The following is a 72,089-nucleotide window of genomic DNA, read 5'->3' as shown; positions in this document are numbered from 1 at the left end:
AATGTAATGTGGTGTGATGTGATGTGGTGTGATGTGATGTGGTATAATGTGATGTGGTGTAATGTGGTGTAATGTAATGTGGTGTAATGTAATGTGGTGTGATGTGATGTGGTGTGATGTGATGTGATGTGGTGCAATGTGATGTGGTGTAATGTGGTGTAATGTGATTGGTGTAATGTAATGTAATGTGATATGGTGTGATGTGATGTGGTGTAATGTGATGTGATGTGATGTGGTGTGATGTGATGTGGTGTCATGTGATGTGATGTGGTGCGTTGTGATGTGGTGTAATTTGATGTAATGTAATGGCGTGTCATGTGATGTGATGTGGTGTGATGTGACATGATGTGAAGTGGTGTAATGTGATGTGATGTGATGTAATGTGATATGGTGTGATATGATCTGATGTGATGTGGTGTAATGTGGTGTAATGTGATGTGATGTGATGTGATGTAATGTGATATGATGTGATGTGATGTGATGTGATGTGGTGTAATGTTGTGTGATGTGACGTGATGTGATGTGGTGTAATGTGATGTAGTGTAATGTGATGTGGTGTAATGTGATGTGGTGTGATGTGATGTGATGTGATGTGATGTGATGTGATGTGGTGTAATGTGATGTGTAATGTGGTGTAATGTGATGTGGTGTAATGTAATGTGGTGTAATGTAATGTGGTGTGATGTGATGTGGTGTAATGTGATGTGGTGTAATGTGGTGTGATGTGACGTGATGTGATGTGGTGTAATGTGATGTGGTGTAATGTGATGTGGTGTAATGTGATGTGATGTGATGTGATGTGATGTGATGTGGTGTAATGTGGTGTAATGTGATGTGGTGTAATGTAATGTGGTGTAATGTAATGTGGTGTGATATGATGTGGTGTAATGTGATGTGGTGTAATGTAATGTGGTGTAATGTAATGTGATGTGATGTGATGTGGTGTGATGTGATGTGATGTGGTGCAATGTGATGTGGTGTAATGTGGTGTAATGTGATTGGTGTAATGTAATGTGATGTGATGTGGTGTGATGTGATGTGGTGTAATGTGATGTGATGTGATGTGGTGTAATGTGATGTGATGTGATGTGATGTGGTGTGATGTGATGTGGTGTCATGTGATGTGATGTGGTGCGATGTGATGTGGTGTAATGTGATGTGGTGTAATGTGATGTGGTGTAAGGTGATGTGGTGTAAGGTGATGTGGTGTGATGTGATGTGATGTGATGTGATGTGATGTGATGTGATGTGATGTGATGTGATGTGATGTGGTGTAATGTGATGTGGTGTAATGTGATGTGGTGTAATGTAATGTGGTGTAATGTAATGTGGTGTGATGTGATGTGGTGTAATGTGATGTGGTGTAATGTAATGTGGTGTAATGTAATGTGGTGTGATGTGATGTGGTGTGATGTGATGTGGTATAATGTGATGTGGTGTAATGTGGTGTAATGTAATGTGGTGTAATGTAATGTGGTGTGATGTGATGTGGTGTGATGTGATGTGATGTGGTGCAATGTGATGTGGTGTAATGTGGTGTAATGTGATTGGTGTAATGTAATGTGATGTGATATGGTGTGATGTGATGTGGTGTAATGTGATGTGATGTGATGTGGTGTGATGTGATGTGGTGTCATGTGATGTGATGTGGTGCGTTGTGATGTGGTGTAATTTGATGTAATGTAATGGCGTGTCATGTGATGTGATGTGGTGTGATGTGACATGATGTGAAGTGGTGTAATGTGATGTGATGTGATGTAATGTGATATGGTGTGATATGATCTGATGTGATGTGGTGTAATGTGGTGTAATGTGATGTGATGTGATGTGATGTAATGTGATATGATGTGATGTGATGTGATGTGATGTGGTGTAATGTTGTGTGATGTGACGTGATGTGATGTGGTGTAATGTGATGTGGTGTAATGTGATGTGGTGTAATGTGATGTGGTGTGATGTGATGTGATGTGATGTGATGTGATGTGATGTGATGTGATGTGATGTGATGTGATGTAATGTGATGTGTAATGTGGTGTAATGTGATGTGGTGTAATGTAATGTTGTGTAATGTAATGTGGTGTGATGTGATGTGGTGTAATGTGATGTGGTGTAATGTAATGTGGTGTAATGTAATGTGGTGTGATGTGATGTGGTGTGATGTGATGTGGTGTAATGTGATGTGGTGTAATGTGATGTGGTGTGCTGTGATGTGATGTGGTCTCATGTGATGTGGTGTAATGTGGTGTAATGTAATGTGGTGTAATGTAATGTGGTGTGATGTGATGTGGTGTGATGTGATGTGATGTGGTGCAATGTGATGTGGTGTAATGTGGTGTAATGTGATTGGTGTAATGTAATGTGATGTGATATGGTGTGATGTGATGTGGTGTAATGTGATGTGATGTGATGTGGTGTGATGTGATGTGGTGTCATGTGATGTGATGTGGTGCGTTGTGATGTGGTGTAATTTGATGTAATGTAATGGCGTGTCATGTGATGTGATGTGGTGTGATGTGACATGATGTGAAGTGGTGTAATGTGATGTGATGTGATGTAATGTGATATGGTGTGATATGATCTGATGTGATGTGGTGTAATGTGGTGTAATGTGATGTGATGTGATGTGATGTAATGTGATATGATGTGATGTGATGTGATGTGATGTGGTGTAATGTTGTGTGATGTGACGTGATGTGATGTGGTGTAATGTGATGTAGTGTAATGTGATGTGGTGTAATGTGATGTGGTGTGATGTGATGTGATGTGATGTGATGTGATGTGATGTGGTGTAATGTGATGTGTAATGTGGTGTAATGTGATGTGGTGTAATGTAATGTGGTGTAATGTAATGTGGTGTGATGTGATGTGGTGTAATGTGATGTGGTGTAATGTGGTGTGATGTGACGTGATGTGATGTGGTGTAATGTGATGTGGTGTAATGTGATGTGGTGTAATGTGATGTGATGTGATGTGATGTGATGTGATGTGGTGTAATGTGGTGTAATGTGATGTGGTGTAATGTAATGTGGTGTAATGTAATGTGGTGTGATATGATGTGGTGTAATGTGATGTGGTGTAATGTAATGTGGTGTAATGTAATGTGATGTGATGTGATGTGGTGTGATGTGATGTGATGTGGTGCAATGTGATGTGGTGTAATGTGGTGTAATGTGATTGGTGTAATGTAATGTGATGTGATGTGGTGTGATGTGATGTGGTGTAATGTGATGTGATGTGATGTGGTGTAATGTGATGTGATGTGATGTGATGTGGTGTGATGTGATGTGGTGTCATGTGATGTGATGTGGTGCGATGTGATGTGGTGTAATGTGATGTGGTGTAATGTGATGTGGTGTAAGGTGATGTGGTGTAAGGTGATGTGGTGTGATGTGATGTGATGTGATGTGATGTGATGTGATGTGATGTGATGTGATGTGATGTGATGTGGTGTAATGTGATGTGGTGTAATGTGGTGTAATGTGATGTGGTGTAATGTAATGTGGTGTAATGTAATGTGGTGTGATGTGATGTGGTGTAATGTGATGTGGTGTAATGTAATGTGGTGTAATGTAATGTGGTGTGATGTGATGTGGTGTGATGTGATGTGGTATAATGTGATGTGGTGTAATGTGGTGTAATGTAATGTGGTGTAATGTAATGTGGTGTGATGTGATGTGGTGTGATGTGATGTGATGTGGTGCAATGTGATGTGGTGTAATGTGGTGTAATGTGATTGGTGTAATGTAATGTGATGTGATATGGTGTGATGTGATGTGGTGTAATGTGATGTGATGTGATGTGGTGTGATGTGATGTGGTGTCATGTGATGTGATGTGGTGCGTTGTGATGTGGTGTAATTTGATGTAATGTAATGGCGTGTCATGTGATGTGATGTGGTGTGATGTGACATGATGTGAAGTGGTGTAATGTGATGTGATGTGATGTAATGTGATATGGTGTGATATGATCTGATGTGATGTGGTGTAATGTGGTGTAATGTGATGTGATGTGATGTGATGTAATGTGATATGATGTGATGTGATGTGATGTGATGTGGTGTAATGTTGTGTGATGTGACGTGATGTGATGTGGTGTAATGTGATGTGGTGTAATGTGATGTGGTGTAATGTGATGTGGTGTGATGTGATGTGATGTGATGTGATGTGATGTGATGTGATGTGATGTGATGTGATGTAATGTGATGTGTAATGTGGTGTAATGTGATGTGGTGTAATGTAATGTTGTGTAATGTAATGTGGTGTGATGTGATGTGGTGTAATGTGATGTGGTGTAATGTAATGTGGTGTAATGTAATGTGGTGTGATGTGATGTGGTGTGATGTGATGTGGTGTAATGTGATGTGGTGTAATGTGATGTGGTGTAATGTGATGTGATGTGATGTGATGTGGTGTAATGTGATGTGGTGTAATGTGATGTGATGTGATGTGATGTGGTGTAATGTGATGTGGTGTAATGTGGTGTAATGTGATGTGGTGTAATGTAATGTGGTGTAATGTAATGTGGTGTGATATGATGTGGTGTAATGTGATGTGGTGTAATGTAATGTGGTGTAATGTAATGTGATGTGATGTGATGTGGTGTGATGTGATGTGGTGTAATGTGATGTGGTGTAATGTGATGTGGTGTAATGTGATGTGATGTGATGTGATGTGATGTGGTGTAATGTGATGTGGTGTAATGTGGTGCAATGTGATGTGGTGTAATGTAATGTGGTGTAATGTAATGTGGTGTGATATGATGTGGTGTAATGTGATGTGGTGTAATGTAATGTGGTGTAATGTAATGTGATGTGATGTGATGTGGTGCAATGTGATGTGATGTGATGTGGTGCAATGTGATGTGGTGTAATGTGGTGTAATGTGATTGGTGTAATGTGATGTGATGTGATGTGGTGTAATGTGATGTGATGTGATGTGATGTGGTGTGATGTGATGTGGTGTCATGTGATGTGATGTGGTGCGATGTGATGTGGTGTAATTTGATGTAATGTAATGGCGTGTCATGTGATGTGATGTGGTGTGATGTGACATGATGTGAAGTGGTGTAATGTGGTGTGATGTGACGTGATGTGATGTGGTGTAATGTGATGTGGTGTAATGTGATGTGGTGTAATGTGATGTGGTGTGATGTGATGTGATGTAATGTGATGTGATGTGATGTGATGTGATGTGGTGTAATGTGATGTGGTGTAATGTGGTGTAATGTGATGTGGTGTAATGTAATGTGGTGTAATGTAATGTGGTGTGATGTGATGTGGTGTGATGTGATGTGGTGCAATGTGATGTGGTGTAATGTGGTGTAATGTGATGTGGTGTGATGTGGTGTGATGTGGTGTGATGTGATGTGATGTGGTGTAATGTGATGTGGTGTAATGTGATGTGGTGTGATGTGATGTGATGTGGTGTAATGTGGTGTAATGTGATGTGGTGTAATGTGATGTGGTGTGATGTGATGTGGTGTGATGTGATGTGGCGTAATGTGATGTGCTGTAATGTGATGTGGTGTGATGTGATGTGATGTGATGTGATGTGGTGTGATGTGATGTGATGTGGTGTAATGTGATGTGGTGTAATGTGATGTGGTGTGATGTGATGTGATGTGGTGTAATGTGGTGTAATGTGATGTGGTGTAATGTGATGTGGTGTAATGTGATGTGGTGTGATGTGATGTGGTGTAATGTGATGTGGTGTGATGTGATGTGGTGTGATGTGATGTGGTGTCATGTGGTGTAATGTGATGTGGTGTATTATGATGTGGTGTGATGTGATGTGATGTGATGTGGTGTGATGTGATGAAATGTGATGTGATGTGGTGTGATGTGATGTGAAGTGATGTGGTGTAATGTGATGTGATGTGATGTGGTGTAATGTGGTGTAATGTGATGTGATGTAATGTGATGTGGTGTGATGTGATGTGATGTGATGCGGTGTGATGTGATGAAATGTGATGTGATGTAATGTGGTGTGATGTGGTGTGATGTGATGTGATGAAATGTGATGTGATGTGGTGTGATGTGATGTGAAGTGATGTGGTGTAATGTGATGTGATGTGATGTGGTGTAATGTGGTGTAATGTGATGTGATGTGATGTGGTGTGATGTGATGTGATGTAATGTGATGTAATGTGATGTGATGTGATGTGGTGTGATATGACGTGATGTGATGTGGTGTAATGTGATGTGGTGTGATATGACGTGATGTGACGTGATGTGATGTGATGTGATGTGATGTGATGTGATGTGACGTGATGTGATGTGATGTGGTGTGATGTGACGTGATGTAATGTGATGTGACGTGATGTAATGTGATGTGATGTGATGTGGTGTGATATGACGTGATGTGATGTGGTGTAATGTGATGTGGTGTGATATGACGTGATGTGACGTGATGTGATGTGATGTGATGTGATGTGATGTGATGTGATGTGATGTGATGTGATGTGACGTGATGTGATGTGATGTGGTGTAATGTGGTGTGATGTGACGTGATGTGATGTGGTGTAATGTGGTGTGATGTGGTGTAATATGATGTGGTGTGATGTGACGGGATGTGATGTGGTGTAATGTGATGTGGTGTAATGTGGTGTGATGTGACGGGATGTGATGTGGTGTAATGTGATGTGGTGTAATGTGATGTGGTGTGATGTGGTGTGATGTGACGTGATGTGGTGTAATGTGGTGTGATGTGATGTGGTGTGATGTGATGTGATGTAATGTGATGTGATGTGATGTGGTGTGATGTGGTGTGGTGTGATGTGATGTGGTTTAATGTGATGTGGTGTGATGTGATGTGGTGTGATGTGATGTGGTGTGATGTGATGTGATGTGATGTGATGTGGTGTAATGTGATGTGGTGTGATGTGATGTGGTTTAATGTGATGTGGTGTGATGTGATGTGGTGTGATGTGATGTGGTGTGATGTGATGTGATGTGATGTGATGTGGTGTGACGTGATGTGGTGTAATGTGATGTGGTGGGATGTGATGTGGTGTAATGTGATGTGGTGTGATGTGATGTGGTGTAATGTGATGTGGTGTGATGTGATGTGGTGTGATGTGATGTGGTGTAATGTGATGTGGTGTGATGTGACGTGATGTGATGTGGTGTAATGTGGTGTAATGTGATGTGGTGTAATGTAATGTGGTGTGATGTGATGTGGTGTAATGTGATGTGGTGTAATGTGATGTGATGTGATGAGATGTGATGTGATGTGATGTGATGTGGTGTAATGTGATGTGATGTGGTGTAATGTGCTGTGATGTAATGTGATGTGATGTGATGTGATGTGATGTGGTGCAATGTGATGTGGTGTAATGTGGTGTAATGTGATGTGGTGTAATGTAATGTGGTGTGATGTGATGTGGTGTAATGTGATGTGGTGTAATGTGATGTGATGTGATGAGATGTGATGTGATGTGATGTGGTGCAATGTGATGTGATGTGATGTGATGTGGTGTAATGTGCTGTGATGTGATGTGATGTGATGTGATGTGATGTGGTGCAATGTGATGTGGTGTAATGTGGTGTAATGTGATGTGGTGTAATGTAATGTGGTGTGATGTGATGTGGTGTAATGTGATGTGGTGTAATGTGATGTGATGTGATGAGATGTGATGTGATGTGATGTGGTGTAATGTGATGTGATGTGATGTGATGTGGTGTGGTGTAATGTGATGTGATGTGTTGTGATTTGATGTGATGTGGTGTAATGTGATGTGGTGTAATGTGGTGTAATGTGATTGGTGTAATGTAATGTGATGTGATATGGTGTGATGTGATGTGGTGTAATGTGATGTGATGTGATGTGGTGTGATGTAATGTGGTGTAATGTAATATGGTGTGATGTGATGTGGTGTGATGTGATGTGGTGTAATGTGATGTGGTGTAATGTAATGTGGTGTGATGTGATGTGGTGTGATGTGATGTGGTGTAATGTGATGTGGTGTAATGTAATGTGGTGTGATGTGATGTGGTGTGATGTGATGTGGTGTAATGTGATGTGGTGTAATGTGGTGTAATGTGATGTGGTGTAATGTAATGTGGTGTGATGTGATGTGGTGCAATGTGATGTGGTGTAATGTGGTGTAATGTGATGTGGTGTAATGTAATGTGGTGTGATGTGGTGTGATGTGGTGTGATGTGATGTGGTGCAATGTGATGTGGTGTAATGTGGTGTGATGTGATGTGATGTAATGTGGTGTGATGTGGTGTGAAGTGATGTGATGTAATGTGATATGATGTGGTGTGATATGACGTTATGTGATGTGATGTGGTGTCATGTGATGTGATGTGGTGCGATGTGATGTGATGTGATGTGATGTGGTGTGGTGTGATATGACGTTATGTGAAGTGGTGTAATGTGATGTGATGTGATGTAATGTGATATGATGTGATGTGATGTGATGTGATGTGATGTGGTGTAATGTGGTGTGATGTGACGTGATGTGATGTGGTGTAATGTGATGTGGTGTAATGTGATGTGGTGTAATGTGATGTGGTGTGATGTGATGTGATGTGATGTGATGTGATGTGATGTGATGTGATGTGATGTGGTGTAATGTGATGTGGTGTAATGTGGTGTAATGTGATGTGGTGTAATGTAATGTGGTGTAATGTAATGTGGTGTGATGTGATGTGGTGTAATGTGATGTGGTGTAATGTAATATGGTGTAATGTAATGTGGTGGGATGTGATGTGGTGTAATGTGATGTGGTGTAATGTGGTGTGATGTGACGTGATGTGATGTGGTGTAATGTGATGTGGTGTAATGTGATGTGGTGTAAGGTGATGTGGTGTAAGGTGATGTGGTGTGATGTGATGTGATGTGATGTGATGTGATGTGATGTGGTGTAATGTGATGTGGTGTAATGTGGTGTAATGTGATGTGGTGTAATGTGATGTGGTGTAATGTGATGTGGTGTAATGTGGTGTAATGTGATGTGGTGTAATGTAATGTGGTGTAATGTAATGTGGTGTGATGTGATGTGGTGTAATGTGAAGTGGTGTAATGTAATGTGGTGTAATGTAATGTGGTGTGCTGTGATGTGATGTGGTCTCATGTGATGTGGTGTAATGTGGTGTAATGTAATGTGGTGTAATGTAATGTGGTGTGATGTGATGTGGTGTGATGTGATGTGATGTGGTGCAATGTGATGTGGTGTAATGTGGTGTAATGTGATTGGTGTAATGTAATGTGATGTGATATGGTGTGATGTGATGTGGTGTAATGTGATGTGATGTGATGTGGTGTGATGTGATGTGGTGTCATGTGATGTGATGTGGTGCGTTGTGATGTGGTGTAATTTGATGTAATGTAATGGCGTGTCATGTGATGTGATGTGGTGTGATGTGACATGATGTGAAGTGGTGTAATGTGATGTGATGTGATGTAATGTGATATGGTGTGATATGATCTGATGTGATGTGGTGTAATGTGGTGTAATGTGATGTGATGTGATGTGATGTAATGTGATATGATGTGATGTGATGTGATGTGATGTGGTGTAATGTTGTGTGATGTGACGTGATGTGATGTGGTGTAATGTGATGTAGTGTAATGTGATGTGGTGTGATGTGGTGTGATGTGATGTGATGTGATGTGATGTGATGTGATGTGATGTGATGTGATGTGATGTGATGTGATGTGGTGTAATGTGATGTGTAATGTGGTGTAATGTGATGTGGTGTAATGTAATGTGGTGTAATGTGATGTGGTGTGATGTGGTGTGATGTGATGTGATGTGATGTGGTGTAATGTGATGTGGTGTGATGTGATGTGGTGTAATGTGATGTGGTGTAATGTGATGTGGTGTGATGTGGTGTGATGTGATGTGATGTGATGTGATGTGATGTGATGTGATGTGATGTGATGTGATGTGATGTGATGTGATGTGGTATAATGTGATGTGTAATGTGGTGTAATGTGATGTGGTGTAATGTAATGTGGTGTAATGTAATGTGGTGTGATGTGATGTGGTGTAATGTGATGTGGTGTAATGTAATGTGGTGTAATGTAATGTGATGTGATGTGATGTGATGTGATGTGATGTAATGTGATGTGGTGTAATGTGGTGTGATGTGACGTGATGTGATGTGGTGTAATGTGATGTGGTGTAATGTGATGTGGTGTAATGTGATGTGATGTGATGTGATGTGATGTGATGTGGTGTAATGTGATGTGGTGTAATGTGGTGTAATGTGATGTGGTGTAATGTAATGTGGTGTAATGTAATGTGGTGTGATATGATGTGGTGTAATGTGATGTGGTGTAATGTAATGTGGTGTAATGTAATGTGATGTGATGTGATGTGGTGTGATGTGATGTGATGTGGTGCAATGTGATGTGGTGTAATGTGGTGTAATGTGATTGGTGTAATGTAATGTGATGTGATGTGGTGTGATGTGATGTGGTGTAATGTGATGTGATGTGATGTGGTGTAATGTGATGTGATGTGATGTGATGTGGTGTGATGTGATGTGGTGTCATGTGATGTGATGTGGTGCGATGTGATGTGGTGTAATTTGATGTAATGTAATGGCGTGTCATGTGATGTGATGTGGTGTGATGTGACATGATGTGAAGTGGTGTAATGTGGTGTGATGTGACGTGATGTGATGTGGTGTAATGTGATGTGGTGTAATGTGATGTGGTGTAATGTGATGTGATGTAATGTGATGTGATGTGATGTGATGTGGTGTAATGTGATGTGGTGTAATGTGGTGTAATGTGATGTGGTGTAATGTAATGTGGTGTAATGTAATGTGGTGTGATGTGATGTGGTGTGATGTGATGTGGTGTAATGTGATGTGGTGTAATGTAATGTGGTGTAATGTAATGTGGTGTGACGTGATGTGATGTGGTGTAATGTGATGTGATGTAATGTGGTGTAATGTGATGTGGTGTAATGTAATGTGGTGTAATGTAATGTGGTGTGATGTAATGTGATGTGATGTGGTGCAATGTGATGTGGTGTGATGTGATGTCGTGTAATGTGGTGTGATGTGATGTGGTGTAATGTGGCGTGATGTGATGTGATGTGGTGTAATGTGATGTGATGTGGTGTAATGTGATGTGATGTGATGTGGTGTAATGTGATGTGATGTGATGTGGTGTAATGTGATGTGATGTGGTGTAATGTGGTGTAATGTGATGTGATGTGGTGTGATGTGATGTGATGTGATGTGATGTGGTGTGATGTGATGTGATGTGGTGTAATGTGGTGTGATGTGGTGTGATGTGGTGTGATGTGGTGTGATGTGGTGTGATGTGATGTGATGTGGTGTAATGTGATGTGGTGTAATGTGATGTGGTGTGATGTGGTGTGATGTGGTGTAATGTGATGTGATGTGGTGTAATGTGGTGTGATGTGGTGTGATGTGGTGTGATGTGGTGTGATGTGGTGTGATGTGGTGTGATGTAATGTGATGTGATGTGATGTGGTGTGATGTGGTGTGATGTGGTGTGATGTGATGTGATGTGGTGTGATGTGGTGTGATGTGGTGTGATGTAATGTGATGTGATGTGATGTGGTGTAATGTGATGTGATGTGGTGTAATGTGGTGTGATGTGGTGTGATGTGGTGTGATGTGGGGTGATGTAATGTGATGTGGTGTAATGTGGTGTGATGTGGTGTGATGTGGTGTGATGTGGTGTGATGTGATGTGGTGTGATGTGATGTGATGTGGTGTAATGTGATGTGGTGTAATGTGATGTGGTGTGATGTGGTGTGATGTGGTGTAATGTGGTGTAATGTGATGTGGTGTAATGTGATGTGGTGTGATGTGATGTGATGTGATGTGATGTGATGTGGTGTGATGTGATGTAATGTGATGTAATGTGATGTGATGTGATGTGACGTGATGTGATGTGATGTGGTGTAATGGGTGTGATGTGACGTGATGTGATGTGATGTGGTGTAATGGGTGTGATGTGACATGATGTGATGTGGTGTGATGTGATGTGATGTAATGTGATGTGATGTGATGTGATGTGATGTGATGTGATGTGGTGTGATATGACGTGATGTGATGTGATGTGGTGTGATGTGATGTGGTGTGATGTGATGTGATGTGGTGTGATGTGATGTGATGTGATGTGATATGATGTAATGTGATGTGACGTGATGTGATGTGATGTGGTGTAATGGGTGTGATGTGACGTGATGTGATGTGATGTGGTGTAATGGGTGTGATGTGACGTGATGTGATGTGGTGTGATGTGATGTGATGTAATGTGATGTGATGTGATGTGATGTGATGTGGTGTGATATGACGTGATGTGATGTGGTGTAATGTGATATGATGTGGTGTGATATGACGTTATGTGATGTGATGTGGTGTCATGTGATGTGATGTGGTGTAATGTGATGTGGTATAATTTGATGTAATGTAATGGCGTGTCATGTGATGTGATGTGGTGTGATGTGACATGATGTGAAGTGGTGTAATGTGATGTGATGTGATGTGATGTGATGTGGTGTGATATGACGTGATGTGATGTGGTGTGATGTGATGTGGTGTGATATGATGTAATGTGATGTGACGTGATGTGATGTGATGTGATGTGGTGTAATGTGATGTGGTGTGATGTGACGTGATGTGATGTGGTGCAATGTGATGTGGTGTAATGTGGTGTAATGTGATTGGTGTAATGTAATGTGATGTGATGTGGTGTGATGTGATGTGGTGTAATGTGATGTGATGTGATGTGGTGTAATGTGATGTGATGTGATGTGATGTGGTGTGATGTGATGTGGTGTCATGTGATGTGATGTGGTGCGATGTGATGTGGTGTAATTTGATGTAATGTAATGGCGTGTCATGTGATGTGATGTGGTGTGATGTGACATGATGTGAAGTGGTGTAATGTGGTGTGATGTGACGTGATGTGATGTGGTGTAATGTGATGTGGTGTAATGTGATGTGGTGTAATGTGATGTGATGTAATGTGATGTGATGTGATGTGATGTGGTGTAATGTGATGTGGTGTAATGTGGTGTAATGTGATGTGGTGTAATGTAATGTGGTGTAATGTAATGTGGTGTGATGTGATGTGGTGTGATGTGATGTGGTGTAATGTGATGTGGTGTAATGTAATGTGGTGTAATGTAATGTGGTGTGACGTGATGTGATGTGGTGTAATGTGATGTGATGTGATGTAATGTGATGTGATGTAATGTGGTGTAATGTGATGTGGTGTAATGTAATGTGGTGTAATGTAATGTGGTGTAATGTAATGTGGTGTGATGTGATGTGATGTGATGTGGTGCAATGTGATGTGGTGTGATGTGATGTGATGTAATGTGGCGTGATGTGATGTGATGTGGTGTAATGTGATGTGATGTGGTGTAAGGTGATGTGATGTGATGTGGTGTAATGTGATGTGATGTGATGTGGTGTAATGTGATGTGATGTGGTGTAATGTGGTGTAATGTGATGTGATGTGGTGTGATGTGATGTGATGTGATGTGGTGTAATGTGATGTGATGTGATGTGGTGTAATGTGATGTGATGTGGTGTAATGTGGTGTGATGTGATGTGATGTGGTGTGATGTGATGTGATGTGGTGTAATGTGATGTGGTGTGATGTGGTGTGATGTGATGTGATGTGGTGTGATGTGATGTGATGTGGTGTAATGTGATGTGGTGTAATGTGATGTGGTGTGATGTGGTGTGATGTGGTGTAATGTGGTGTAATGTGATGTGGTGTAATGTGATGTGGTGTGATGTGATGTGATGTGATGTGATGTGATGTGGTGTGATGTGATGTAATGTGATGTAATGTGATGTGATGTGATGTAATGTGGTGTGATGTGATGTGATGTGATGTGATATGATGTAATGTGATGTGACGTGATGTGATGTGATGTGGTGTAATGGGTGTGATGTGACGTGATGTGATGTGATGTGGTGTAATGTGTGTGATGTGACGTGATGTGATGTGATGTGATGTAATGTGATGTGTAATGTGGTGTAATGTGATGTGGTGTAATGTAATGTGGTGTAATGTAATGTGGTGTGATGTGATGTGGTGTAATGTGATGTGGTGTAATGTAATGTGGTGTAATGTAATGTGGTGTGATGTGATGTGGTGTGATGTGATGTGGTGTAATGTGATGTGGTGTAATGTGATGTGGTGTAATGTGATGTGATGTGATGTGATGTGGTGTAATGTGATGTGGTGTAATGTGATGTGGTGTAATGTGATGTGGTGTAATGTGATGTGGTGTAATGTGATGTGGTGTAATGTGATGTGATGTAATGTGATGTGATGTGATGTGATGTGGTGTAATGTGATGTGGTGTAATGTGGTGTAATGTGATGTGGTGTAATGTAATGTGGTGTAATGTAATGTGGTGTGATGTGATGTGGTGTGATGTGATGTGGTGTAATGTGATGTGGTGTAATGTAATGTGGTGTAATGTAATGTGGTGTGACGTGATGTGATGTGGTGTAATGTGATGTGATGTAATGTGGTGTAATGTGATGTGGTGTAATGTAATGTGGTGTAATGTAATGTGGTGTGATGTAATGTGATGTGATGTGGTGCAATGTGATGTGGTGTGATGTGATGTCGTGTAATGTGGTGTGATGTGATGTGGTGTAATGTGGCGTGATGTGATGTGATGTGGTGTAATGTGATGTGATGTGGTGTAATGTGATGTGATGTGATGTGGTGTAATGTGATGTGATGTGATGTGGTGTAATGTGATGTGATGTGGTGTAATGTGGTGTAATGTGATGTGATGTGGTGTGATGTGATGTGATGTGATGTGATGTGGTGTGATGTGATGTGATGTGGTGTAATGTGGTGTGATGTGGTGTGATGTGGTGTGATGTGGTGTGATGTGGTGTGATGTGATGTGATGTGGTGTAATGTGATGTGGTGTAATGTGATGTGGTGTGATGTGGTGTGATGTGGTGTAATGTGATGTGATGTGGTGTAATGTGGTGTGATGTGGTGTGATGTGGTGTGATGTGGTGTGATGTGATGTGATGTGGTGTGATGTGGTGTGATGTGGTGTGATGTAATGTGATGTGATGTGATGTGGTGTAATGTGATGTGATGTGGTGTAATGTGGTGTGATGTGGTGTGATGTGGTGTGATGTGGGGTGATGTAATGTGATGTGGTGTAATGTGGTGTGATGTGGTGTGATGTGGTGTGATGTGGTGTGATGTGATGTGGTGTGATGTGATGTGATGTGGTGTAATGTGATGTGGTGTAATGTGATGTGGTGTGATGTGGTGTGATGTGGTGTAATGTGGTGTAATGTGATGTGGTGTAATGTGATGTGGTGTGATGTGATGTGATGTGATGTGATGTGATGTGGTGTGATGTGATGTAATGTGATGTAATGTGATGTGATGTGATGTGACGTGATGTGATGTGATGTGGTGTAATGGGTGTGATGTGACGTGATGTGATGTGATGTGGTGTAATGGGTGTGATGTGACATGATGTGATGTGGTGTGATGTGATGTGATGTAATGTGATGTGATGTGATGTGATGTGATGTGATGTGATGTGATGTGGTGTGATATGACGTGATGTGATGTGATGTGGTGTGATGTGATGTGGTGTGATGTGATGTGATGTGGTGTGATGTGATGTGATGTGATGTGATATGATGTAATGTGATGTGACGTGATGTGATGTGATGTGGTGTAATGGGTGTGATGTGACGTGATGTGATGTGATGTGGTGTAATGGGTGTGATGTGACGTGATGTGATGTGGTGTGATGTGATGTGATGTAATGTGATGTGATGTGATGTGATGTGATGTGGTGTGATATGACGTGATGTGATGTGGTGTAATGTGATATGATGTGGTGTGATATGACGTTATGTGATGTGATGTGGTGTCATGTGATGTGATGTGGTGTAATGTGATGTGGTATAATTTGATGTAATGTAATGGCGTGTCATGTGATGTGATGTGGTGTGATGTGACATGATGTGAAGTGGTGTAATGTGATGTGATGTGATGTGATGTGATGTGGTGTGATATGACGTGATGTGATGTGGTGTGATGTGATGTGGTGTGATATGATGTAATGTGATGTGACGTGATGTGATGTGATGTGATGTGGTGTAATGTGATGTGGTGTGATGTGACGTGATGTGATGTGGTGCAATGTGATGTGGTGTAATGTGGTGTAATGTGATTGGTGTAATGTAATGTGATGTGATGTGGTGTGATGTGATGTGGTGTAATGTGATGTGATGTGATGTGGTGTAATGTGATGTGATGTGATGTGATGTGGTGTGATGTGATGTGGTGTCATGTGATGTGATGTGGTGCGATGTGATGTGGTGTAATTTCATGTAATGTAATGGCGTGTCATGTGATGTGATGTGGTGTGATGTGACATGATGTGAAGTGGTGTAATGTGGTGTGATGTGACGTGATGTGATGTGGTGTAATGTGATGTGGTGTAATGTGATGTGGTGTAATGTGATGTGATGTAATGTGATGTGATGTGATGTGATGTGGTGTAATGTGATGTGGTGTAATGTGGTGTAATGTGATGTGGTGTAATGTAATGTGGTGTAATGTAATGTGGTGTGATGTGATGTGGTGTGATGTGATGTGGTGTAATGTGATGTGGTGTAATGTAATGTGGTGTAATGTAATGTGGTGTGACGTGATGTGATGTGGTGTAATGTGATGTGATGTGATGTAATGTGATGTGATGTAATGTGGTGTAATGTGATGTGGTGTAATGTAATGTGGTGTAATGTAATGTGGTGTAATGTAATGTGGTGTGATGTGATGTGATGTGATGTGGTGCAATGTGATGTGGTGTGATGTGATGTGATGTAATGTGGCGTGATGTGATGTGATGTGGTGTAATGTGATGTGATGTGGTGTAATGTGATGTGATGTGATGTGGTGTAATGTGATGTGATGTGATGTGGTGTAATGTGATGTGATGTGGTGTAATGTGGTGTAATGTGATGTGATGTGGTGTGATGTGATGTGATGTGATGTGGTGTAATGTGATGTGATGTGATGTGGTGTAATGTGATGTGATGTGGTGTAATGTGGTGTGATGTGATGTGATGTGGTGTGATGTGATGTGATGTGGTGTAATGTGATGTGGTGTGATGTGGTGTGATGTGATGTGATGTGGTGTGATGTGATGTGATGTGGTGTAATGTGATGTGGTGTAATGTGATGTGGTGTGATGTGGTGTGATGTGGTGTAATGTGGTGTAATGTGATGTGGTGTAATGTGATGTGGTGTGATGTGATGTGATGTGATGTGATGTGGTGTGATGTGATGTAATGTGATGTAATGTGATGTGATGTGATGTAATGTGGTGTGATGTGATGTGATGTGATGTGATATGATGTAATGTGATGTGACGTGATGTGATGTGATGTGGTGTAATGGGTGTGATGTGACGTGATGTGATGTGATGTGGTGTAATGTGTGTGATGTGACGTGATGTGATGTGGTGTGATGTGATGTGATGTAATGTGATGTGATGTGATGTGATGTGATGTGGTGTGATATGACGTGATGTGATGTGGTGTAATGTGATATGATGTGGTGTGATATGACGTTATGTGATGTGATGTGGTGGCATGTGATGTGATGTGGTGTAATGTGATGTGGTATAATTTGATGTAATGTAATGGCGTGTCATGTGATGTGATGTGGTGTGATGTGACATGATGTGAAGTGGTGTAATGTGATGTGATGTGATGTGATGTGATGTGGTGTGATATGACGTGATGTGATGTGGTGTGATGTGATGTGGTGTGATATGATGTAATGTGATGTGACGTGATGTGATGTGATGTGATGTGGTGTAATCTGATGTGGTGTGATGTGACGTGATGTGATGTGGTGTAATGTGATGTGGTGTAATGTGATGTGGTGTGATGTGATGTGGTGTGATGTGATGTGGTGTAATGTGATGTGGTGTGATCTGATGTGGTGTAATGTGATGTGGTGTGATGTGATGTGGTGTAATGTGATGTGGTGTGATGTGACGTGATGTGATGTGGTGTGATGTGATGTGGTGTGATGTGACGTGATGTGATGTGGTGTAATGTGATGTGATGTGATGTGATGTAATGTGATGTGGTGTGATGTGGTGTAATGTGATGTGGTGTGATGTGACGGGATGTGATGTGGTGTAATGTGATGTGGTGTAATGTGATGTGGTTGATGTGACGGGATGTGATGTGGTGTAATGTGATGTGGTGTAATGTGATGTGGTGTGATGTGGTGTGATGTGACGTGATGTGGTGTAATGTGGTGTGATGTGACGTGATGTGATGTGGTGTAATGTGATGTGGAGTAATGTGATGTGGTGTGATGTGATGTGGTGTGATGTGATGTGGTGTAATGTGATGTGGTGTGATCTGATGTGGTGTAATGTGATGTGGTGTGATGTGATGTGGTGTAATGTGATGTGGTGTGATGTGACGTGATGTGATGTGGTGTAATGTGATGTGGTGTAATGTGATGTGGTGTGATGTGATGTGATGTGGTGTAATGTGATGTGGTGTGATGTGATGTGATGTGGTGTGATGTGATGTGGTGTGATGTGGTGTGATGTGATGTGATGTAATGTGATGTGATGTGATGTGACGTGATGTGATGTGGTGTAATGTGGTGTGGTGTGATGTGATGTGGTGTGGTGTGATGTGATGTGGTGTGATGTGGTGTGATGTGATGTGATGTAATGTGATGTGATGTGATGTGACGTGATGTGATGTGGTGTAATGTGGTGTGATGTGGTGTAATGTGATGTGGTGTGATGTGACGGGATGTGATGTGGTGTAATGTGATGTGGTGTAATGTGATATGGTTGATGTGACGGGATGTGATGTGGTGTAATGTGATGTGGTGTAATGTGATGTGGTGTGATGTGGTGTGATGTGACGTGATGTGGTGTAATGTGGTGTGATGTGACGTGATGTGATGTGGTGTCATGTGATGTGGTGTAATGTGATGTGGTGTGATCTGATATGGTGTAATGTGATGTGGTGTGATTTGATGTGGTGTAATGTGATGTGGTGTGATGTGACGTGATGTGATGTGGTGTAATGTGATGTGGTGTAATGTGATGTGGTGTGATGTGATGTGGTGTGATGTGATGTGGTGTAATGTGATGTGGTGTGATCTGATGTGGTGTAATGTGATGTGGTGTGATGTGATGTGGTGTAATGTGATGTGGTCTGATGTGACGTGATGTGATGTGGTGTGATGTGATGTGGTGTGATGTGACGTGATGTGATGTGGTGTAATGTGATGTGATGTGATGTGATGTAATGTGATGTGGTGTGATGTGGTGTAATGTGATGTGGTGTGATGTGACGGGATGTGATGTGGTGTAATGTGATGTGGTGTAATGTGATGTGGTTGATGTGACGGGATGTGATGTGGTGTAATGTGATGTGGTGTAATGTGATGTGGTGTGATGTGGTGTGATGTGACGTGATGTGGTGTAATGTGGTGTGATGTGACGTGATGTGATGTGGTGTAATGTGATGTGGTGTAATGTAATGTGATGTAATGTAATGTGGTGTGACGTGATGTGATGTGGTGTAATGTGATGTGATGTGATGTAATGTGATGTGATGTAATGTGGTGTAATGTGATGTGGTGTAATGTAATGTGGTGTAATGTAATGTGGTGTAATGTAATGTGGTGTGATGTGATGTGATGTGATGTGGTGCAATGTGATGTGGTGTGATGTGATGTGATGTAATGTGGCGTGATGTGATGTGATGTGGTGTAATGTGATGTGATGTGGTGTAATGTGATGTGATGTGATGTGGTGTAATGTGATGTGATGTGATGTGGTGTAATGTGATGTGATGTGGTGTAATGTGGTGTAATGTGATGTGATGTGGTGTGATGTGATGTGATGTGATGTGGTGTAATGTGATGTGATGTGATGTGGTGTAATGTGATGTGATGTGGTGTAATGTGGTGTGATGTGATGTGATGTGGTGTGATGTGATGTGATGTGGTGTAATGTGATGTGGTGTGATGTGGTGTGATGTGATGTGATGTGGTGTAATGTGTGTGATGTGACGTGATGTGATGTGGTGTGATGTGATGTGATGTAATGTGATGTGATGTGATGTGATGTGATGTGGTGTGATATGACGTGATGTGATGTGGTGTAATGTGATATGATGTGGTGTGATATGACGTTATGTGATGTGATGTGGTGTCATGTAATGTGATGTGGTGTAATGTGATGTGGTGTGATGTGGTGTGATGTGGTGTAATGTGGTGTAATGTGATGTGGTGTAATGTGATGTGGTGTGATGTGATGTGATGTGATGTGATGTGATGTGGTGTGATGTGATGTAATGTGATGTAATGTGATGTGATGTGATGTAATGTGGTGTGATGTGATGTGATGTGATGTGATATGATGTAATGTGATGTGACGTGATGTGATGTGATGTGGTGTAATGGGTGTGATGTGACGTGATGTGATGTGATGTGGTGTAATGTGTGTGATGTGACGTGATGTGATGTGGTGTGATGTGATGTGATGTAATGTGATGTGATGTGATGTGATGTGATGTGGTGTGATATGACGTGATGTGATGTGGTGTAATGTGATATGATGTGGTGTGATATGACGTTATGTGATGTGATGTGGTGTCATGTGATGTGATGTGGTGTAATGTGATGTGGTATAATTTGATGTAATGTAATGGCGTGTCATGTGATGTGATGTGGTGTGATGTGACATGATGTGAAGTGGTGTAATGTGATGTGATGTGATGTGATGTGATGTGGTGTGATATGACGTGATGTGATGTGGTGTGATGTGATGTGGTGTGATATGATGTAATGTGATGTGACGTGATGTGATGTGATGTGATGTGGTGTAATGTGATGTGGTGTGATGTGACGTGATGTGATGTGGTGTAATGTGATGTGGTGTAATGTGATGTGGTGTGATGTGATGTGGTGTGATGTGATGTGGTGTAATGTGATGTGGTGTGATCTGATGTGGTGTAATGTGATGTGGTGTGATGTGATGTGGTGTAATGTGATGTGGTGTGATGTGACGTGATGTGATGTGGTGTGATGTGATGTGGTGTGATGTGACGTGATGTGATGTGGTGTAATGTGATGTGATGTGATGTGATGTAATGTGATGTGGTGTGATGTGGTGTAATGTGATGTGGTGTGATGTGACGGGATGTGATGTGGTGTAATGTGATGTGGTGTAATGTGATGTGGTTGATGTGACGGGATGTGATGTGGTGTAATGTGATGTGGTGTAATGTGATGTGGTGTGATGTGGTGTGATGTGACGTGATGTGGTGTAATGTGGTGTGATGTGACGTGATGTGATGTGGTGTAATGTGATGTGGTGTAATGTGATGTGGTGTGATGTGATGTGGTGTGATGTGATGTGGTGTAATGTGATGTGGTGTGATCTGATGTGGTGTAATGTGATGTGGTGTGATGTGATGTGGTGTAATGTGATGTGGTGTGATGTGACGTGATGTGATGTGGTGTAATGTGATGTGGTGTAATGTGATGTGGTGTGATGTGATGTGATGTGGTGTAATGTGATGTGGTGTGATGTGATGTGATGTGGTGTGATGTGATGTGGTGTGATGTGGTGTGATGTGATGTGATGTAATGTGATGTGATGTGATGTGACGTGATGTGATGTGGTGTAATGTGGTGTGGTGTGATGTGATGTGGTGTGGTGTGATGTGATGTGGTGTGATGTGGTGTGATGTGATGTGATGTAATGTGATGTGATGTGATGTGACGTGATGTGATGTGGTGTAATGTGGTGTGATGTGGTGTAATGTGATGTGGTGTGATGTGACGGGATGTGATGTGGTGTAATGTGATGTGGTGTAATGTGATGTGGTTGATGTGACGGGATGTGATGTGGTGTAATGTGATGTGTAATGTGATGTGGTGTGATGTGGTGTGATGTGGTGTGATGTGACGTGATGTGGTGTAATGTGGTGTGATGTGACGTGATGTGATGTGGTGTCATGTGATGTGGTGTAATGTGATGTGGTGTGATCTGATATGGTGTAATGTGATGTGGTGTGATTTGATGTGGTGTAATGTGATGTGGTGTGATGTGACGTGATGTGATGTGGTGTAATGTGATGTGGTGTAATGTGATGTGGTGTGATGTGATGTGGTGTGATGTGATGTGGTGTAATGTGATGTGGTGTGATCTGATGTGGTGTAATGTGATGTGGTGTGATGTGATGTGGTGTAATGTGATGTGGTGTAATGTGATGTGGTGTGATGTGATGTGGTGTGATGTGATGTGGTGTAATGTGATGTGGTGTGATCTGATATGGTGTAATGTGATGTGGTGTGATTTGATGTGGTGTAATGTGATGTGGTGTGATGTGACGTGATGTGATGTGGTGTGATGTGATGTGGTGTAATGTGATGTGGTGTAATGTGGTGTGATGTGACGGGATGTGATATGGTGTAATGTGACGTGATGTGGTGTAATGTGATGTGATGTGATGTAGTATAATGTGATGTGGTGTAATGTGATGTGATGTGGTGTGGTGCAATGTGATGTGGTGTAATGTAATGTGGTGTGATGTGATGTAATGTGGTGTGATGTAATGTAGTGTAATGTGATGTGGTGTGATGTGATGTGGTGTGATGTGATGTGACGTGAAACAGGATAAATTCCTCTTAAAGGCATTTTTCGTCATATACTGCAGCCTGTGGTGCATAGTAGTGACAGATGGAGTTTAATTTGGATAAATGCGAGGTTCTGCATTTTGGAAAATCAAATCAGAACAGGACTTATACATTTAATGTTAAATTCCTGAGGGTTGAAGCTTAACAAAGAGACATTGGAGTGTAGGTTCACAGATCCTTGAAAGTGGGATCGCAAGTAGATCTGATAGTGAAGAAGGCATTTGGTATGCTTTCCTTTATTGGTCAGAGTATTGAGTACAGGAGTTGGGAGGTAATGTTGCGGCTGTACAGGACATTGGTTAGGCCACTGTTGGAATATTGAGTGCAATTCTGGTCTCCTTCCTATTGGAAAGATGTTGTGAAACTTTAAAGGGTTCAGAAAAGATTTACAAAGATGTTGCCAGGGTTGGAGGATCTGAGCTATCGGGAGAGGCTGAACAGGCTGGGGCTGTTTTCCCTGGAGCGTCAGAGGCTGAGGGGTGACCTTATAGAGGTTTACACAATTATGAGGGGCATGGATACGATAAATAGACAAAGTCTTTTCCCTTCGCTGGGGGAGTCCAGAACTTGAGGGCATAGATTTAGGGTGAGAGGGGAAAGATATAAAAGGTGCAACATTTTCAAATAGAGAGTGGTGCGTGTATAGAATGAGTTGCCAGAGGAAGTGGTGGAGGCTGGTACAGTTAGAGCATTTCAAAGGTATCTGGACTGGTGTATGGAAAGAGGTAAAAACAATGACTGCAGATGCTGGAAACCAGATTCTGGATTAGTGGTGCTGGAAGAGCACAGCAGTTCAGGCAGCATCCAAGTAGCTTCGAAATCGACGTTTCGGGCAAAAGCCCTTCATCAGGAGGAAAGGAAAGGTTTAGAGGGGAATGGGCTAAGTGGCGGCAAATGGGACTAGCTTAGGTTAATCTATCTGGTTGGCATGGACGAGTTGGACCAAAGGGTCTGTTTCTGTGCTGTACATAAGACTCTAAGAGCTTGTCTGAAATGCCGGGACCCCAGCATTTGGAGCAACTTGGTGCAGTTTTTCTGGCGAGCCGGATTCAGCAGAATACACGATATACAAGTAAGAACAGGACAAAGTGCAACTCTAATCCAGAATGCTATTTTTTTTCAAAATGCATTATAAACAAAAGCAATTTAGCAAGTAAAGCCAAAGAAGGGAGATGTATTTCCACTTTGTGGGGAGGGTGGAATGCATTTCTACAAATTCCCTGTCGTTAATTTGTTTTATTTTTGTTTGTTAATGAAAGGCGAAAGGTAGGCATTTCCTTTCAGAGTTTCTTTAGAATCAGAGGATGGAGAGTGTAACAATGAAATGGGTGCAGAGGTGCCAATCCAACTGCTTCACATGTGGCGCCAGTGCATTTTGTTGGATTTCTAATCAGGAAGCTTTCTGCTGGGGGTTGGGGGAGGAGGAGAAGTTTAATTTCTGTTGTTGTTGTTGAAAGTAGCGCCCTGTGAGATTGGCTGCATTTTGTTTCCCAACTAATTAAGACAGCACCCCAGAATTTGTCACCATTCGGCCCTCGTAATTTGCTGCTAGCACTCCTCTTGAGAGCAGCTCAGTCAGAAGGGCCAAAGGATCCTTATATCCCAGGGTCCCAGGCTGCTGTGGTTTGTTGGACAGTGTCTGGAGACAACCAGCATCCTAGGGGAATCCAGTCAAGACTAGTACCTCTATTGCCAGAAGTATCTTCTTTTGGATGAGATTTTAAACCAAGATTGTTATTATTCTCAAAGTAAACTTTATTCTGAACATTTGTAAAAGTACTTTCATGCTTTGGTGGTTGTAAAAGATTCTGAGGAAGGATGTCTGGCTGTGGAGGGAGTGCAGTGAAGGTTTACCCCTGGGATAAAACAAAAATAGATATTGCCAGAGAAACTCAGCAAGTCTGCCAGCATTCCTGGTGAGAGAAACAGAGTTAGCGTTTCACTGATCCTTCTTTAGAACAGTCCTGGGATGGCAGGACTGACATATGAAGAGAGATTAGATTGGCTAGAGGTTTATTCACTGGACAAAAGTGAGGACTGCGGATGCTGGAGATCAGAGTCAAAGAGTGTGGTGCTGGAAAAGCACAGCAGGTCAGGCAGCAGCTGAGGAGCAGGAGACTCAAAGATTAAGGCAAAAGTCCTTCATCAGGAATCTGTTTCTGAAATCATTCCTGATGAAGGGCTTTTGCCCGAAACGTCGAGTCTGCTGCTTCTCAGATGCTGCCTGACCTGCTGTGCTTTTCCAGCGTCTCAATTATATTCACTGAGTTCAGAAGAATGGTGGTGAGGGGTATCTCATTGAAACCTATAAATTTCTAACAGTACGAGGCTTGGTAAACATAGGAAGGATGTTCCTGAAATCAACATGTCCAGAACCAGGGCGTCATAGACTAAGAGTGTGGGATGTAGGCCGTTGAGGACTGAGATAGAGAGAACTCTCTTCACCCAGAGAGTGGGGAGCCTGTGTAATTCTCCACTACAAAAACTGGTTGAGGCCAAAACATTGAATATTTTCAGGGGAAGAAGGTGCTAGAAGGTGCAATTCTGGTCTCTCTCCTATCGGAAGGATGTAGTGAAACTTGAAAGGGTTCAGAAAAGTTTTGCAAAGTTGTTGCCAGGGTTGGAGGGTTTGAGCTATAGGGAGAGGCTGAATAGGCTGGGGCTGTTTTCCCTGGAGTGTCGGAGGCTGAGGGGTGACCTTATAGAGGTTTATAAAATCATGAGGGGAATGGATAGAGTTGATAGACAAGGTTTTTTCCTGAGGTGGGGGAGTCCAGAACTAGAGGGCATAGGTTTAAGGTGAGGAGGGAAAGACATAAAAGGGACCTAAGGGGCAACTTTTTCACACAGAGGGAGGTGCGTGTATGGAATGATATGCCAGAGGAAGTGGTGGAGACTGGTACAATTACAATGTTTAAAAGTTATCTGGATGGGTATATGAACAGGGAGGGTTTGGAGGGATATGGGCCAAGTGCTGGCAAAAGGGACTAGATTAGGTTAGGACATCTGGTCGGCATGGATGAGTTGGACCGAATGGTCTGTTTCCATGTTGTACATCTCTATGACTGTGTTGTTTTTAGGGCTAAAGGAATCAAAGGGTATGGGGAGAGGCAGGAACAGGCTGTTATAGAGTCATAGTCATACAGCAGGGAAACAGACCCCTCGGTCCAACCAGTCCATACTGAACATCATCCCAAACTAAACTAGTCCCATCTGCCTGCTCCTGGCCCATATCCCTCCAAACCTTTCCTAATCATGTATCCACCACCCAAATGTCTTTTAAACATTAGAATTGTTTAGGAATCCTCAAGAAGTTCATTCCACATGCAAATCACCTTCTGTGTAAAATATTTACCTCTTATGTCTTTTCAAAGTCTCTCTCATCTCATTTAAAAATGTGCACCGTCTTGAAATTCCCTATCTTAGGGAAAAGACAACTACCATCAACCCGATCTATATCTCTCATGATTTTGTAAACCTCTACAAAGTCACCTTTCAATCTCCTATCCTCCCAGCCTATCCAGCCTTTCTTTATAACTCCAACCTTCCATACCCAGCAACATCCTGGTAAATCTCTTCAGAACCTTGTCTACCTTAATAATATCCTTACTGTAAATGGGTGACCAGAACTGGACACAGTATTCCAGAAGAGGCCTCACCAATGTCCTGCACAACCTCACAATAACGTCCCAACGCCAATACTCAAAGGACTTGAGCAATGAAGGTAAGCATGACAAATGCCTTTTTATATTGACCCTGTCTATATGTAACGCACACATCAGTGAATTATGCACCTATATCCTTAGGTCCTTCTGTTCTACAACTCTACCCAAGGCCCTATTTTAATTGTATAAGCCCTATTCTTGTTTGTTGTACCAAAATGCAATTTATCCAGATTGAACTACATCTGAGGATTGATGGGGCTAAATGGCCTGTTTCCACTCTGTAGGGAATCTAGTCTAACCTCATTACGGTATTAATCTGACACCAAAAAAATCTAAGAATGTTGAATGTTTCAATCAGGTCACCTCTCATTCTTCGGTATTCCAATGATTTCAGGCTCAGCCTCTCCTCATATGCCAGTCCTTCCATACCAGGTATCCAGCCTTCTCTGGACTGCCTTTAATCCTTAAATAAGGGCCCCAGAACCATTCACAGTTGTCCAGGTGAAGTTTGACTAATGCCTTGTATAGTTTTAGCAAAACCTTCCTACTCCATTCCCTTTGAAATAAAAGCCAAAATCACATTTGCCTTCCCTGGTACCCGCTGAACTTGGATGTTAGCTTTTTGTAATACATGGGCAAGGACTCCCGGATCCCTTTGTCCTGTAGCTTTTTGCATTTGATGCTAAACAATCATCTCTTTAGAGTCTCAGACCCTCCTCCAGTACTTCTATCACCCCATTATAAATCTTGAAAACAAAATATTTCAGCCAAGTGCAGTGTTGCCAAAGAAGAGGAGTGTCATTTAACCCATTCAGTAAGATTGGGGTTGATCTGTGATTTAACCCCTTTAGAACATAGAACATAGAACAGTACAGCACAGAATAGGCCCTTCAGCCCACGATGTTGTGCCGACCATTGATCCTCATGTAAGGTAAACCTAATGTACTAACCCTCAAATTTCTGTGACCATATGCATGTCCAGCAGCCTTTATACTTGATTCTTTCAAATGTTACCCATCCAAAATTATCCTTGAACTGTGTGGCTTGCTGATCCCATTCAGAGTCAGCCACTTGCTGTGGGGCAGGCAATGGCCTGGTGGTCTTATCACTGGCCTGGATGGATCCGAACCCAGAGAGACCCAGGTTCAAATCCCAGTAGGTGATGGAATATGAATGTAACAAAAGTAAAATCTGGAATTAAGAGTCTGAGGATGACCGTGAATCTATTATTGGAAAACCCATCTGGTTCACTAATGTCCTTTAGGGACAGAAACTGCCATCCTTACCTGGTCTGGCCTCCATGTGACTCCAGACCCACAGCAAAGTGGTTGATTTCTGGGCAATTAGAGATGGGCAATAAATGGACCAATCCCATGAATGAATCTTAAAGAAGGCTGGACCATAGAAGATTTCCTTCCCTAAAAGATGTATGTGAGACAAGCTTCCAATTTTTACTAATGAGATTCAAATGCCCAAAGCTGAGGGGATGGAATTTGGACTCACATTCCCAGAGTGGTAAATCAGGCCTCTGATTTGCTAGCACAGTGACAGTACCAATACACTACCGTCTCACTCACGTGTAGATCGCTGTCCCATGTCTGTTAACACCCTTTGGCTAATAAAAGAAAATTATTAACAAGAGCAGAAATTCCTGGAAAATCTCTGCAGGTCTGGCAGCATCTGTGGAGAGAAATCAGATTTAAATGTTTCAGGTCGAGTGACCCTTTGTTCTGAATATTTTTTTCTGAGGAAGGGTCATGGGACTCAAAATGTTAACTCAGAAAGTATTGAAATGCACTGCTCTCTCACTGACTGGAGTGTTGGTCTCGATTTTCCTTTCACTCTAGTCCCTATGAGATGGACAACATTGGCCAAGTCACATGAGTATTTCCCAAGTGTGATGGTAGTGTCCTTGTCGATGAGTTGGCATGTCTTGCAGCGGTTGTGGTCGATGTTGTCCTGAAGGCTGGGTAGTTTGACGTAATCCCCAGAAATGGAAACAGAGTCGTTAAGGAAGGGAAGGGAGGAGTCAGAGTTGGACCAGGTCACAATGTGGTTGCCTCTACATTGGGAAATGGAGCTTAGACTGGGTGACTGCTTTGCAGTACAACTACGTTCTGCCCTCAAATTTAACACTGAACTTCAAGTTGCCTGTCACTTTAACACCCCACCCTGTTCCCTGGCCAACATCCTGGTCTCAGGCTTGCTGCAGTGCTCCAGCAAAGCTCAGCGCAGGCTGGAAGAACAGCATCTCATTTTCTGCTTCTGGACTCAGTATCAAATTCAATAATTTTAGGGTCTGAGCACCTTCTCCCATGTCCTTTACCCACTCCACACAGACCAGGACTTGTCATCATGTGGACTGCTACCACAAACAACCCCACTGTCAGCCACTAATAGCCCCATTAGCAGCTGTCTATTCTCCCAGGCTGACCTTTCCCCATTCCTTGGTCTGCTCAACTGTTCTTCTGTCTCTCTGGGCTCCATCTCCATCTATCGCTTATTCCTTCGCCCTCCCCCACCCCATCTTCAGCACATCCACCAACCTTTTCTCAGTTGTCATGAGTTCTGAAGAAGGGTCACTAGACCTGAACTGTTAACTCTGCTTTCTCTCCCCAGATGCTGCCAAACCTGCTCAGTCTTCCCAGCAATTTCAGATTTTGTTTCTGATTTCCAGCATCTGCGGTTGTTTGGTTTCCAGATCGCAATCTTATCTGGAGCCTGCACATATTATGATGAAACGTTTCTGTGTATATATTCACCTAATTTTGAGAGTTTCAACTTTTAAAATAGTGGCATTTGGGGTGGGTTCCCTTTCTGAATTGTTTGAACAAATAACTAGGTCAGATAGTCATTCTGGAACAGTAACCTCATCAAGAATGTTAGAGAGCAGGGACTTCATGAAATGTTGGTGGAACATTGCTTTACTGCTGTAGTTTATGGCAGGTGGGTATACAGTGAGAGCTGTTGGTTTGATTTTGGTTCAGAATAATCATGGAATCATGTTAGCTTTGTAACCCTAGCAATTAAAAGTTTTTGGGCAGGCTGGGAAAACCTGACAGCGGTCAGAAAGAAGACAATTTTAAGAGAATGTGTTGGTACAGGCTTGGAGGGCCTAAGGACCTGTTCCTGTGCTGTATTGCTCTTTGTTCTTTAAATATAGTTTCTCTTCTAGAAGAGAGGTATAGACTAGTTTAGGAAAAGCACAGTTACCTCAGTAGAAAAGTTTAGTTTGTGCACCTTCCAGACCAGAAGTGTTTGGTTAGAAATTTGTAGGTTATAAGAAGCTGAGAGAATCTAAGCTCTCAATTGTGAGAGTATTCAGGTAAGAAGACTTACTTAAGAACTGGGAGCAGGAGTAGGCCATCTGGCCCCTCGAGCCTGCTCCACCATTCAGTAAGATCATGGCTAATCTTTTCATGGCCTCAGCTCCACTTACTTGCCCTCTCACTGTAACCCTTAATTCCTTTATTGTTAAAAAAAATTATCTTAGTTTTAAAAATATTTACTGAAGCAGCATCAACTACTTCCCTAGGCAGGGAATTCTAGAGATTTACAACCCTCTGGGTGAAGAGGTTGCTTCTCAATTCCGTCCGAAATCTGCTTCCTCTCATTCTAAGGCCATACCCCCTTGTCCTAGTTTCACCCACCAGTAGAATCATCCTCTCGACTTCTATCTTATCTATTCCCTTTGTAGTTTTATATGTTTCTATAAGATCCCCCCTCATATTCAAATGAATATAATCCCAGTCTACTCAGTCTCTCCACATAAGCCAACTCCCTCAACTCCAGAATCAACCTGGTAAGACTTCATAGTTCATGGAAAGAACTGGGGGGAGACAATTACATTGAGGGATAATTTTGCCAGAGTTGTATCACTGTAAAGTAATAGTGTTAGGGATCACATGAGACTGGGTTTTACTGTGCATTTTAACATCTTTCAAACTTCATTTTACACAGAGATGGCTTTTATTCTCTTGTTCAAACAACCTCCCCAGCTGCATATGACAAAGCTCCAGTGAGTGACCACCCCATTAACTAAAATGAAGAAAAATATCAGTCAAGCCAGATTTAGTTCTGGGATCTGACATATCCAGTCGGGCCATCAGTTAGGATCATCGCAACATCCAGGTCACTTAGCTCAGCATTTGGAATCTTAAAGGACTTGTCAGGGTAGATGCGGAGAAGATGTTTCCCCGGGTGGGAGAGTCTAGAACCAGAGGGAATCAACTCAGAATGAGGGGCCACACATTTAAGACCCAGAGTTGAGGAGGAATTTATTTTCTGAGGATTACTGAGTCTGTGGAATTCTTACTGCATTGGCTATCGAGGCTGGATCATCCAGTATATTCAAGGCTGAGATAGAGAGATTTTTAATCAGTAAGGGAATCAAGGAGAAGAACAGGAAAGTGGATCTGGGTGTTATCAGATCAGCTCTGATTTCACTGAATGGCTGAATAAACTTGATGGCCAATTTCTACTCTTACGTCTTCTGGTTGTTCAGAGATGGGGTGAGATGCTGTTGTTGGTATCGGAAAGGGACGAGTATTTGAGGCCTCATAGAGTCATGGAGATTGACAGCACAAACACAGGCACTTTGGTCCATCACATCAGCACCACTCAGAAACAAACCACCCAACAATTCCAATTCTGGTGCTAATTCTCTGCTGTTACACGCTGGTTGTTGTTTCAGAGAAGGAGAGCAGTGGCTCAGGATGAGGAAAGTGCTGAAACAGCGCATCATGAAGCCCAAGGATGTAGCCATGTTTTCAGAAGATGTAACCAATGTCATTGCGGACTTGATCAAAAGGGTGAAGTACAAGGAGGCTCAGGAAGGTGCCTCGGAGACTATAACCGATGTCAACAACTTGTTCTACAAGTTCGCAATGGAAATTAAGACTCTATTCCTTTGGCCTTTGGAAAGCCCTTCATTCCTGTAGAAGGGCTCATGCCCGAAACGTCGATTGTCCTGCTCCTTGGATGCTGCCTGACCTGCTGCGCTTTTCCAGCAACACACTTTCAGCTTTGGAAAGTGTTGCCCAGTTAGTCTAGAACGAGAACAAAAAACAAGCTGGAGAAACTCAGCAGGTCTGGCTACATCTGTTTAGAGAGAGGAACAGAGTTAATGTTTCACATCTGATATGGTTCTTCTTCAGAACAGAAATGTAGAGACGAAGAGCAGGAGTATCAGCCCCTCAATCCTGGTTTGCCATTCAGTATGATCATGTCCGATCCTCTGTCTCAATACCATTCTAACCAGGGGAAATATCCTTCCTAACTTAGTATGTCCAGCCCTGTTAGAATTTTACACATCTCATTCAGATCCTCTCTCATCCTCCTAAACTCTAATGAATATGGGACCAGTTGAACCAATCTCCTCATGGGTCAGTCCTGCTGTCCCTGGTATCGTTCTAGAGAATCTCCACTGCACCCCCCCCCCCTACAGTAAGTGTAACCTTTATTAGGAAAAAGTTTAAAACCACATAACACCAGGTTATAGTCCAACAGGTTTAATTGGAAACACTAGCTTTCAAGTGCTGCTCCTTCTTGAGGAAGCTAGCTGATAATGGATCGGTGCTCCGAAAGTTAGTGCTTCTTTTTCATGAACCGAAGCTGACTTTGTCCAATCCCGTTAGAACTTTCCAAATACTTTGTTATCACATTTTTTTGATAGATTCTACTATATTCCCCATGACTGATGTTAGGTTAACTGGTCTGATGTTATTTCCTTCATGTCTTAGATAGCGAGATTCCAATATTGTGTTGGAAATACTGAGTTTGGTTCTCTCATCCAAGGAGAAAGTGAGGACTGCAGATGCTGGAGATCAGAGCTGAAAAATGTGTTGCTGGAAAAGCACAGCAGGTCAGGCAGCATCCAAGGAACAGGAAAATCGACATTTCGGGCTTGAGCCATTCCTGAAGAAGGGATCATGCCCGAAACGTCGATTCTCTCACCCAAGTCGTTGATATAAATATCTGAATGGCTGGGTCCCAAGCACCAATCTTTATGGTTTTCCACCAGTTACTGCCTGCCAGTAGGAAAAAGAACTATTTATTCCCACTCTCTATTTCCTGTCAATCAAATTATCAGTATATTACCCCCCATCTTATGTATTTTAACTTATCAAAAGCTTTCTAAATATCTAAATATGCCATATCCACTATTTCTCCCTTATTTGCTATACCAGTTACATCCTCAAATATCTCCAGTAGATTTATTAAGCATGATTTCTTTTTCATGGCTTTGTCCAATCCCGTTAGAACTTTCCAAATATTTTGTTATCACATCTTTTTGATAGATTCCACTATATTCCCCATGACTGATGTTAGCTTAACTGGTCTGATGTTGTTTCCTTCACATCTTAGATAGCGAGATTGCACTTGCCACCCTCCAACTTGTAGGAATTGCTCCAGAGTCTATCATATTTGAACAATGACTACCCAATGTATCAAATAATTCCAAGTCTACTTCCATTAATACTTTAGGATGTAGATTTTCTAATATGTATATCCACACTGACTGTGGCACCAGCCAGCACAGAATCAGTCCCCTATACTGAGAAGATTCTAAATCACCTGGTTATATTTTTTGGAATGCAGATTATTAGTCCCTGTGGATTTATCAGCATTTAATTGCCCCATCTCCATTTTCATACTAACATTGATTTCCTTCAATTCAACCCCTTTTAGTTCACTAACATTTCTTAGAGGTTATCTATGTCCTCTTTTGTGATGACAGGACCGAGATGTATGTTCAATTATTCACCGTTTCTTTGTTCCCCATTGTACTTTCACTGGCTTCTGACTGTAAATACCTTTGTATTTAGTAATCGTTTTCTCTTCACATGTTTATGGAAGCTTTTATGATTAGTTTCTATATCCCTTATAATTTTACTAACATACTCTGCTTGATCAGACTTTTTGCTAAATACTAAAATGATCCCAATCCTCAAGTTTGTTGCTTTTTCTAGAAAAGTTTGTATGACTCCTCCTTGGATCTAATACAAATAAATTAATTTATTTTGTAAGCAATGCTTGAACAACCTTTTCTCATTTATTTTTGTGCCAGTTTAGATTAATTTTTTTGAAGTAACTCATGCACATATCTCTGAAATCTGAGCCATTGTCATTTAGTAAGTTTCCCTATTCCTTCCTTGCCAATTCATACCTGATCGTTCCCTTTATTTAGGTGCAGGACCCTAGTTTGAGCTTCAACAGCTTCCCTAGAATTCTATCATATTATGGTCATTGTGTTCCCTAAGGAACAAGATTGTTAATTAATCCTTTCTTCTTGTATAATACCCAGTCTAGCTGATCTGTTCTCTGCTTCATTCCTCAGCAGATGAGTCTAAAGCAAACCAACATGTACACACTTTAGGAAATTTTCTTCGACTATTATTGCTAGTTTGTTTTTTTTTCCAATCTACATGTGGAGTCACCTATGATTACAGTTGTCCCCTTTTGCATTCTCAGATTTCTCATTTAATGCCTTCTCTTATGTCTCCACTACTATTTGGGAACCAAAGGCAATCCCCAACAACATTTTCTGTGCCTTGGCATGTTTCATCCCCACCTATACAGATTCCGTTTAATGATTTTCCAAGCCAATATCTTTCCTCTCAATTGCATTGTTTAATCCTTTACTAACATTGATATCCCCACCTCCTCTTCTCTTTTTATCTGTCTTTCCAAAAAGTTCAGTTCCCATCCTTGGTCACCCTGCAGCCATGTCTCTGTAATCACCATTATATCATAACCATTTCTACCTGTATGCATCACTAATTAATCTACTTTATTGCGAATGCACCACACATTAAGTCACAGATCCTTTACACTTGTCTTTATCACCTTGTGAGTGATTTTAGCTTTATTCTACACTATGGCACCATTTATTTCTTGCTCCTGTTTTCTCTGGCTTCTGCCTGTTGTTTTATCCTTGTTTCTGTCTTCCTGCTCAGGTTCCCATCCTCCCATCATGCTAGTCTAATCCATCCCAAATAGCATTAGGAAACAGGTAAGAATTAAACTGATTATAGCTTCTGGATTAGATTGTGGTGAAGATTGTCAATGAGAGACAGAGAAAATACCTGCAACCATACTTTTATTCACATATAACAAGTGAATTCATTCTAAGTTACGGTGCAAGAGCATTTAGCCCATTGTGACTGTGCTAACTACTTGAAAGAGCTGTCCAATTATTCCCACACCTTGGTGTCAATTCGAATTCCAGTAGCTAATTCTGGACTGACCCCAACTTTTTGTTAAAAGCTTTTGGCATAGTCAAATCAAGGCCACACTTACCCAGGAGTCAAAATTGAGATCTCATAGGATCCAATTAATGAAACAAGACAATATTCTATCTTGACCTTCTTGTAATAGCTGAGGTGGAGACTTTAAGGTGGAGGCAGAGTGAATATTCAGGAATTACCTCGCATTGTAGGTCAACCTTCGACAAGTGGACTGCAGTGGTGCAAGAAGGCAGATCACCACCACCTTCTCAAGGGTAATAATTGCTGGCCCAGCCAGCGATGCCCACAGCCCACAAAATGAAGAAATAAATTAAAACATCTACAACAGATACTCCAGTCTAGGAATCTATGGAGTGGCTCTATACAGAAGCAATTGTCGCAGGCTGGATACTCTCCACGCTTGTGAGAAGTCAAGATTCTCACTCTCCTTTCTATGCTCAGGTGTTGCCACAATCCTTTTTGAAACTCGGCTCAGCTGCTTGGAAAACCAGGCCCACCAAGAAACCAGGGACTGCATGGACGTCCTGGAGCTCCCTGGAGCTCATGTTCCGCACCTTCAAAGCCACAATGTACACAGACGCCATTCCCACGTGGCTGCGGCCTTTCATCCCCCAACCTTGGAATGAGTCCTGACGGTCCTGGGATGGGCTTTTCAGATTCAGTAAGCAACTCCAGGGCATCCAAAGGAACAGGGCAGTAAAGCATCAGTGTCATCACGAGTGCTTACTGAATCGGAAGAGCCCATCCCAGGACCGTCAGGACTCATTCCAAGGTTGGGGGATGAAAGGCCACAGTCACTTGGGAATATCGCCTGCATGCATTGTGGCCTTGAAGGTGCGGAGCATGAGCTGTTCCTTTGGGTATGAAGGTCGATAAGAGTTCAGAAGGTGGAGGGGAGATTTAATAGAAACTTACAAAATAATGCATGGCTTAGAAAGGGTGGACGCTGGGAAGTTGTTTCCGTCAGGCGGGGAAACTAGGACCCATGGGCACTGCCTTAGAAGTAGAGGAGGTCAATGTAGAACAGAAATGAGGAGGCATTTCTTCAGCCAGAGCATGGTGGGCCTGTGGAATTCACTGCCATGGAGCACAGTGGAGGCCAGGACGTTAAATGTCTTCAAGGCAGAGACTGATAAATACTTAATCTCACAAGGAATTAAGGGATACGGGAGAGTGCGGGTAAGTGATGTTGAAATGCCCATCAGCCACAATGGGCCAAATGGCCTTACTTCCACTCTTATGTCTTAATATTGAGAATTGGTTCTGCCATACCCTGGAAGGAGGAGACTTTGGGACCAGTTTTGGGCAACTTCAAGGCAGAGATAGACAGACTTTAATCAGTAAAAGAATCAAGGGTTAGAGGGAAAAGGCAGGAAAGTGGAGCTGAGGATTATCTGATTGGCCATGGTCTCATTGAATAGCAGAACAAACTTGATAGGCAAAAGGGTCTACTTTTGCTCCTATGTCTTAGAATCTTCAGTGTTCATGTTAGGAATAGGAGCTGGAATTGCCATTCAGTTCTTTCTGCCAATTAGGAAGGTCTGACCTACTGAGCTATCTCAGCTCGACTTTTACACTTCTAGCAAACCAATATTTTATCAAATTTAGCCCTCAGTATTGTTGATGGGTGAGCGTTTTCAGTTCTCTGGACCACAGAATGTCAAACATTCACAGCCCATCTCAGTGAGGGAGTTCCTTCACATCTCAGTCCTCAATGGCCAATTCCTTGTTCTGTAGTAGACGCTGTCATTCTTCCCTGGAGTACCTCAATGGAAATCAAGACTCACAATCCTAGAGCCATCCCAAAAGTTAACAATATTATTAACATTGCAAAGATTTATCTGTCAGATTGACCCTGGTTAACAGGACACACAGACCAGGTTACTGTACTTAACAAGAATTGTTTATTCCAAATAAATAGATTCCAACTATGACTCTACCTGTTAAAACTCTAACCCCTTTCTGAAACATAGAACCACAGAAAATAGTAGCAGGAGTAGGCCATTCAGCCCTCTAAGTTGCTCCATGATTCAATTTGATCATGGCTGATCAGCCCATTTAGCACCGACATCTCACTTTCTCCTCATACCCTTTGATCCATTTTGTCCTAAGATTTCCAGAGATACACTGGCATATTTTTTTTAAAAAGCATTGGTGTTACGGGTGGAGGGGAAAGAAGTACTGAGGAAGAAGTTCAATGTCACCAGAACCTTGGATTCGATCCTTTTTGTTTCCTAACTCCTTGGTTTCCTGATCTTCTCCTTCAGGTTTCATTACTTCTTCACAGGAGGCACAGAGCATCTGGTTCACAAGTGATAAAGTCTCTGATTATCAGTTAGTAGTAATACCTTACAGCAACCTGATGGGAAGAAATAATTGGTTTTCTTTGGTTTCAGCTATTTCCATTGGGGGAAAGAGAGAGCGTCAAGTGTCTGCCCCTCCAGAGGTCACTGCATTGTTCTCTAAGTGTACAAATATTTTATCAAACATTGCCTCCAGTGTCATTGATGAGGAAATATTTACAGCTCTCTGGGCTGGAGAATCAGAAAGATTCACAGCCCATTAGAGTGAAGAAGTTCCTTTACATCTCAGGAGCCAATCAGAGCTGTCATAAGGCTTTGGTATCCACAACTGATCATAATTCCACAAACCAATCAGCAACCTGTTGCTAGCCAAACTCACTTTGTGGACACACCCCATTTCTGGGCAGTCTCCTCTGATACCTTACTCCATTTCTTACATAGCTGTGTAAACACAACTTGCAATGAGATTCAGTAACTATCTTGTTAAAATTACAGCACTTCCTCAGTCCTGAGTTGTGAAGCAGTCCTTTTTCCAATTCAGTTCACAATTGAAACAAAGCAAAATAAAAAAAAACAACAGCCTTTACCATACTAGAAAGGCAAAATGTGGCTCTTACAATATTCTAAGAATAATACTGAAGACTTGTGCACCAGACATCCCTAGCCAAGCTCTTCCAGTACAGTCACAACACTGCTGTCTACCCGAGAATGTGAAACATTGCCTCCATATGTCCTAGATACAAAAAGCTAGGACAAACCCAACCCAGCCAATCTGTTTATTCTTCAATGCCACAAAATGATGGAAGAGATTGTCGACAGAGCTATCAAGCAGCACTTGTTCAGTAATAACCGGCTTACTGCTACTCTGTTTGTGCTGCACCTGATGTCATTATAACTTTGATCCAAATGTCAACAAAAGAACTGAAAATAGAGTGTCCACCCTTGACATCGAGGTCCCAATTAATTGAATGTGGCATCAAGGAGCCCAAGGAAAACTTGAGTCAATGGGAATCAATGGAAAATAATTTGCTGCTTAGCGTCATACCCGGCACAAAAGAGGTGCTTATTGTTTTTGAAGGTCAACTATCTCAGCTCCAGGGCATCGCCACAGGAGGCCATGAGGGTAATGTCCTAGGCCCAACCATCTTTTCCTGCTTCATCAATAACCTTCCTGTTATCATAAGATCATATATAAATATGTAAATTAGCACGCTGAGCTGAAAGATTTGTTTTCAGATGTTTCGTCACCGTGCTAGGTAACATCATCAGTGAGAGTCTCTGGTGAAGTCCTCGTAGTATGTCCCACTTGTCTATTTATAGGTCTTGGTTTCTTAAGGTGGGTGATGTCATTTCTGGTTCTTTGTTTCAAGGGAAGGTAGATAGGGATTTAAATCGATGTGTTTATTGATGGAGTTCTGGTTAGAATGCCATGCCTCTAAGAATTCTCGTGCAGGTCTTTGTTTCACTTGTCCTAGAGTGTGTGCTTCAAACATCTGAAACACAAAAGGAATTGGGAGACTTAGTTCAAGATTCTCTTCAGGTAAATATGCAGCTGGCAGGAAGGAAGGAAAATGCAATGTTAGCATCCATTTCGAGAGGGCTAGAATACAAGGGCAGAGATGTACTGCTGAGACTGTATAAAGCTCTGATCAGGCCACATTTGGAATGTAATAAGCAGTTTTCAGCCCCCTATCTAAAGAAGGATGTACTATCATTGGATGGGGTCACTGCATTGTTCTCTAAGTGTACAAATATTTTATCAAACATTGCCTCCAGTGTCATTGATGAGGAAATATTTACAGCTCTCTGGGCTGGAGAATCAGAAAGATTCACAGCCCATTAGAGTGAAGAAGTTCCTTTACATCTCAGGAGCCAATCAGAGCTGTCATAAGGCTTTGGTATCCACAACTGATCATAATTCCACAAACCAATCAGCAACCTGTTGCTAGCCAAACTCACTTTGTGGACACACCCCATTTCTGGGCAGTCTCCTCTGATACCTTACTCCATTTCTTACATAGCTGTGTAAACACAACTTGCAATGAGATTCAGTAACTATCTTGTTAAAATTACAGCACTTCCTCAGTCCTGAGTTGTGAAGCAGTCCTTTTTCCAATTCAGTTCACAATTGAAACAAAGCAAAATAAAAAAAAACAACAGCCTTTACCATACTAGAAAGGCAAAATGTGGCTCTTACAATATTCTAAGAATAATACTGAAGACTTGTGCACCAGACATCCCTAGCCAAGCTCTTCCAGTACAGTCACAACACTGCTGTCTACCCGAGAATGTGAAACATTGCCTCCATATGTCCTAGATACAAAAAGCTAGGACAAACCCAACCCAGCCAATCTGTTTATTCTTCAATGCCACAAAATGATGGAAGAGATTGTCGACAGAGCTATCAAGCAGCACTTGTTCAGTAATAACCGGCTTACTGCTACTCTGTTTGTGCTGCACCTGATGTCATTATAACTTTGATCCAAATGTCAACAAAAGAACTGAAAATAGAGTGTCCACCCTTGACATCGAGGTCCCAATTAATTGAATGTGGCATCAAGGAGCCCAAGGAAAACTTGAGTCAATGGGAATCAATGGAAAATAATTTGCTGCTTAGCGTCATACCCGGCACAAAAGAGGTGCTTATTGTTTTTGAAGGTCAACTATCTCAGCTCCAGGGCATCGCCACAGGAGGTCATGAGGGTAATGTCCTAGGCCCAACCATCTTTTCCTGCTTCATCAATAACCTTCCTGTTATCATAAGATCATATATAAATATGTAAATTAGCACGCTGAGCTGAAAGATTTGTTTTCAGATGTTTCGTCACCGTGCTAGGTAACATCATCAGTGAGAGTCTCTGGTGAAGTCCTCGTAGTATGTCCCACTTGTCTATTTATAGGTCTTGGTTTCTTAAGGTGGGTGATGTCATTTCTGGTTCTTTGTTTCAAGGGAAGGTAGATAGGGATTTAAATCGATGTGTTTATTGATGGAGTTCTGGTTAGAATGCCATGCCTCTAAGAATTCTCGTGCAGGTCTTTGTTTCACTTGTCCTAGAGTGTGTGCTTCAAACATCTGAAACACAAAAGGAATTGGGAGACTTAGTTCAAGATTCTCTTCAGGTAAATATGCAGCTGGCAGGAAGGAAGGAAAATGCAATGTTAGCATCCATTTCGAGAGGGCTAGAATACAAGGGCAGAGATGTACTGCTGAGACTGTATAAAGCTCTGATCAGGCCACATTTGGAATGTAATAAGCAGTTTTCAGCCCCCTATCTAAAGAAGGATGTACTATCATTGGATGGGGTCACTGCATTGTTCTCTAAGTGTACAAATATTTTATCAAACATTGCCTCCAGTGTCATTGATGAGGAAATATTTACAGCTCTCTGGGCTGGAGAATCAGAAAGATTCACAGCCCATTAGAGTGAAGAAGTTCCTTTACATCTCAGGAGCCAATCAGAGCTGTCATAAGGCTTTGGTATCCACAACTGATCATAATTCCACAAACCAATCAGCAACCTGTTGCTAGCCAAACTCACTTTGTGGACACACCCCATTTCTGGGCAGTCTCCTCTGATACCTTACTCCATTTCTTACATAGCTGTGTAAACACAACTTGCAATGAGATTCAGTAACTATCTTGTTAAAATTACAGCACTTCCTCAGTCCTGAGTTGTGAAGCAGTCCTTTTTCCAATTCAGTTCACAATTGAAACAAAGCAAAATAAAAAAAAACAACAGCCTTTACCATACTAGAAAGGCAAAATGTGGCTCTTACAATATTCTAAGAATAATACTGAAGACTTGTGCACCAGACATCCCTAGCCAAGCTCTTCCAGTACAGTCACAACACTGCTGTCTACCCGAGAATGTGAAACATTGCCTCCATATGTCCTAGATACAAAAAGCTAGGACAAACCCAACCCAGCCAATCTGTTTATTCTTCAATGCCACAAAATGATGGAAGAGATTGTCGACAGAGCTATCAAGCAGCACTTGTTCAGTAATAACCGGCTTACTGCTACTCTGTTTGTGCTGCACCTGATGTCATTACAACTTTGATCCAAATGTCAACAAAAGAACTGAAAATAGAGTGTCCACCCTTGACATCGAGGTCCCAATTAATTGAATGTGGCATCAAGGAGCCCAAGGAAAACTTGAGTCAATGGGAATCAATGGAAAATAATTTGCTGCTTAGCGTCATACCCGGCACAAAAGAGGTGCTTATTGTTTTTGAAGGTCAACTATCTCAGCTCCAGGGCATCGCCACAGGAGGTCATGAGGGTAATGTCCTTGGCCCAACCATCTTTTCCTGCTTCATCAATAACCTTCCTGTTATCATAAGATCATATATAAATATGTAAATTAGCACGCTGAGCTGAAAGATTTGTTTTCAGATGTTTCGTCACCGTGCTAGGTAACATCATCAGTGAGAGTCTCTGGTGAAGTCCTCGTAGTATGTCCCACTTGTCTATTTATAGGTCTTGGTTTCTTAAGGTGGGTGATGTCATTTCTGGTTCTTTGTTTCAAGGGAAGGTAGATAGGGATTTAAATCGATGTGTTTATTGATGGAGTTCTGGTTAGAATGCCATGCCTCTAAGAATTCTCGTGCAGGTCTTTGTTTCACTTGTCCTAGAGTGTGTGCTTCAAACATCTGAAACACAAAAGGAATTGGGAGACTTAGTTCAAGATTCTCTTCAGGTAAATATGCAGCTGGCAGGAAGGAAGGAAAATGCAATGTTAGCATCCATTTCGAGAGGGCTAGAATACAAGGGCAGAGATGTACTGCTGAGACTGTATAAAGCTCTGATCAGGCCACATTTGGAATGTAATAAGCAGTTTTCAGCCCCCTATCTAAAGAAGGATGTACTATCATTGGATGGGGTCCAGAGTAGGTTTTCAAGAATAATCCCTGGGATGAAGTGCTTGTCATATGAGGAGTGGTTAAGGACTCAATGGAGTTTAGAAGGATGGGGGAGTGGGATCTGATTGAAACTTACAGAATACTGAGAGGCCTGGATAGGGTGGACTTGGAGAAGATGTTTCCACGAGCAGGAGAGATTCGGACCCAAGGGTACAGCCTCAAAGTGAACAGATGACCCTTTAGAACTGAGATGAGGAGGACTTTCTACAACCAGAGCGTGGTTAATCTGTGGAACAGAAGGCTATAGAGGCCAAGTCATTGAGTGACTTTAAGACAGAGATAGATAGGTCTTTGATTAGTAATGGTTAGAGGGAGAAGGGAAGAGAATGGGGTATAGGGACATATAAGTCGTGATTGAACAGTAGAGCAGACGTGATGGGCTGAATGGCCTAATTCTGCTCCTATATCTTATGGCTAGATCAGAGTGGTGTTGGAAAAGCACAGCAGATCAGGCAGCAATCAAGGAACAGGAAAATCGACGTTTCGGGCAAAAGCCCTTCATCAGCAATAGAAACGTCGATTTTCCTGTTCCTCGGATGATACCTGACCTACTTTACTTTTCCAGCACCACTCTAATCTTGGCTCTGATCTCCAGCATCTGCAGTACTCACTCTGCTCCTATATCTTATGGTCAGAAGTGGGGATGTTCGCTGATGATTGTACAATGTTCAGCACCATTCACGACCCCCCAGACACTGAAGCAGTCCATATTCCAATGCAATAAGTCCTGGATCATATTCAGGTTTGGGATGACAAGTGAAAAGTTCCATTCACACCAAAATATCAAGCAATAAACATCTCCAACAATCTGACCGTTACACCCCCCCCCCCTCCCTGTTCATTGGCACTGTCATGATTGCACCCTCCACTATCAATGTCCCAACTATTGACTAGAAATTGGAATGAACTTGCCACATAAATACAATGGCTACAGTAGTAGGTTACAGGCTAGGAATAATTCAGCAAGGAACTCATCTCCTGACTCCCAAAAGCCTGTCCACTATCTACAAGGCAAACATCAAGCGTGTGATGGCATACTCCCCACTTGCCTGGGTCAGTGTAGCTCCAGCAACACTTAAGAAGCTTGACATCATCCAGGACAGAGCAGCTCACCTCATACCCCTTCAACAAGCATTCACTTCCTCCACCAACAGTACACATCACTAGCAGTGTGTACCATCTACAAGATGGACTGCAATGTCTCACCAAAGGCACTCAGACAGCACCTTCCTAATCCATGTTCAAAATCACATAGTAGGAGCAGATTCATGAAAACACCACCAGAAGCAAGCTCCTGTCCAAGCCACCCACAATTCTGATTTGGAAATACATCCTTGATTGTTGCTGGGTCAAAATCCTGGAACTCCTTCCCTACAACCCAAGATGTCGGCGAGTCCAGAACTAGAGGGCATAGGTTTTGGGTGAGAGGAAACTGAGGGGCAACTTTTTCATGCTGAGGGTGGTATGTATATGGAATGTGTTGACAGAGAGAGGAAATGGTGGAGGCTGGTACAATGACAGCATTTAAAAGGCATCTGGATCGTTTTATAAATAGTAAGGGTTTAGAGGGATATGGGCCAAGTGCTGGCAAATGGGCAAACGGGCAAACGGGCAATAAACTGTTTGCTAATTAGGATATCTAATGGGCATGGACAAATTTGACCAAAGGGTCTGTTTCCGTGCTGTACATCTCTATGACTCTATATGCAGATTAGGTGGATTGGCCTTGCTAAATTGCCCATTGTGTCCATGGACATACAGGTTAGGTTGATTAGCCTTGGGAAATGCAGGGTTACAGGGACAGGGTAGGAGATTGTGTCCGGGTGGGCTGCTCTTTCAAGGATTGGTGTGGATTTGATGGGCAGAATGGCCTGATTCCATACTGTTGGGATTCTGTGATGTGATTCTGTTTCAGCAATTCAAGATGGTGGCTCAGCAGCACATCTCTAGGGAGATTAGGGACAGGAAGTAAATGCTGTGGCCCAGCCACCAATGCCCACATCTCATGACTAAATATATTTATGTTTTTTAAGCTTCCTTTTAGAGTATGAGTGTGGCTAGCAAGGCATTTATTCCCATTGTTGGATGTCATATGCGGGTTACAATGAGCCAGTGCACAAAACCGCTGCAGTCAATATGGCGATGATCTTCCTCAATGTAATGGCAGCCATGAAAGAGGTATCTTTATTCAAACAGTGAGATGTTTGGTCATTTTTAAGACTGAACATTTTGACTTTGATGGTCATCTCAGCCATGCCCAGCAACAGGTCTACAAAGAGGTTCGCTGAACCTGCCCACAGTCCCCTCCACACCAGGCACCCAAAGATCAGGACCGAGGGTGGGGGGTGGGAGGGGGGGAGGTTAAGTTGGAAACAGAACAACAACAAAAGATTGTTCACATACCTGAACAGGGCCAACAACCAACATACACATGATTTACAGACTCCAGGAATACAACAATTGGACAGAGAGCCTGAACTACAAGCCTGCAATTCTTTTCTCTTTGCTCAGGGACATTATTATGTACCTCTGGAGTAGGTGGGGCTTGACCTCAGGTCTCCTAGCTCTGAGGCAGGAACACTACCACCGTACCACAAGAATCTTCACTGAGCTGTATGTAACCCTCAACTTTTAAGTGAGTGTCACCTACGCCCAATCAACTCTGGAACCTTGTGGTACAGTGGTAGTGTCCCTTAGAGCTAGGAGGTTTGGGTTTGATTCCCGCCTTCTCCTGTGGTGTGTAATAACATCTCTGGACATGTTGATTAAAAATATCTCAGCAATCTTGCTCGGACTCCCTGCAGTTGTGTGGGAAAAGATTTGCTAAGCCATGATAGGCCCACAAAAGCAAAATTGGCCAAACTATACCAGAACACCCAGAATTCCCGATCAGCTCACAAGTTGAATCATACAGCACACAGGCAAGGCAATACACTTTAAGCTCCCATGGACATGACAGAGCACCACAGATATTTCAAAGCCCCAAGGGCAGTTTCAGAACCCAGCAATACCCAAGCCACACAAAGAGCAGGACAGAGAGTCACTGGCAATGACATGCTCCAAGAACAGGACAATGGAAGCACCTGACCACTTCAGAAGAGACATTAACACCTACCTGTGAAGATGAATGGAACCATGAAACTGTCAGGATGTTGCGTTGTGTGAAGGAACAGGACATTCATCCAATATTTGTTTTCCAATTCGCATCCTTGCAACTAAATTACTCCATTTCCAGAAATGTTGTCGTTTCCCATTTCTTAATCAGTGTCATTGTGCAGCATTACTATAAAACTGGTCTCGTCCTCAGCTCTGGGAGGGGAAACCTGATCTACCTGTACAGACTGTCAGTTCTGTGTCAGTCTAGTCAAGTTCTCTTCCAGCGATATCGCTTGCAATAAACTGTCAATTTCACTTCGAGCTGTGTTTTGTGATCTCTAACCTATTGGGCAAATTTCTCCGACAAGTTGGAAAAACGCGTTTTGAGCCTTGGAAGGACCTGCCAATGTTGACTGAAAGTTGATCGCAGTTCATTTATTTTACTTCCCGTATTCCCATCACTCACTTCCTCAACTTTCTTTCTCCCACCCCACCCATGAATGACCAGGTGAGACGCACGTCAACCGAAAGCTGGTTCAGATCAAGCAGCAGTTGGAGCAGGAGCAGTCTGTCCAGGGGGGATTATTGACCTACATGTTGGTCAAGCAGGAGATGACCCTGGAGGAGATTTACACAAACGCGTCAGAGGTGCTGCTGACAGGTGTCGATGCGGTAAATCTAATACCACAGCCACCATCACCTCTCTCTGTGGTCAGGGACCGTCTGAGAGAAACCCAAGGTGTGACTCCCCCTCCCTGTCTCTCCAAATTCCAGAGGTGAGGGGGTTGCTCGATGAGGTGAGATTGAGCCACCTGGGACTGTAATCACGAGAATTTATAAGAATGAGAGGGTATCTCACAGAAACATATAAAATTATGAAAAGAGATAGACAAGATAGAGGCAGGCAAGTTGTTTATGCTGGGGCTGAGACTAGGATGAGGGGACATGGCCTCAAGATTAGGGGGAGCAGATACAGCACAAAGATGAGGAGGAACTGCTTTTCCTGAAAAGCAGTGGATCTGGAATTGCCGAGGAAGCAGCTTCATTAAATATATTCAAGACACAGTTGGATGGGCTTTTGCGTGTAAAGGTGATCGGGATAATTAGGAAGAGCTGGGACGATGGATAAATCAGCCACGATCTTAATGAATGGTGGAGCAGCCTAGATGGGCCAAATGGCCTCCTCCTGCTTCTATTACCAAGAAACCATGAAATCTGGAAACACGAGTAGGATTCACAAATCAAGGACATTCCTTGACAAACTGCTTCTCAGCTCAAGCCCTGAGTACAGGACTCCATATTGAAGATTGTATAAGAGTGAATCTTATTAGGGATAATTAATCGGGAAGCAAATATCCTTTTTATTCATTCATAAGATCTGGGTGTAGGGATTGTGGGTAACCAGGTGGAGTTCAATATGAGTTCCCTGATCGGGGCTGTTAATCTGGTCCAATCAGGGAGTCCTGGCTGACAGATACACAGAACAAACTTGATTATCCGAATGAGACGGGCAAGGAGTATATTGTTCAGAAATCTGATTGTTCGGATAACTAATGTTTTGGATAACAGATCTGATCGTAAACAAAGGAAGCCAAATTGAACATAAAACATAAAAAAGCATGGTTGCACAGTTTTTATTTCATTCAATCAATAAAGTGTGCACAAACACTGGATATTGCTTAAAGATTCATGGTATTTTACAAATAAAATCACTTTTTGTACAAATAAAATTTATTGAGGTGGAGGCCAAATCCTCAACTATTCCTTAAGCACTCTACATATATTTGGAGGCGATCTGAGGATCTAACGCTGTGCTTTATCAGACAGTTTGTTTAAATCATTTTGATGAGTTTGCTATTTAAACTTTGCATTCTGAAAATTGCAGATTTTTAAGTGTTCAGAAGTATCTTGGTATTTTAGCAACAGGAAATAATGCTAGAGCACCATTCCAGGCTGCAAGGAGCAAATCGCACAAGTCTGGTTAACCTGAAAAGGACTAAACCCTCACCATCACATAAGTAAGGAAATCCCAGCATTAAACAAGGTCTGGAACAGCTTCTACAGCAATCACAAGAGCATTTGTCAGGTTTTGCTGAACTCAGTGTAATGACAGAAAGACAGAAGCATTGCTTCGTGCATGTGTTTACTTTCCTTGTCATTTATTTCATGACTGGCCCCGTAAAGTGATGGGAATAAAGCACTTACCTTTGCAAAGGGCTGTGTAACTAACCCTTATGTAAAAAATATCCAGTCACTGTTGCTCGAGGTGCTTGTGTTTCTTTGTTTTTGACAGCGCTTTCACATGTTCTTCGGTACAAGTAATCCAAATTCACTTTTAATCATTGTAACCAAAGGACATGAACATCGCACCAATTTGGTAACTCCTCTTTGATGTAACGTTTTATGGGACCTTGAGATCTTGTTCGGGTAACCCGAGATTTGGATAATTGATGTTCAGATAACTGAGGTTGTTCTGTAAACAGGAGTGTCAGAGGTTCTGTTCCCTCTGAGAGCTGACCCCAAGGAAGCCAAACCAGTGTTTGCGTGTCTAATTAAAGGTTGGGGGGAAACCAGCCTCTGTGGACTTATTCCAGTGGGCATCACTGGTTAGGTCAACATTTATTGCCATCAAGAGGCAAACACATTGGTCTGGGTCTGGAGTCACATGTAGGCCAGACCAGGTAAGGATGGCAGTTTCCGTCCCTAAAGGACATTAATGAACCAGGTGAGTTTTTCTTGATAATCGACAAAGGTCATCATTAGTCTCTTTATTCCAGATTTTTATTGCAATTTAGAATAGTAATTTATTGTCACTTGTATTTATGAAAGTTTATCAATTTCAAACATCACCAGCTGCCGAGGTAGGATTCAAACTCAGATCCCCAGAACACTACCAGAGTCCCTGAATTAACAATTCAGAAATAATACGATTCAGCCAAATATAACTTCTCACACTCAGAATCAATTTATAACATACAAATTAGGAGCTTGCTCTGCCATTCAATATGATCATGACTGGTCGGATCACTCCACATTCCCACTTAACTCTGACAAATGCTCACCCCTTTGTCTAAGAATAATCTGTTCTCTACCTTAAAAATATTCAAAGACTCCTACTTCTCTTGCCTTTTGAGAAAGAGAGTCCCACAGACCCTCTGGGGGGAGAAAATTTCTCTTCAGTTCTGTCTCAACTTAGTTTTAAAGAGTTAGCTCTAGTTCTAGATTCTCCCCAAAGTGGAGACATCGTTTTCACGTCTGCCCTGTCAAACCACATTCCTATAGGTGAGGTCCCCTTGAGGATTGTCAGGTAAATGCTAAACTACATGGGTTAGAAAGATGCCAATTGATCCATGTCCTGTCTTAAGTAGCTGCTATGTGTCGTGGGAAGGCCTCTGTAGTGTAAGATGCACTACAGTGTGTCAGTAATCCCTGCAAATGGAATTACATATAAACCTTAACTCCTACCATGTGGAAGGGAGATAAAGTGTGCAAGTTGATATAAATGAAGAAAAGTCAAAGTCTTACTCCAGGATGATGTTGCTCAATTGCTGCTCAGGAAAGTTAATGGTCCATCTAGTAAGGCAGTCGTCCAGAATGTCTTGCTGGAAAAGCACAGCAGCTCAGGCAGCATCCGAAGAGCAGGAATCAGGCCTCATTCCTGATGAAGGGCTTGTGCCCAAAATGTCGATTCTCCTGCTCCTCGGATGCTGCCTGACCTGCTGTGCTTTTCCAACACCGCACTCCCGATTCTGATCTCCAGCATCAGCAGTCCTCACTTTCTCCCATCTGGTCAGGCAGCCAAACCTTGTGCAAATGAGTCTAAACACGGAAGAACAAAAGAGCTGGGAGTAGGATATTTCGGTCCCACATTCAACAAGGTCATGACTGATCTGGACCAAGCATCACCTCCTCCACTTGGACTGCTCCTCCTAGCCCTCAAAAATCTATCTGTCTCCTCTTTAAATACATTTGGTGATGCAACAGGACGTCTAACTAGGGAAAGGTCACTACAGAATCCACATCTCCCTGCTATAGGAAGGAATGTAGTGAAACTTGAAAGGGTTTAAAAAAGATTTACAAGAATATTGCCAGGGTTGGAGGGTTTGAGCTATAGGGAGAGGCTGAATAGGCTAGGGCTATTTTCCCTGGAGCGTTGGAGGCTGAGGGGTGACCTTATAGAGCTTTATAAAATTATGAGGGGCATGGATAGGGTGAACAGCCAAGGTCTTTTCCCCTTGTTAGTGGATTCCAAAACTGGAGGGCATAGGTTGAAGATGAGGGGGGGAAAAATTTAAGGGACTTAAGTGGCAACTTTTTCACACAGAGGTAGGTGCATGCATACAATGAGCTGCCAGACGAAGTGGTGGAGGCTGGTACAATTACAACATTTAAAAGTTATCTGGATGGGTAAATGAACAGGAACGGTTTAGAGGGATATAGGCCAAGTGCTGACAAATGGGACTGGATTATTTTAGGATATCTGGTCAGCCTGGATGAGTTGGACCAAAGGGACCCCTCTACATTGGGGAGACTGGACACCCCCTAGCAGAGTGCTTTAGGGAACATCCCTGGGACACCTGCATCAATCAACCCCACCGCCCTGTGGCCCAACATTTCAACTCCCCCTCCACCAAGGACATGCAGGTCCTGGGCCTCCTTCACCGCCGCTCTCTCACCACCCGACGCCTGGAGGAAGAACACCTCATCTTCTGCCTCGGAACACTTCAACCCCAGGGCATCAATGTGGACTTCAACAGTTTCCTCATTTCCCCTTCCCCACCTCACCCCAGTTCCAAACTTCCAGCTCAGTACTGTCCCCATGACTTGTCCTACCTGCCTATCTTCTTTTCCAGCTATCCACTCCACCCTCTCCTCCTTGACCTATCACCTTCATCCCACACCCATTCACCCATTGTACTCTTTGCTACTTTCTCCCTACCCCCACCCTCCTCTCATTTATCTCTCCACCTTTCAGGCTCTCTGCCTGTATTCTTGATGAAGGGCTTTTGCCCGAAACATCAATTTTACTCCTCCTCGGATGCTATCTGAACTGCTGTGCTCTTCCAGCACCACTAATCCAGAATCTACAGCCCTTGTTTTTTCCTTCTGTGCTATACAACTCTATGACTCTAATTTCCAATGTGCTAGAGATGGTGAGATAGTTTGGGGGAGTGTGGGGGACAGTAAATTTATCCAAGTCTCCAATAAAAGAGTCAGTCTCCAATAAATTCACATGAAAGAGAAACTGAATTCACTGTTCTGAGACCTTCCCTCAGAACCACTGAGTGTTTTTAGCATTTTTCTTTTGTTTTTAATTTCAGCTTTCCGACAATTGCAGATTTCTTCGCCCACTAATTTTCCAATGGCTTTTCAGGATGGACAGGGAGGGGGTCGGAGGGGCCTACTGCCTTGAAGCTAACTGGCCCTGTTGTGGTTTAAATTCAGACTTCCTTCACATTATCTTGCCGCACATACGTACTGGCCAGTTATCCTGCTATTCAGAGGCTTGTGTATGAAGGGATTGTTCAGAACCTTGGACCCGATGTGACCCCCACAGCTCAGCATCTGTCAAATTACCTCTGGTCTGAGGACCCCTCAAGGAAACATTGAGGTGAAGCGTTTATCTTGATTTCCTTTTCCCAGTTGGTTTTTGCATGGCTTGTCTTGCTTGTGGCAGAATGTGAGTGGGTTGCAATGCCACGTCCCGTCGTAATGAAGAAAGATTTGACAGCCTGGGGTTTGTTTTCCTTGGTGCAGAGGAGATTGAGAGGGGACATGATAGAGAGGGACATCGATGGGGCAGGTGGGAAGGAACTTCTTCCCTTGCTGGAGGGATCAGTGACCAGGAGGGCAGGGCATAATTGAAGATAAGGGGCAGAAGGTATAGAGGGGATGTAAGGAAAATAGTTTTCACCCAGAGGGTGTTAGGAAGCTAGAACTTGTTAACTATAAGGGTGGTTAGGAGTAGAAATCCTCTTAACATTTAGGAAGTATTGAGATGTGCACTTGCAATAGCAAGGCTGCAGGCCAAGTGATGGGAAATGGGATTAGAATAGTTAAGTGCTTGATTTTGACTGGCACAGACCTGATGGGCTGAAGGGCCTTTATCTGTGCTGCAGACCTCTTCCATTCCATGACTATGACGCAGTAATGAAAGACATGCTGCTGAGGGAGATTAAACTGAGACACAACAAGATTAGGGAAGGGTTTGCAAAGATCCCATTGGCTATCTTTGCAGAAGGGCAGGAGAGTCTCCCTGTAAGTGTGTCAAGCATTTGCCCCAAATTAAACCACAAATAGCAGATAAAGTGGCTATTCTGCCTACTGTTAGACACAGCCAGCAGGGAGACTATGCTTGACAAAAAATACTTCATTGTAAGTGAAGGTACTTTGTGCAACATCATGCGAAAGATGCAGACAAACACATCAATCACCTGAAAAGACACATGAAAGACTGGGCATGTTCGCTACATAGTCATTCATTTAACCCTTTCCAAACTGACTTTCTCATCTGTTCCAGATATCCTTCATAAATCTGTTCCGATAGGTTATGGCACACCTTTAGAGCAGGTGGGATTTGAACCAATGCCTCCAGGCTGTGAGGGAGGAACACTACCACTGGGCCACAAGAGCCCTCTTGCCTGTTCCCCTGGCAGTGGGAGGCAGTTGCAGGGGGTTGATTAGCTCAGTTTGCAGGACAGCTGGTCAGGCTGCGGAGTGACGTGAACAGTGTGAGTTCAATTCCCACTGCCACCTAAGGTTACATGACGCTCGCCCTTCACCTTGGAAGTGGTGACCTTTGGGTTAAGCCACCAGTCTTTCTCAAATGACAGAGCACCTCTATAGTCCAGAAAGACTTTGGCAAGGTCACATTTTCCTTAGGATTAGGAATGTTTCAAAAGTTAGCCCTGGAGGGGGGGAGGAATATCCAAAAGGGATCTGCCCATTGCTTTGCTTAGCTCAGTGCTGTGATGTGACCCGCTATTAGCATCATAAAGTCATACAGCACGGAAACGGACCCTTCGATCCAACTCATCCATGTTGACCATAATCCAAAACTAAACTATTCCCACCTGCCTGCATTTAGCCCATATCCCTCCAAACATTTCTTATTCACATACCTTTCCAAATGTCTTTTAAACATTGTAACTGTACTCTGTACCCGCATCCACCACATCCTCTGGAAGTTCATTCTACCTGCAAACCTGTGAAAATGTTGTCCCTCAGATCCCTTTAAAATCTTTCTCCTCTCACCTTAAACCTATGCCCCCTAGTTTTGAACTCCCCGACCCGAGGGAAAAGACCTTTGCTATTCACCTTATCTATGCCCCTCATGAATTTATAAACCTCCATAAGGTCACCCCTCAACTTCCTATGAAAATGTCCCAGCCGATCCAGCCTGTCCTTTCACCTCAATCCCTCCAGTCCTGGCAATATCCTGTAAATATTTTCTGCATCCTCTCCAATTTAATACTATATTTTGTACAGCAGGGCGACCAGATATGAGGTAAATTCCCACATTATTTAGTTGTACTTGGAATCTCTCAAGTGACCCGTGAGCCATTTGCTCTTCTGGGAAAGCTGACAAACGATCCAATCAGCTCTGTGAATCCCCTTGCAGGATGAGCTCACCGGGTGGGGCTGGCTGTTGAAACATGAGGTGTATAAATTGGGAAAGGACAGCACCAATGGAAACCAGCCAAGTGTGTCACAGCCTGTCCCAGGGAACTGGTCGATGTTGAATAACATGGGGGTGGGAGTGGGGGTGGGGGAAGGGAATGGAAGGAGGCTCTCACTGTCAACTGAAAAAACTCCTGTGTGCTTCCCACCACAGACTGTCCCTGTCCTTCCCGGAAATGGTCGGATCACCCAGGAGGACATGATTGTCAGTGGATACTTTATTCCAACTGCGGTGAGCCAACCATTTACTCTTTGAATTATGTGGAAATTAATAACTTCCTAAATTTAATCTCTGTTAAAAATAATGTGCGTAAAAGGCTCCGCTTTTGTTAAATCATAGTGAGAGAATCTTATTTTGAGGTGGCGCAGTGGCTCAGTGGTTAGTACTGCTCCCTCCCAGCGCTAGGGATCCTGGGTTCGATTCCAGCCTCGGGTGACTGTGTTAAATTCACACATTCTCCTTGTGGCTGTGTGGGTTTTCTCCAGAATGTCTGGTTTCCTCCCACAATCCAAAGATTTGCAGGTCAGGTGAATTGACCATGCTAAATTGCCAATGGTGTTCAGGGATGTGTTGCTTAGGTGCATTAGTTAGGGTTAAGTGTAGAGTAATAGGGGAATGGATCTAGATGGAATACTCTTTAGAGGGTCGGTGTGGACTTGTTGGATCATATGACCTGTTTCCATACTGTAGGGATTCTATGAATAACATGAGGCCACTCAGTCCATCCTATCTGTGCTGGCACATTCAACAAGCAGTTGTGTTTAATCCCAAATAACATGTAGACATAGCAAGAGGAGGCCTTATGGTCATTTGATCTCCCTCCACTGATCATTTTGTTTTTAAATTCATGTGATTTGGGAATCATTGGCTGGGCCACCATGTTTGTCCATCCTTAATTGTCCAGGAGGAGCTGGTGGTGAGATGACTTTTCTTGAACCACTGCAGTCCATGTGCTACAGTTAGACAGACAATGTTTTTGGGAAAGAGTTCCAGGATTTTGACCCAGGGATACTGAAGGTACTGCAATACATTTCCAAGTGCTACCGCGGGATTTGAATTCCATATCCCCAGTGCATTAACCTGGGCATCTACTAATCCAGAGATATCACCATTATAAGACATAAGACATACCATAAGACATAGGAGTGGAAGTAAGGCCATTCAGCCCATCGAGTCCACTCCACGAGTTATGTCGCCATCTCAATAGTCTCTCGTTCAGTCGATATTGCAATCCTCTGAGTATTCTCAGGATTTTTTTGTTTTTGGTACAGAAGTTACTGTGATCCTTGGGGAGCACAAAACAGTTCAGTGGACCAAACAAAGATTTACGTTGATGAGATGGTTTTGAGGACAGGTAAGAATTAGTGAGTGGCTCAGTAGCGAGTGGTCACAGATTTTCAAAATCATTGGCAAAAAAAAACAGAAAGGAGAGATGAGGAGAAGATTCTTCTCTCAAAGCTATCCAGGCGCCCACCTGCAAGGGTACAGGCACGCAGAAAATAAAAGGTATTGGGAAACCAGCGATTTGTCAGCTCTGGCCCTGTCCACGATCACACTGGGTCACACCCACAGGCAACGACTACAAGAAAACGCATGGGACCTCTCTGTGGATTCCACAGCGGTCAAATGTCAGTCTCTGCTCCACGCTTGCCAGTGCAACTACAGGGATTGTGACCCTAGTTACTGCTCTCACCACCCCTCATTCACCAACGCCATTGTTTGGGAACCCTTATTGCAGAGAGCTAGTGTGGGCTAGAGTCACATGTAGAATGGAGACAATGAGGTCTCCAGATGCTGGAGCTCAGAGTTGGGAGTGTGTTGTTGGGAAAGCATCATTGCCTGATGAAGGATTCCGGCCCGAAACGTCTATTTTCCTGCTCCTCGGTGCTGCCTGACCTGCTGTGCTTTTCCAGCAACACACTCTCAACTCAGACATAGAATGGTCTGGGTGGGATTGGCACAGTCCATTCTGTGAGGACCACGACTGAACCACTTGGGTCTCTATAACAATTCAGCAGTTGATTTAAGGGGAAGGTAAAATCTGCCACCATGCCTGTTACTTTTTTTTTCATTTTCTTTTTTTTTTATTTTAACCCCCACACTACCGCCTAACTGTGGTAGTGCTTATTTTTTCCCCAGCACCCATGGTGTGTGTGTGTAGGTGCGAGACACAGTGAAAGACACAAAGTGCACGAATCTTTATTCAATTTTCACCACCAGGAAGATATGAAAAACACCCGAGTGGCCAGTGATAAGCACTGCCCTTCACATCAAAGGGCAATGCTGTGTGAGCAAAACAGTGGAGGGGAGGGGAGGGTAGGGACTAAATCAAAATAGAGTTGGACGGGGAACCATGCCTGTTACTATTGGTATCAGCGATTACCCTCTATTGAGGGAGCTAGGTTGAGTCAGAACCAGATTCTGATATAAATGATTCCATTCCTGATCTGCTCCATCCCTGTCTCTGCCCAGTCAAGTGATTTGCTGCTCATTATACATGAAAGGCAGCCAATTTTGGAGTTCTTAGAAGATAGTAGCAGGAGAAGGCCATTCAGCCCGCTCCACCATTCAATATTAGCTGATCATCCAGCTCATTCCCCTGTTCTAGCTTTCTTCCCCATACCCTTTGATCCCTTTAGCTCCCTAAGAACTCTATCTAACTCCTTGAAAACATTCAATGTTTTGGCCTCAGCCATTTGCAGTGGCAGAGGATTCCTTAGTCCTAAATGGCCTGTCCCGTATCCTTAGACTGTGACCTTTGGTTATAGGGAACATGGAATTTGTACAGTGTGGAAGCAGGCCATTCAGCCCACATCAACTCTCTGAAAAGCATCCACCCTATCACCACATTTCTGACAGCCAATCCACCTAACCTACACATTGTTGGACTGTGGGAGGAAACTGGAGCACTCAAGAGGAAACCCACACAGACACTGGGAGAACGTGCAACCTCCCAAGGGTGGGATCGAACTGAGGTCCCTGGAGCTGATGGCCACCTGACGCAAGGAAATCCTGTTAGTTTGTGAATCTGCGACAGAACTAAGGGAGCAAACAGAGTAAGAGCTGTAAAGGCTGGAGACAGAGAACCTTGAAGCCAAAGTTAAAAGAGTAATTAGCCAACTCTCATTGTGTTTGGACCAAAGGTAAATGGTTGTGTCATGCAGGATTATAATGCCATCCACTTGATGATTTACCAAACATCGAGAGTCCATTCACTGTGTTGTCAGGATGACAGAAGTTAGGTCTGATAAATGCTGACCAGTAATTTGTAAACAAACATATGAATAGGTTTAGGGTGAGAGGGGAAAGATATAAAAGAGACCTAAGGGGCAACTTTTTCATGCAGAGGGTGGTACATGTATGGAATGAGCTGCCAGAGGATGTGGTGGAGGCTGGTACAATTGCAACATTTAATAGGCACTTGGATGGGTATATGAATAGGAAGGGTTTGGAGGGATATGGGCCGGGTGCTGGCAGGTGGGACTAGATTGGGTTGGGATATCTGGTCAGCATGGATGGGTTGGACCGAAGGTTGTACATCTCTATTACTCTATGACTCTAATTAAGAGCAGTGGTAGGCCATTCAGCCCCTCCAAGCATGCTCCACTGTTCAATAAGATCATGGTGGATCTTATTTGTGCCTTGAATTACAGATTCCCATCCCGCCCTAAATCACGATCACTTTTGGTCATCTTCCCTGAGGAAAATGTATCCACCTCCGCTTTAGAAACATTCAGTGAACCCCAAGGCCCCATCTCCTCATGAGGCAGAGAGTTCCTAAGTCATACAGCCCTCTGAGAGAGAAGAAATCCCCTCGTCTCTGTCCTGAAAGGGTGCCCCCCCCCCCCCTCATTGTAAAACCATGCCGTCCAGTTCTGGACTCACCCACAAGAGAAGCCATCCTTCCCAGGGCCGCCTCATCAAGGCCTTTTCAGATCTTCATCTCTCAATAAGTTCACACCTCTTCTAAACTCCAGTAGAAACAAGGAGAAAGTGAGGACTGCAGGTGCTGGAGATCAGAGTCGAAGAGTGTGGTGCTGGAAAAGCACAGCCGGTCAGGCAGCATCTGAGGAGCAGGAGAATCGACATTTCGGGCATAGGCCCAATTCCTGATGAAGGGCTTAATCCTGAAACATCGATTCTCCAGTTCCACAGCTGTTGTCTGACTTGCTGTGCTTCTCCAGCACCACACTCTTCCCCTCCAGTACAAACAAGCCCACTCTTTCCTCTCAAGACGGTCCTCCCATTGCGGGTCTCAATGCAGTAAACCTCCCCTGAAACACCTCCAATGCATTTCCATCCTTCCTGAAACCTTAGACCAACTCTGCATGTAGAATTCAAAAAGACGCCCTGTATAACATCCTTACTTTTATGTTTCATTCCTCTTCCAATAAATCTATCACATTCCAATAGCCTTCTTAATGATTTGCTGTGTCTGCATGCTTACTGTTTCTGATTTGTGCACCAGGACATTAGGATTTTCTGTGTCCTTTTGTGTGGACCTTGCATGTATTTATTCAAAACGTTTGGTCATGAAAAGGTTAGATTTTTTTTTACATGCCTGTCATGATTTAACTAAAGAACTTCATGAAGAAGTGAGTTTGGAAGTGTCAGGGGGTTCTGATGAATTGGATAATTGGCCTGTCAGTGGAGTGTAACTCTTCAAACCAATGCAAGTTGTTTCTGAAACTAATTCCAACCCGAGTCAGAGTCAGGGACAAATTGTTTCGGCCCAAAACATTGACCTTCCTGTTCCGCTATTACAGCTTCACACCTATTGACTCCAAGTCAGAATCAGGCAGACATATCTGATGAAAGGAGAAAGCCATCCTTAGTCAAGAAAGGATTTCATAGAATCCCTCCAGTGTGGCAGCAGACTATTCAGCCCATCAAGTCCACGCTGACTCTCCAAATACCATCCCACCTGGACCCATCCCTGTTACTCTGTCCCTGCAACCCTGCATCTTCCATGGCTGACCCACCTCGTCTACACACCCCTGGACGGTATGGGCAATTTAGTATATGGGGAGGCAATGGGTCTAGTGGTATTATTGCTGGACAGTTAATCCAGAGACATGGGTAATGTTCTGGGGACACGGGTTCGAATCCTACCACGGCAGATGGTGGAATTTGAATTCATCAAAAAAATCTGGAATGAAGAGTCTAATGATGACCATGAATCCATTGTCAATTGCTGGAAAAACGCATCTGGTTCACTAATGTCCTTCAGGGATGGAAACTGCCATCCTTATCTGGTCTGGCCTACATGTGACTCCAGCCTCACAGCCATGTGGTTGACTCTTAACTGCCCTCTGGGCAATTAGGGATGGGCAATAAATGCTGGTCAAACCAGTGACATCCTCATCCCATGAATGAATTAAAAACAAAAAAAAATTAGCATGGCCAATCCACCTAACCTGCACATTGTTGGACTGTTGTGGTTCTGTTCGCCGAGCTAGGAATTTGTCTTGCAAACGTTTCGTCCCCTGTCTAGGTGCTTGGGAGCCTCCTGTGAATCCTTAGTAGCCACACACGCAGATGACAAGCAACATGAATTCGACTGGGACAACACTACTATTATAGGACAAGCCAAACAGAGAACAGCCAGGGAATTCCTAGAGGCGTGGCACTCATCCACAGATTCAATCAACAAACACATCGACCTGGACCCAATATACCGGCCACTGCAGCGGACAGCTGGAACTGACAACCGGAAGCGGCAGAGACAGGCCACTATAAATGCCGGAGGAAACAGCACAGAAGCGCTTCACAGGAGGCTCCCAAGCACTGAGGATGTCACCTAGACAGGGGACGAAACGTTTGCAAGACAAATTCCCAGCTCGGCGAACAGAACCACAACAACGAGCACCCGAGCTACAAATCTTCTCCCAAACTTTGAACATTGTTGGACTGTTGGAGGAAATTCACACAGACAGGAGGAGAATGTGTGAACTCAGCACGGACAGTCACCTGAAGCTGGAATTGAACCTGGGTCTCTAGCGCTGTGAGGTAGTGGCGCTAACCACTGGGCCACCATGCTACCCCATGCCTCAATCTGAGGCCATTGACAGGAACAGGTCAGACTCCTTCCTCAAATTCTGAAACTCTGAAGTAAGGAGGAAGGTAACCTCTGAAGCATTACAAGCCAGTGGTCGAATCAGATTTGTTGTAAAGAAATGGAAAACAAAAGATGTCTACGATTTGTTGAGCAGTTTGAACATTTTCATTATGCAGGAAAGAGTGGAGTAGCACCCTAATGTAACTATTTTTAAAATATATGTAGATGCTAGAATAAACTGCTTGGAGTTTGTCACCGAATCTCCTTATGGTATATGTTTTATAGTCCATCCTGCAAGGGTTTCACAGAAGGATTGTCACTGAACCCAGTGCCCTGTGGGGAGGCCAGCCTAATAATTGTTTCCGTGTTATCTCATTTTGTTTCTCTGCTTTCCTGTCCAGACTCTGCTTGCCCTCTGCCACTACAGTACATCTCACAACAACGAGGTTTTTGAAAAGCCCAGAGAGTTTCAGACTCACCGCTGGCTGTGGAAGACTGACACAGCTTGCTTGGATAACTTCGGAACAATCCCGTTCGGTTACGGGGTGCGGAGCTGTGTGGGGCGGAGGATCGCGGAGTTGGAGATACACCTAGTGCTTATACAGGCAGATCTTGCTGTTCCTCAGGTGGGCATGAAAGGGGTTCTGATATTGGGGGAACCCTTAGCTCCCAACGCCAGGAGCGAATGTGCTGTTTTCACGCGAGGACGTGGTTTCTACATTGATAGGTAATGAGTTTTCAGAAATTAGCAGCGGATTCTGAATTTCAGTGTTGAGACACAGAAAACAAACATTCATAAGCAATAACAATTCTAGGCCATCACTAAACTGAAAACTAGGTACACAATAATGAAAGATTCAGAACTAGAAACATTTCAACATAAAATAGTTAACAGGATTTTACAAAATGCTGATCTCCTTAAATTACTGAAGAAAAATTAAAGGTTCACAGCACTTTGAGTTTTATATTAATGTCCATACATTAAATGTTATTAGGTTGAATTAATTAAATTCTCAATCATTTATACACTATTTCAGTTTTATACATTGAGGGAATAGGTCATCTCATAGATGATTCGTATATGCCCCCAACCCAACATGGCCTGTCTCTTTAGGTTTTCCAGTCCCGAGTGACCAGTTTAAATTCTGAAAATGGGATGGCATGGGCAAGTTGGGCTGAAGGGCCTGTTTCCATGCTGTAGACCTCTATGACACTACAACTCCAATTACTTTGCAAGGTCTGTGCGCTCCTCCAGTTCTTGCTTCCATTCTCCAATTCCATTGCTTCTCCATTGGAGTCTGGGCTTTCCACCTAGACACCTGGCCCATCCCTCCCCTGAACTGACTAGATTTGGAGAACGCATTTGAAAACAAAAGGGGTCTCCCATTTAATATGGAGGGGAGGAGAACCGACCCCCCCAAACCAACCTTTTTCTCCCTCGACTGCCCTGTCTCTCCTCTGAACTGACCTGTCCCTTTTCCTTTTAAGTCACTCAGAACGTACCTCTTTGACCACATTTTGGTCACCAATCCTAGTGTTTCCTACCCCCTCCCACCCACCCCACCACCGCCCCCCCCCCCTCCTTCATAACTTTATATCCCCATGTCATTCTTTGATGCGTTACTTCCTGAAGGTGCTGCGCAAATGCAAGCTGTTGTCGTTGTGGGTTGGGAGGGCTGCCATTTACTTTGTTTCCCCTTTGTAGTGACCATATTAACCTCCACTCTCTCCAACTCCTGCAAGCATTTGAGGTCCACTTGGCTCCCAACACTGGAACAGTTCCTGCCAAAATCCAAGGCCTACTGGGTCCAGGGAAGCCTATCAACCTCAAGTTTGTGGACAGGAAGTACAACAGGGCTAGGGGCTAGGGGCTAGGGAGGCATAAAGTGGATGCCTCGGGAACTGACTGCAAGTGTTTCTGCCAACAGATTTCACTTAATCTGTAGCAACGAGGCTTTCAGGACATCTAGATAAACAGCGACAGGCGATGAAGAAACAGGATGAAGGCTTTGACTCAACTCAAGTCTAACTGTGTGCACAGAGCAGATCGTTCAACTCTGCATTGATGCCAAAGGTCGCCCTCTGTTGGAAATGCCTGGATGGGGAAGTTAAAAATCACACAACACTAGGTTATAGTCCAACAGGTTGAACTGGAAGCACACAAGCTTTCGGAGCGTCGCTCCTTCATCAGGTGGTAGGATGAAGGACCAACGCTCCGAAAGCTAGTGTGCTTCCAATTAAACCTGTTGGACTATAACCTGGTGTTGTGCGATTTTTAACTTTGTACACCCCAGTCCAACACCGACATCTCCAAGTCATGACTGGCTAGATGGGGAATGTTTCATTGGTAACCACTTGGGAAAGTTTTAAGATGACAGATTGTCACGTCACACCACCCATCCTTACCATTCCCCTTGCCAATTTTCTGCACCACCACTCCTCCCACCCCAAACAACTCCCACCCCCCACCCCTGACAATTTCTCAATACCTCCACCATCTGCCCTGCATGTGTTTAGGGGCCATTTTCTCTCAAGGTCACAAAGGTCATGCCTGACTAACTCAGCAAACCAGGAATGCCAGGCACAAGCAGTGGTCCCTTGAAGACGGACAACAGCACAGCGATGTTAAAGGGGCCATGTCTTGCAGGGATCGGATCGCACTCAGCAAAAGAGCATTGGAGTGGAGGGGGTGGGGGGAATTTGCTGCTAGAACCTGCTTTTAAGTTTACAGTCGCCCCCTACATGTGAACTTACAAAGTGCAGCAATCACAAACAGTGTACCTAAGTATTTAAGAATGTTAACGTCACTGTCTTCTAAATCAGGAGGGTGAAGCACACACACTCTTCGGATTCAGTACTGTTGAAAGCCAATTTAATTCAGGATATTTCAATCCACTACAGGTCGTTCTGGTACAACACGACAGTTGTGTTTGTCTGCAACCTCGTGCTATAGAAAGTCGCGCTATGGAAAACCACAGTAGAAATAGCGCTGTCGAAGATCATGCTGTGGAAAACCCACTATACCCATTAGCAGAAACGTAGTGTTATGTGAACAATGTCCACAATTCATCAACTGCGTTATAGTCAATTCGTGCTGACGAAACGAGCGTTATAGAAGAACTACCCTGTATTTCAAACTCACATTAAGTTGGAGGGAACTTTTCAAAATTTGGAGTTCAAAAATTCATATAAATTGGGTGGGGGTGGGGGGGGGGGGTGGTAACATTTTCAAATCCAAGGATGTGACTTCAAAGTTATGTTTTTTGAAAACATAAACTCATGTACATTGATAGTTTGTTTATAAATATCATGTGTGATTTAAAAAAAAAATTTCTAACAGTTTATTTGATTACTCATTAGAGCAGACCCTAGTGATCTCCACTCACATGTTCTCTCTAATTAATATACTTCCAATGTTCATTCCAAACAAAGGCTGATTAACATATCTATAAGGAAAAAAGCAGGTTCCCTGTCTGTAGATTTGCAAATTATGTAGTTTCCCTCTTCGGAGAGTGGAACTCTGTGCATTGATTCCCTGGTTGATTTACACACAGATGTACGAATTAGGAGCAGGATGGTCCATTAGCTTGCACTGCCATTCAAGAAGGTCAAAACTGGCTAGATTTTAGTCTCAGATCTTCATTCACATTTTGTTCTCCAGTGACTCCTTTGTTAGTCAAACATCTGCCTACATTTGCCTTAAAATTGTTCAGTGACTTTGTCTCCACCGATGCCTGAAACAGACAGTTCTTCTAATGGCACTCAGCCTAAGAATTCCTCATCTTCAGCTTAAATATCTGATCCCTTATTCTTAAATGATGCCCTGGCCATAGACTCTCCCACAAGGGACAATGACCTCTCTGTATCTACACTGTCAAGTCCCCTCAGGATTTAATATGTCTCAGTAAGATGACTTCTCAATAGATACAGGCCCACACCATAGAAATGATACAGCACAGAAGGGGTTACTTGGCTCATCTCATCCATGCTGACCCAAAGACTCCCTTTCTAATCCCGTCTTCCTCCACATGGCCAGTAGCCCTGTAGCTTACAAATCTTAAGGGGCAGATCCAGTTACATGCGGTCCAACATTTCCTCAAACCTCCCCCGCCCTTCCATGTATCAAACAAGTGAACCTTCTCTCAATTGCTTCTAATTCCTTTATGTCCTTACATAATGAGAAACCAAAACAGTCTGCAGTACTCCCGACGTGGGCTCCACCACGTGGTCTAGAACTGCAGAAAAACATCCACATTATAACACACCATTCTCAGAGGGCAAAGTCTCAGAATAAAGGGGCACCAAGTTAAGACTGAGATGAGGAGGAAATTCCTCTCAGAGAGTTGAGTGTCTTTGGAACTCCTTGCCACAGAGAGCTGTGGGGGAACGGAGTCCTTGTGTATATCTAAGATGGAGATAAATGGATTCTTGATCGGTCACAGAATCAAGGATTCTAGGGAAGATTCAGCAAGAGGACATGAGAAATGTTGGATCAGTCGTGATCCTGTTGAATAACGTAGCAGGCTTGAGGGGCCGAATGGCCTACTCCTATTCCTATTTCTCATGGTCTTATTCCCCTTGCAGTAAACATCATTCAATTTGCCTTCCTAATCACTTACTGCAGCTGCATTCTAATGTTTTGCAATTTGTATAGCAGGACACTCAGATTCACCAGTGTCTGAAGAGCTCTTCAATCTCTCACCATTTAAATAAAAACACTGCTTTTCTGTTCTTCCTGCGAAGCTGGACAAATTTACATTATACTCCATCTGCCAAATCTTTGGCCATTTACAGAAACGATTTATATTACTTTGCAGATTCCGTATGCACTTTTTTCAACGTAGTTTCCCATGTATCTTTATGCCATTAACAAATGTTGCAACCATACCCTCTGTCCCTTCATCCAAATCATCTATATGAGTGAGGTAATGCCCCATTTTTCTGTAGCACAGTGATAAAGGCAGAGTAGTAAATCAAACTCCAGGCTAATGTTCTGGTAAAACAGGGAGATGACCATAAGACCATAAGACATAGGAGTGTAAGTAAGGCCATTCGGCCCATCGAGTCCACTCCGCCATTCAATCATGGCTGATGGGCACTTCAACTCCACTTACCCGCATTCTCCCCGTAGCCCTTAATTCCTCGAGTCAACAAGAATCTATCAATCTCTGCCTTGAAGACATTTAGCGTCCCAGCCTCCACTACACTCTGCGGCAATGAATTCCACAGGCCCACCACTCTCTGGCTGAAGAAATGTCTCCGCATTTCTGTTCTGAATTGACCCCCTCTAATTCTAAGGCTGTGTCCACGGGTCCTAGTCTCCTCCTAGAAACAATTTCCTAGCATCCACCCTTTCCAAGCTATGTATTATTTTGTACGTCTCTATTAAGTCTCCCCTTAATCTTCTAAACTCTAATGAATACAATCCCAAGATCCTCAGCCATTCCTCATATGTTAGGCCTACCATTCCAGGGATCATCCGTGTGAATCTCCGCTGGACACGTTCCAGTGCCAGTATGTCCTTCCTGAGGTGTGGGGACCAAAACTGGACACAGTACTCCAAATGGGGCCTAACCAGAGCTTTATAAAGTCTCAGTAGCACAACGGTGCTTTCATATTCCAACCCTCTTGAGATAAATGACAACATTGCATTCGCTTTCTTAATCACGGACTCAACCTGCATGTTGATCTTTAGAGAATCCTCGACTAGCACTCCCAGATCCCTCTGTACTTTGGCTTTACAAATTTTCTCACCGTTTAGAAAGTAGTCTGTGCTTTTATTCTTTTTGCCAAAGTGCAAGACCTCGCATTTGTTCACGTTGAATTCCATCAGCCATTTCCTGGACCACTCTTCCAAACTGTCTAGATCCTTCAGTAGCCTCCCCACTTCCTCAGTACTACCTGCCTGTCCACCTAACTTCGTATCATCTGCAAATTTTGCTAGAATGCCCCCAGTCCCTTCATCCAGATCATTAATATATAATGCGAACAGCTGCAGCCCCAACACTGAACCCTGCGGGACACCGCTCGTCACCGGCTGCCATTCTGAGAAAGAACCTTTTATCCCAACTCTCTGCCTTCTGTCAGACAGCCAATCCTCAATCCATCCCAGTAGCTCACCTCGAACACCATGGGCCCTCACCTTGCTCAGCAGCCTCCCGTGTGGCACCTTATCAAAGGCCTTTTGGAAGTCTAGATAGACCACATCCACTGGGTTACCCTGGTCTAACCTACTTGTCACCTCTTCAAAGAATACCAACAGGTTTGTCAGGCATGACCTCCCCTTAATAAATCCATGTTGACTTGTTCTAATCAGACTCTGCTGTTCTAAGAATTTAGAAACCTCATCCTTAATGATGGATTCTAGAATTTTACCAACAACCGAGGTTAGGCTAATTAGCCTATAATTTTCCATCTTTTGTCTTGATCCTTTCTTGAACAAGGGGGTTACAACAGCGATCTTCCAATCATCCGGGACTTTCCCTGACTCCAGTGACTCTTGAAAGACCTCAACCAATGCCTCCGCTATTTCCTCAGCCACCTCTCTCAGAACTCTATCCCATCGGGGCCAGGAGATTTATCAATTTTAAGACTTTTTAGCTTTTCTAGCACTATCTCTTTTGTAATGGTAACCATACTCAACTCAGCCCCCTGATTCCCTTTAATTGTTGGGATATTACTGTGAAAACTGTTTTCCACTGTGAAAGCTGACGCAAAGTACTTATTACGTTCTCCTGCTATTTCCTTATCTCCCATCACAAGGCTTCCAGCATCAGTTTGAAGTGACCCAATGTCTACTTTTGCCTGTCATTTGTTTCTTATGTATTGAAAGAAACTTTTACTAGGCAACTTTTAAAGGCAATGACATTATCACTGGACTGTTATAGAGTCACAGAGATGTACAGAACAGAAACAGACCTTTCGGTCCAAGTCGACCAGATATCCTAACCTAATCTAGTCCCATTTGCCAGCACTTGGCCTATATCCCTCCAAACCCTTCCTATTCATGTACTCATCCAGATGCCTTTTAAATGTTGTAATTGTACCAGCGTCCATCACTTCCTCTGACAGCTCATTCCATACACGTACCACCATCCACATGAAAAAGTTGCCCCTTGGGTCCCTTTTAAATCTTTCCGCTCTCACCCTAAACCTGTGCCCTCTAGTTCTGGACTCCCTGATCCCAGGGAAAAGCCTTTGTCTATTTACCCTATTAATGCCTTCATGATTTTATAAACCTCTATAAGGTTTATAAGCTCAGTCTAAAGATCCTGGTAATGTCCTGGAGACTTGGGTTTGAATCTCCCGTGGCCAATAGTGGAATTTGAATAATTGAAAATCTGGAATTAAGAATCTAATGATGACCATGAATCCATTGTCAGGAAAGCCCACCTGATTCACTAATATCCTTTAGTGAAGAAAATCTGCCATCCTTAACTGGTCTAACTTACGTGTGACTCCAGACCCACAGCAATGTGATTGACTCTTAATGGTCCTCAGCGCAATTAGGGATGAGCAATAAAAACTGGTTAAGCTAGTGATAATTAATTCTTTTTAAAAATGGGATCAAATCCCACCATAGCAGATGGTGAGATTTGAATTCAATAAAGAGTAAATTACTCACCAATAAATGGTGACCATATTATGACCATCAATTGTCATTAAAAACTCAGTTACTTCATTCATGTCCCTCAGGGTCAAAAATCTGCCATCTCTGTCAAGTCTGGCCTAAAGCCTAGACCCACAGCAATATGGAAACTAGAAGGAGGCCATTCAGCCCTCAGACCAGCTGTGACATTCAATATGGGGTCACAGCTGATCTCATTTTGCCTCAAATCCACTCTCACGAATTAATCTCGCATCAATGTCATTATCCAGCTTTCCCCACACACCCCTTGATGTATTTAAAATCTGAATGTTTGTCAGTCTCTTGTGATTGGTCTTTGTTACAGACCAGACCAACACCACCCTCCCCCACCCCACCCAAATATATTTGGAAGGTAGCCTAGGCCCCAACTTCTTATTTTTAAAGGCAAACTAAAATTATAAGAGAGTTAGTCAAGCACTTGGTGTGTTCCGGATACAATTCGATTGGATAAAGTACAGGCTTGAAGCAAAACACACTCTCTTCTTACACTACAGTTAAAATACAAACAAAAGAAAGAAGAATTGGAATAACTCTATTGGAAAACTGTCCTGCCATGTGAGAATTTTATAGGTTTCTATAAGATGCCCCCACATTTTCCTAAACCCTTATGAATATAGGCCTAACCAAAGCAATGTCTCTTCATAACTCCTGCCATCCCAGAGATTTGATCATGAAACACAGAATAGTACGGCAGAGGAACAGATCCTTCAGCCCATCATGTCTGTGCTACCCATGAGGCCACACTAATCACATCTGCCTGTACCTATGTCTATCTAAATGCCTGTTAAACTTTGCTGTCATATCAGCTTCTACCAACTCCCTTGGCAGCATTTTCCAGGCACCAGCCTCCCTCTGTGTTAAAAAAAAACCTTCCGCTCACATTTTCCTTAAACTCTTTCCCTCTCACCTTAAAGCTCTACCCCTTGTACTTGACATTTTCACCCTGGGAAAAAGACTCGTAACTATATTCAAAATGTGCCCTAACTGAAGTGTTATACAGCCGCAACATGACTGGCCAACTTTTCTACTCAATGTCCTGACCAATGAAGGCAAGCATGCCATATTCCTTATTCACTTCTTTTGCTATTTTCAGGGAGCATTGGACTTGCATCACAAATTCTGCTGCAAATCATTGTCCTCAGGTCCTTGCCATTTACTGTTCACTTGCTTCTTGCAACTGACCTCCCAAAATGCATCACCTCTGGTGCCAAGATTCAAAAAAGGTGGTAAGGCAAAGCCAGTGAACTATAGACTGGTGAGCCTGACATCATTGGTGGGCAGATTGTTGGAGGGGATCCTGAGGGACAGGATTTACATGTATTTGGAAAGGCAAGGACTGGTAAGGGATAGTCAAATTTTAAACAGACCAGGGTCTAACCAGGAACAAAAGTAAAGCTAAAATTATAAGGGAGTTAGTCAAGCACTTCGTGTATCAGAGAAACAAACAAATGCAGTAGAATTAAAAAACTTAAATTACAATTGAGGAAAATGGAGTTAGAAGATAAAGAAAGGGAAAGAAGAGCCATGAAAGAAGAAAGGGAGAGAGAAGAAAGAGAGAGAGAAAAAAGAGAGGCAAGGTTCTTATCTGAGCAAACAGAGAAGAGAGAGAGAGACAAGAGAGAGAAAAGAGAAAGGGGGAGAGAATTTGAACTTCAGAAGTTGCGAGTTAGTCAGGAAAGGTCAAGTTAACAGGATGGCGATGAAGAGAGAAGGTAATGATATGTACAAATATGTTAAAGCATTGCCACATTGTGACACGAAAGATGTCAAAGCCTTCTTTATTTCATTTGAAAAATTGGCTAGGCAGATGAAGACCACTTGTGGGTAATACTAGTTCAGATGAAGCTGGTCGGCAGAGCTAGTGAGGTATTTGCCATGCTGTCAGATGAGGGGGTCTAGAGATTATGCAGATGTTAAACAGGCTATTTTGAGTGCTTATGAATTGGTACCAGAAGTGTTTAGACAGCGGTTCAGATCATAAAGAAGGAACCAGGTCAGACTTATGTTGAGTTTGAAAGAATTAAACAGAGTCATTTTGATAGATGGGTGCGGGCCTTAAAAATAGATAAGATCTATGAGGCTCTAAGGGAGATTGTTCTGCTGGAGGAGTTTAAAAACTCACTTCCAGATATTATTAGAATTTATGTGGATGAACAGAAACTTCAAGCAGTGAGAAGAGCAGCAAAGATGGCAGATGAATATGCATTGGTGCATTTGGCAAAACCTAGCTTCCGGCGAGGGATAGAAAGTGGGAGAATACAATACAAAACAACGAGTAGAGCACACTGGTAATTATTTACCACAGGTGAAAAAAGAAGCCCAACAGAGTGGAATAGAGGTGAAAGAAATCAGGTATTTTCACTGTAATAGAGTGGGACACAGAACTGCACAAACCATGCAGCCTATCTGAATGATGTAGTGATCTTTAGTGAGTCATGAAAAGATCACATGGTACAGTTGGCAGAGCTCTTTGAACGATTAAAAGAATCAAAATTGGTAATAAACTTAAAGAAAACAGAACTCACAAAAGCAGAGGTGACATTCTTGGGACATAACATCAGTCATGGAAGGTTGACCTCAGGGAACGCAAAGACAAAGGCCATCAAGGAATTTCTATAAATATCTTTGAAGAAAGAGGTGCTTTGATTTTTGGAACTAAGTGGATTCTACCAGACGTTTGTTCCAAACTTCAACAGCGGAGTGACACCACTAATAGATTTACCATAGAACACAAAATTTTGGTGGATAGAACAACACCAGGAGGCATTTGAGAATTTAAAAGCAGTATTAACCACTGCACCAGTTTTAGCTACACCAAATGTTTTGAAACTTCCAAGTTGCAATCGATGCTAGTGATATAGGAGTTGGAGCTTTACTGCTACAGGAAGAGGATGATGGAATTGAATTTCCTATTGGCTACTTTTCAAAGAAACTCAACACCCACCAGAGAAAATACCCTACCAGCGAAAAGGAATAATTGAGTTTGGTACTGGCTGTACAACATTTTAAAGTTTATGTGACGAACAATGTGTCAGAGACAGTTGTGTACATGGATCACAATCCTCTTACATTCTTGGAATGATTTAAAGACAAGAATATGAGACTTTTTCATTGGAGTCTTATGTTACACACTTTTAATTTACAAATTGTACATGTTGCAGGTTGAAAAATGTGCTAGCAGATGCGTTATTGCGGATTTAAAGGATAAAAGATAGATAAGATTGAACAGATTCCAATGTTATACATAATATATATATATATATATATCTGTGCAGAAATTAAAATGAACTTAGATTAATGTCCTATGTATTTCATTGTAATGGGATTAAGAAGTAGAAAAGAATTAAACAATCTTTTCATTATGATAGTTCACCTTTTCCTTAATTGGGGAGGTGTTATGAAGTTGAAGGCATGTGCTGCACCTTCATGAGAGAGTGAATGGCTGGATAATTGAAAATATGTAACATTTGGCTGTGAAATAGATACCTGGGGTGGTTGCTATTTTGATAACAATTCAAATTTAACTAATCAATTTAAATTATGCCCCAGGATACTAAAACCCAAATGAGTTTGAATTTATTGTTTTACCAACATTAAACCAATGAGACAATCCAATGTTGGGGGTATAAAAAACAGGTCATCAAGAAAGACTGTCATTGAGAAACACTCTTGGTACTTGGGATTTCGATGTTGTGGCCATTTCAGAGACATAGCTAGAAGAGGGACAGGAATGGTTGTTGCATATTCTGGGATTTAGATGTTTCAGCAGAGAAGAAGGTAAAAGATGGGAGGAGGGGGAGGGGAAGGTGGTTGCATTGTTAATCAAGGTAGTATTACAGCAGTTGAGAGAACATATGAGGACTCAGCCACTGAGGTAGTTTGGGCTGAGGTTAGAAACAGGAAAAGAGAGGTCACCCTGTTGGGAGTTTTCTATAGGCCTTTGAATTGTTCCAGGGGTGTAGAGGAAAGGATAGCAAAGATGATTCCCGATAGGACTGAGAGTAACAGGGTAGTTGTTATGGTGGACTTTAACTTCCCCAATATTGACCGGGAATACTATAGTTCAAGTAGTTTAGATGGGTCAGGTTTTGTTCAATGTGTGCAGGAGGGTTTTCTGACACAGTATGAAGACAGGCCAACAGGGGACAATGGCATATTGGTACTGGGGAATGAACCCAACCAGGAGTTAGATTTGGAGGTAGGTGAGCACTTTGGCGACAGTGACCTCAATTTGGTTATGTTTACAATAGCAATGGGCAGGTGGGCAGGGATAGGTATATATCGCAGGGAAAGAGGTTTAACTAGGGGAAAGGCAATTATGATGCGAGTAGGCAAAATTTAGGATGCATAGAATGAGTAAAGGAACTGCAGATGGACACAGTTGAAATATCAAGGTAATTCAAAAAACAGCTACTATGAGTCTTGATAAGTACATTGAGAGGAACCTTGATTATCCGAATACCAATTATCCGAAAATCAGATTATCTGAAGGAGATCTCGAGGTCCCGACAGAAACATTACATCAAAGACGTGTTTCCAACACTGATCGCGTCTTTTATTTAGTGATTAAATAGGCACTGTCTCCAAATGACTGACCTCCCACCATATCTCTCTCCCCACACTTTCCCTGGAGTTCTACAGAGGGGTGTACCCTAAACTCCCCTTCCCCAGATAATTTCTCCAACATTGTCCTGTACAGGGAAGTGGTAGAACCTCTCACAAAGCCTCAGTCAAATGTGTGTGTGGCTGTGTGTGTGCGCTATTTGGAGACTTACCCCACAAAGGCAGCTGCAGAAGTCTTGCTGTTGGTGTACAGTCTGGCTGCCCCAGAGAGGGGGCTGGGATGGACGGGGTTGGGGAGTGGGGTTGGTATTGGATGGGGTTGGGGGATGGGGCAGGGGGTGGTGTTGGACAGGGATGGGAGGGTGGGCAGGGGGCGGAGTTGGACAGGTCGTTTTGAACTTTGAACACCTATGGGCGAGAGATGCTAAGGCAAGCCAGGAAATGGGAATCCTGTGCCAACCGCCTAAGCGCCACATACGAACAACCCCGGTTCCTGCATAAATGCCGAAAGAATCGAATCCTTCCACCATGTGTCAGATACAGACCACCAGTCAACAATCCACAAGCCAGGGACACAGCCAGACAGAACGGATTCAGGATGATCCAGGTAATGATTACAGACGCTCACAACAGACTACACAAATACAGACAAGAAATTGCGCGCCAAAAATCGTTAATTTCAAAAACCACCAATCAGGAATGGACCCGGACCATAGAACAGGCCGTCACCATAGGACAGAACAGGACCACACACTGCAAAAAAACGGCACTAAAGAAAAAAATGGCCAAACTAACACACAAAGAGGAGGACACCACAACACACACCTGGGTTAGAAACCTCTCCCACAGACAGTTCACAGACACGGAAAGAACAATACTGGTCAAGGGACTCAACTACAATCACAGGGACGCCAAGACAGCAGACTTCCTAGCAGCACCAGAATGCACACTCAGGAACAATAGACTGACAGAAGAGACACAACAAACTGTGAGACAAAGTATCGTACCGCTGATAACAAGAAAAAAACAAACACATAACCTCAACACCAAGGAGAGGGAAGCACTAAAATCACTAAGAAACGATAAGAACATAATTATACTACCAGCAGACAAAGGCAGAATGACGGTCATCCTGGACAAAGCAGAGTACATCCAAAAAGCACAACTACTTGCAGATACCAACACCTACCA

The 72,089-nt window shown here is 42.9% G+C and overlaps 2 protein-coding genes across 2 annotated transcripts in view; one reads left to right on the top strand and one right to left on the bottom strand.

Moving 5' to 3' along the window:
* The first annotated feature begins 31,077 nt into the window (after positions 1–31,077).
* Positions 31,078–60,555, top strand: LOC140481823 (cytochrome P450 27C1-like). The gene is given in 8 exon segments (XM_072578350.1): positions 31,078–31,270; positions 35,068–35,153; positions 35,155–35,287; positions 45,457–45,620; positions 50,394–50,492; positions 52,783–52,860; positions 59,089–59,286; positions 60,412–60,555. Coding segments are annotated over 8 exon segments (1,080 nt in total). The 5' UTR covers positions 31,078–31,092.
* A 6,637-nt stretch (positions 60,556–67,192) lies between these two features.
* cyp27a3 (cytochrome P450 family 27 subfamily A member 3) overlaps positions 67,193–72,089 on the bottom strand; it is a 64,475-nt gene continuing 59,578 nt past the window's right edge. The window contains exon 9 of the mRNA XM_072579941.1: positions 67,193–72,089. This exon is cut by the window's right edge and continues 4,415 nt beyond it. The gene's annotated coding sequence lies outside the window, so the exon portion shown is untranslated.

This window comes from Chiloscyllium punctatum, chromosome 10 (genome assembly GCF_047496795.1).
Source record: "Chiloscyllium punctatum isolate Juve2018m chromosome 10, sChiPun1.3, whole genome shotgun sequence".
In the NCBI taxonomy this organism is placed as follows: domain Eukaryota; kingdom Metazoa; phylum Chordata; class Chondrichthyes; order Orectolobiformes; family Hemiscylliidae; genus Chiloscyllium; species Chiloscyllium punctatum.
The sequence above is the reverse complement of the archived record's forward strand: the minus strand, read 5'-3'. Positions and strand labels throughout refer to the sequence as shown.